Below are 72,089 nucleotides of genomic sequence, written 5' to 3'. Positions count from 1 at the left end.
ATCAGTTACTAACACCAGGTAAAATCCTAAGTAACACCCAGTCAGGAAATCTATACCTATTCATGTAGATGTTTTTTCTCCTGCAAAAGGAAGATAACATTAGCATTCTGACATATTAAAATATTGTGTTTGTACTGCTTTAGGTATGGGACTACATAATAAAGACATTTCAATCTCTAAAGATTTACAAGATCTTTCAGATTCATTGAAGCCACATGATGTCAAACTACTTATCTAAATGTATTCAGCACAGACCTTTGGAGATTTGATCCTTTCACTTGCATTTGCTCCAGTTCCTTCTCCCCTTCCTATTATTAAAATGTAGTCCCTGGGTTTTGATCCCATGCAGTGATATACATTTTTTAATTTTTAATTTAAAAAATTTTTTTTCATGCTGTGATATTTTTGAAAACATTAAGCCATTGCATGATTTCAGCCATTCCTATATTCAGACAGAAAAGAGTCTTTCCCTAACCAAAAGAGATTTCCCTAACCAAGATATGTCTGTTTGACTTGGACCTGAAATTTACACCTTTGGATATGCTTGATAGATACATGATTTTAGGAAGGCCCTTGTTGATACAAAAATATATAACTTGACAAGAGGTACTGTAGTAAGCAGGCTTTTAAGCAGGCAGGCCGCTCTCCCCCTTCTTCTTCTGGTTCAGCTGTCTTCTCTGTGCAAAATCCCAAGGCCCTTCTCCTAGCCTTCAGGACTGGGTAAAACTGCAGGCAAGTGAGATAAGATACCTGGGATGGGGACCCTACCCTAACAGCTCATCTGCTTCTGTAACCTGATTTGCTCCTTAAACTGACCAATTGTTTGTTGCCATACTAAGCTTACCTTATCTCTAGCATGTAATACAGTCTATAAAAGCTAAGGTTGCCTTTTGTTCGGGGCTCAAACTTTTAGAGGCTACTCGGCTGAGCCCTATGGCCATAGAAAATAAAACCTATTTCCTGAAACTTTAGAGCCTCAGCCTGGTTTATTCTATTTCTATATAATATTCCAGGAAGCTTAAAGTCTTGTCCCTTTTCACGCAACAGTACCTTATTGAGTAAATCATGGTCTTGGTTTATCAGATTAGTCAATAACCAGTCAAGGCTCTCAAGTCAATAGATTTCTGAACATTCCTGTTAAATAATAATCTGGTCCAGAGCAAATATATATCTTCATGGACACTGGAATGATCAGACTTGACAAACTAGAATGCTGGAAATTCTATATCCCTTGTTAGCCTTTTTTTATGACCTGCAGTAGTAACAATAAGTATCCCTGCTAATAATTTATTTTCTCCAAGACAAATGGCTTCCAACCATCCAAATAATTTAAACTCAATATCAAGTTATTAATCCTGAAATTACTTACTTGGCAAACTTTCCACTGCAGAACGTGACTGATGTGTGTGTGTCTATATTCGTAAATGTGCGTGTATGTGTGTGTGTGTGTGTGTGTGTGAGAGAGAGAGAGAGAGAAAGCACATTTGCAGAGGAGGAATCTTTTGGGCCAACCAATAGGAATTTGAAATTTTTTTTTCATTTTATAACCTGCAGGCACTTGTTCCCATCATCCATTTCATGTTGACAGGGAGTAAAAACAAATCTATAGCAAGTGTGTTCATTATCACCTATCTCCAGAAACACTAGAGAGCTATAAAAAATATTCTTATTGACATACAGCTTCTTACTAACTATTGACTGTTCTTTTTAACTCACAGAGGTTGCGGGATAAAGGTTGTGGGTGTGAGAACACAGTGTTACAGCCTGGCTGGGTGCAATGAATTGTCCTTTTAGAACTGGAAGTGGAAGAGAGGACAGAATTAAAGTGATCAATTATGTTTGTATAAATCACCTACAGATTACTTAAAATGCTAACAATTTTTAGTGCCTTAGAAATATATTTCCATACTATTTTTACAGATCAACTGATACATAATTATTATTGAAGAAGAAAACTTAGAGGAACTACTTGAATTTGCTATGCTCTGGCAGAATAATTTCGTTAGCTCCAAATTCCATAATTTTACATGTTCAGTGCAGATAGGGCAATTTTTTCTTCAAAAACCAAAATTGTACCTTTATTTGTTCTCTAGAAGTATCCAAGTCATCCCAATATTCCAAATTAATCGCACCTACACGAAGAGTTATGCCCTCTGGCCTGTGAAGATCTATCTCCACAGCTCTCTTTTCACATCCCAGAAGTAAATACAGAGACTGAGTTGCAATGATGAAGATAATAATCATAGCTGTCTAAGTCAGTAAAACTTCTATAATCTTTACATATCAGGTTATTTTATGTAATCCCTGCTATAACTCTGTAAAATAGATATATTATTGTCCCTGTATTACAAGTGAGGAAATTGAGGATAATAAAGGTTAAATAACTTAATTGAGGTCATGCAGATGCTGCTCAGTGATAGAACTCATACCTTGGTTAGTCTGAACTACAATGATAATTTTAATTCGCCATAGATAAAACTAAAATAAAGCAAAATCTAGTCAATGAAGAGGTGGATAGGGCTAACTATATACTAGGGGTCGTGTCAAAACAGTAACAGAACAAAATTTACAACAATAAGGAAGAGGACGAGGAGTTGCAGAAATAGCCATTTATTGCTGATTCTCAGACACTTTTGTAATTGCTTTATATACTTTAGGAGATTTAATCATCATGGAAATCTTAAAGATTAAGTATTTGTGTCCATTTTTAGGAGTGAGGAAATTGGAGCTACAGAGGTTAAGTTCCTTGTACAAGTCACACAGCGATTTGCTGGCCCCGGATTTGAACCCAGCCAAAGGAATGAGAAACTATGAAAGACTCAGACACTCTTGCTAATGAGATACTTGAAGTGACAAGCCTATAAATTAAAGGACTTCTATGTAATACTAATTTCTCAGATATTATGTATGAGAAATTATTTTTCCATATAAAACTGAGAAGGCATTAAATTTCTTTAGCTTCTTCAACCTCGCATTGCACCCCATCTTCCTTAGCAGTTAATTTCTAATCTTGTGTTGTATCAATCATGCTTCCAGTTACAAGGCTTCACACTCATCAATTCTCTGCCTAATAGAAAATTTCTGTAGATGTGTTAGTCACATCAAATACTGTATGTCCAAACAGCCACCTGTAGCTTACCTCTATCATGGATTTTTTTTTTCAAGGATCAAAATGAAACCATATATTTGAAAGGACATTGTAAACCTTACATTTATAGACATATTTAAGGGAATGCCATTGTGATGTAATCAGAGGAGAAGTTGCTTGTGCTTGTGGTATGATTTTGAAGGGCAGCAAGGAAGACTCTTTTCACGATTTTTTTTTTTTTTTTGACCAGAAACTTCACAATTAGAGAGCATTTCCTTGGATTAAATATTGTCCTTTCCAAGGTCCTCTTAAAATATTAATAATTCAGAGATAGTATTTTAGAACTGGAAAGAACACATAATGATCTAACCACATCTTTTTCCAGATAGGGAACATGTGGCCAAGAGACAGTATGATGTGCCAGATTCACCCAAATAGAGGAAGCATTCTCACCAATGTCATACTCTTCTGGTTCCCAGTCCTGTGATCTTTTGGGCTTGGTGGAGGGGTGGGGCATAGAAAATGGGACACTTTAAATGGTAGAGCAGCATTGGGTCAGATGGACCTGACTTTGAATTTTAGTCCCACCACTGCCTAGCTCCGTGGCCCTGGGCCAGTTACTTCTTGGGGACCCGGCCCTCCCTTCGTAAAATCAGGTTTGTCAACCCTGTTCTGCACAGCTGTTATGAGGACTGGGAGAGCTGTTCTGTCTAAAGTGCTTGGTGAAGGTACTCCAAAATGGGTAGGAAATTATTATTATCAGGTTTTAAGAGGTCCTGGAGATAAGCTTCCATTACCTCCAGATCCGCTGCCATTCTTCCCACTCTGAGGTGTGTGTTTAGGGGTGAGGGGAAACGCTACTTTTGCATACTATCGTTCCAATCTCCAGGATTGGAGGAGGAGGAGACTGCAAAATTGTCTTGTAGAGGAAAACCCTGCCTGGTGGGGAACAATCTTTAATAACCCCAAGGATGAGCTAAGACTTAACAGTGACCTTTCCTTTCTTTTTAACCTCAGATGCCCCCTAAAGGGGATGCAGATGGCAGGAGGGGAGGGTGGGGTGTTCAGAGAACAGCAGGTGGTTGTGAAAATGAGACAAATGAAAGCACTTGTATCTGGTATTTGAGCTTCCCTGTGTCTTATGGGGCTCTCCCTCTTGTTTGAAGTTACTGATTTGGTTTCCCAAAAATGAATTTCACTTTATAAAACATTCAGTTTGCTCTGATTCTAGCAACCTGTCTAGAGTCCCTTGTGACCTGGATAGGAGTCTTGGTTTCTTGTGAACAAGTGAGTTAAGACTTGGGTGGAGGCTGGAACATCCAGGGACAGAAGGAAATCTGACACACTCTAGGTTGATGTGGCTGGGCCAATGTCTGCTCAAAGCAAAATATGAAACATGCAGGTAAGCGCATTCACCTTCCTGGTCCTGGCTCTCATCATCCTGTTGCCCTCCCCTCCGCCCCCCCTCCCCACACTTTCCTTGCTCTCCCTGTTCTAGGGGAAATGTGCTAGGATTTTTTTTATCCTTGTGTTTCCAGTCTTGATTGATGATGCCGAGATCCACCCTGCCTCCCAAACCAAAAACTAAAGAGAAACATGACCCTCTCCCTTTTCTTCTCATATCTTATATTCAGTTCTTGTAGACTTTTCCTCAAGTACTATTTTCCCAGCCATTAATTTAGTCTACGTTTCCTTTATCTCTTGTCTGAAAGAGGGAAGGACGCTATGATTTTTTCCATTTCTGGAACAGATGGCCTCTACTGATGGCTCCAAAGATGGATGAAATGTTTATCTACCACAGAAACTCAATCTCCAATAGAATCACATTTATCTAGTAAAGACTTATAACAGCCCTGGGCCTAATTGGATCTGAATCCAATCCAGTTTTCCATCTCCTCCTGTTAGGATGACTTCAGTGTCCTAAGAAATCATCTGTCCCTAAAATCCGGGTTAAATTCTGATCTCTAGCTTGAAATTCCAAGGAGTTTTTTGATTTTCTCTATCAGTGGTCTTAATCCGTACTATGGATATATATTCCATGCCATTCATCCAGCCTTGAAGGCTTATCATCCAAAAGTCACAATTGCAATTGGCAGAGTGGCTTGCACAATTTGAACTCACTGTGAGATGGATTAAAAGAAACATTATGGGTTAAGTTGAATTAACGTCTTCTTGTTCCTTACATCCAGTGATCTTGTGGTTATGTCGAAATGCATTTTTGATGCGATACAGCTAAACAATGTGATGTTAAACCGAAATGCTAGACGTCAATCCTCCAAAGTCAACAGAAATTAAAGTGGGTGACTTTGAGGCCAGTTACCAGCTTAGCACACAACAAAAAGCCATGCAAATCTAACTCAAAAATAAAAATGGAAAAATGTGTAGACTATTCAAAGCCACAAAAATAAATAGAAGAGAGTTATTGAAAAATACACTGAAAGATTACTTTTAATGTTTCTTTTTAAATGTTCCTCCTTACAGCCTCCTTCTTCATGTGAAATCATCCGTCTCGCATGGCACAAATCCAGCCCTTCTCCACTCTTCTACTGTTTCTCACCACATCATCATAAGCAGCTAACATCTATTCCCTCCATTTCTTTTCTCACAGAGAACAATTGTCCAGCTCTCATGCTCTGACTTTGAAACAAAGGCTCTGCCTCTCCACAATCTAATAAAACAAAGAAGGCTGGAGAGGCTGTTGCACAACTGAAGAATAAGTGGAAGAGGAAGCCTGCAAATAGTGACAATCTACCTGTTTTTGCTTTTGCTTAGCTCAATCAGAAACAGTTTATATATACTATGTTGTACTGATTTCATGCTTAAGTTTATCAAACTGTATCTATGGTTTTATTTGAATTGTAACACTTGTACTAAATATGTATCAACTTTATATATATATTCATTTAAAGTAAAAAGTGCATTCTCTCTCTCACACACAGACGCATACACACAAATATATGCACACACACAGCTTTTATTAGAAGCCCAGCATTTTATCAATATAATTGGAAATAAGACTCTCAATGGTAAGTAGGAAATTCACAAGATTATCATACACAGAGTATTTATGTTTTGGTGCATCACCCCAGAGCACAATGTTCAAATTTTAGATTGAAAGGGAATGGATGGCACTTAAAATTCAGACTTTTGATAATATCTGGTGAAGTGAATGATTTTTAAACAGTTAAATGCATGTCTGTGACTCCCTCCTCTTCCAGTCTCCACAGCTTCTTATTCAGGTAGAAACATAGTCGTGTATATTAGGCCAATTCATTGTGCTTATTTTTGGGAAAAGTTAGAGCACATATACAAATCTACGAAATAAACTTGGTAAGGGTCTGTATTATATTTTCCCCAGTAAAGTTAATGGCTTTAGCACAGTCTTTTATTTAGTAAATACTGATGAACATGATTGAAATTCCCTTTTTGTGAGGGTGAGCAAGGAAGAACATGTTTCAACCTGGTAGTGAATTATATAATCTTGTTTTGTAGCTCCACAATACCTGAAATTATGAGAGATGACATGGTGTAGAGGAAAAAAGGAAGGGAATCACACACACCTGCCTTTGTATTCCAGGTGTGATCCTGGGTTATTCATTCAAAATCTTTATACTTCTGTTTCCATTTCTACGTAGAGATAATGATATTTAATTTTCGGATTTCTTCCTGACGTCAGAGAAAGTGCTTGCAAAGTGTGCGGAACTCTCTTCCTAGCTATCTACCATCTATCTATGTAATTTGACAATAATCTATCTATATAATCTAGACAAAACTTCTTTAAATGGAGACCATCTGCTTTGTAGTCTAATAATATGGGAAATTTATCGAAATGTTGGAGAGAGGGGCCATATATATATATATATATATATATATTTTTTTTTTTTTTTAACTAGGGAATGAGAGAAGTTATCAAGCAATCATTAAATGTCTTGCAAAATACAATAAATTATTTAGGATACTTTCTAATATGTAAGCTTGAGGTGTCCCATTTACAAAATAGGCTACTATTACCCCATTTCAGTCCATTGCTTTGGCATTGAGGTGCTGTAACCCCTATATTATCTCAAAAGAACACACAAAAAAAGCCTAAAATATGTTACACTTCTACAAGAGCCAGCTTGTTTATTTATAAGGCAATCAAATGTCCAAACTCTCTTTATAACACCATCTGCTTTTTATTTATTGTCTTCTCACTGCAGCCATTGGAAACCAAGAAGGAAGTATAATTGCTCACAGAAACAATATGTCAATACAGGTATCTCTATCTATTTCTGCAGTGTTTCAGGAGCAGTGAGATATTGACCAAAGTAAATATAGATTTGCCATTACCTTCTCAAACGTGAAAAGTATACAAAAAACCTGATCAGTTAAAGTGTCAATGAACACTCAGTTTTACTTGGAGCGAGGTAATTCAGATGGTTTATTCTGGGGTGTCACTATCATTCTATCCATTCAATTCAGTGTGTAATATATTAGGAGATATAAAAAAAAAAACATTATGGTAGCCCTAATTTCTCAGTTTAGCGTGGAAGATGGAATGTAAATACACATTTGTCAGTGTGAAAGGCCTAAGGATTCAAAGGAAATAGAATTCAAAGGAAAGTGGTGGCACAAAGATAGGAGAAGCAACTAATCTAGGGATGGTTTGGGGGTTCATAACATAAGTGCAGCACTCACCCACAATGATAGTCTGATCCATTAGTAAGTAAAACCTGTTGGGAGGAGCTAAAACTTAACCTTCTGTATGTTGAATTTTCCTTACTATAAATCTTACTGCATTGGGATCCAATCTATTCTGAAACAAAAACAATAACAATTCTAGGGTTTTACCCCTTGAAGTAATTATTAAATTGACAAATTCAAGATAGGAGAAAGAAATTTTGTGTTCATTTTACTTGTAAACAAAATAAAATTCATTTTTATCATGTAAGCAAAATGCATACCATAGCAGGTAGAACCAGTCCAGATTTTACTGGTCACATTCGTACTATTAAATTCTCAGAATGTTGATAAAATTCTAAATACATCAAGATTTAATTTTGGTTAAGTCCCAATGCTCTCATATATTAATTGCTTTTTGCTAACACGCTGAAGTTGTTTCACGTATTTTAATCCATTCTCCAGAAGTGTTGCAGAGTTCTGCAATTGTCTATGTAAATACTATGACATTCTATAAAGATATTTTATTATTTTTATTTAATGCCATATCTTCTTTCATTTGAAGCGACACCCTTACTGTTAACAATATCTTAGAGAAATTAGAGGTGATTAATCATTTTCTATTTTGAGTTTAAGAGGATGCCATAATCTCCTACACCAACAGAATACTCCTTGTTTCTGGGAGCATTTATCTTTTTTTTCTAGTGTTTTGGGAGCAGAATAAGAAACTTAATATAATAAATGCACAGATTCTTGAGAGTAATTCAACTTTGGATGTTCAAATGTAAAATTGCATTCATATGCAGGATTCTGAGATACAATGCCAGACCTAATTCTGTGTTTGCCAAAGTACGTTTTCCTAAAATCCCATTTGGACATAAATATTTCAATTTCACCCATTCTTATATCATTTTTCTAGTTGGAGGATGTTCTAGTTTGCCAGCTGCTAGAACGCAAAATACCATATATGCAATAGCCTTTAAAAAGGCGAAATTACTAAGTTGCAAGTTTACAGTTCTAAGGCCATGAAAACATCCCAATTAAAGGAAGTCTATAAATATGTCCAGATTTAGGCACCAGCATGAGTTTACCTTCACTCAAGAAAGGCCAATGAAGTTCATGGTTTTTCTCTCAACTGGAAAGGCACTTGGTAAAAATGGCAATGTCTCCTAGCTTCTCTCCAGGCTTCTTGTTTCATGAAGCTCCCCCAGGGATGTTTTCCTTCGTCCTCTCCCAAGGTCTCTGGCTGCATGGGGTCTGTAATTTTCATGGCTCTCTGGAGCATAAAGTAATCAAAACCCACCTGGAATGGGTAGAGTAACATATCCCTCTAATCAAAAGTTAGACGCATAATTGGGTGTGTCACATCTCTGTGGAGATAATCTAATAAAAATTCCAACCTATAGCGCTGGGTAGGGATTAAAAGAAATGGCTGTCTCTGTAGGATGTATCAGCATTAAAACATGTCTTTTCTATGGTACATGATCCTTTCAAACTGGCACAGAGGTATGAATGTGATTACGTTTCTATCTGACATCTGCTGAATTTGAGTGTTAATTTGATTTTCATAACACCTTGTTTTATTCTCTGAGCACCAAGCTACCAATTTAGTCTCAGACTCTTCTTCTTTCCCATGGCTTGGGTTCTGATTACTGATCTCAGTTTCAAATTTTGCATTGATGGAAGGTATGCCATTTGCACTTTAAACCAGTGTTGGTTTATATACTAAATTATTGGTTTTCTTGTAAAAAATATTATATTTGTGTGAAAGGAGCAATGGATGAGAAGAGAATAAATGAGTAGCTATGATGGAAAGAGAGAAATGAGTTCCTTTATTTCTTTGACTCACTTATTAGGAGAATAACGCCATACCTTAAGGCACTATGCTAGACATGGATAACAAAATCAGCATTGCAGTTACCATTCAATGTTAAAAATTAAACTAAAATGGTAGAATTCTAGAATTCCATGAAAATAAATTCAGGAGCACATCTACATATAAATAGTCCTAGACACCACAGCCTATTCCATGGAACAAGGCACTTCACATCAGCTTTAGTGAAGAACTTCAAAATTTCCACATTTGAGTAATCAGGAAGCTCTATAATTTGAGGTGTAGATGTGTACATCAATTCTATTTTGTTCTGTTGACTATCTTCTAGTACACAGTCTAAACTTATGTCAGAAGATACAAACACATATTTTTCTAATTAGTTTTAAAACTTGTGAAGGACTAATGTGTGCTCAGAGCCTTTATTACTTATAAAAGATGCAATTTTATGCTCTGAAGGAAAATGGGAGCTAAGGTTCATATACATGAAAAATTAATTCCTTTTTTGATACTGATTTAACGTAAAGTAAATGTTTTTATCCATGGTTATTGTATTCAGTGGAGACGATTTCTGCTCAACAAATATCCCATGTGCTCTCTCCCATTTCCTTGCAGTTAGTTGGGATTATGTGGCCAATTCTGTCCAATGACCTATGAATGAAAGTGGTTGAATTCATATACAGGGTGAAGCCGGTGTGCTTTTTCCCTTTTGCTTTCTTTGGCCTAATAATATTGGAGCTAAGTGTTACAGATGAAATAGTTAAATGATAGAGAATAACCACCTTCCTGTATCGGACAGTATGTAAGGATACCAAAATCCTTTATTGTATTAAATAACTGAGACTTAACACAATTCACCATTGCAGGAAGCAGAATTAATTACCTGTATATTATTTTAGCTGTGTAATTGGTGTAAACAATTACTCCATCTGTGACAGGGAAAGGATGTCTGGAGAGTCCTCATACATTATTTTAGAGAAGAGAAAGCTGATAAATGATGATTGAGAGGACTAGATTTGAATTTGATTCTCCTTTCTCCTATAGCTTCTTAATAGGGGACAAAGTGACATAACACCTTGAGACTTGGTATCTTTGTAAAATAGAATAAAATATCTGCTTTTCAAGATTACTGTGAGAATGAAATATTATAATATGGGTGAAGTATATAGTACAGAGACTGGCACAGATTTGGTATTGAATACATAGAGAGTTTAGCTTATGAGTTCATCTTCACTGCATTTTCAATTGGCCGTACATTAAACTTGTTCCAATTGAGAAAAATCCACCAACATTGGAAGGCTTTCAAGCATGTAAAAGAATTTTGCTTGTATCTGGGGTATCCATGTGGTCTCTACCTGATGGTTTGCAGTATGACTAGCCCTTTGATATAGATAAGGAGGAATACAAAGGCAAAGTTACTGTCTCAGTATTTGAATGCTGCCAGAAATGCAATATACCAGAAATGGGTGGCTTTTATAAAAGAAATTTACTAAGTTACAAGTTCACAGTTCTAAGGCCGTAACATGTCCAAACCAAGGCAACCAGGGAAAGACAACTTGACTGAAGAAAGACAATGGTCCTGGGACACCTCTGTCAGCTAGGAATGCATGTGGCTGGCATCTGCTGGTCCTTTGGCTTCTGGCTTCAAATAGCTTCCCTGGAGGCATTTTCTTTCTGCATCTAAAAATGTTTTGCCTCTGTCAGTTCTGAAGGAAATGTTTTCTCCAAAATGTCTCCCCTTTTAAAGGATCCCAATGAACCTATAATACCCACCTTGAACGTGTGGAATCACATTTCCATCTAAACACAAGGTCACACCCACCATTGAGTGGGTCACTCTCTATAGAAACAATCTAATCAAAGGTTTCCAGCCTACAAATTAAATCAGGATGAAAGGGCATGGTTTTTATTGGGTCCACAGCATTTACAAACCAGCACAGTTACATAGCATTTCCAGGATGCAAAATTATATTGTTGATAAAAGAGAAAGATTTGGGGCAGTGTGCCGGTGGCTCAGTGGCAGAATTCTCGCCTTCCATGCTGGAGACCCACCTTCGATTCCCGGTGCCTGCCCATGCAGAAAAAAAAAAAAAGAGAGAAAGATTTGAAAGGCAAACTATCAGGCTTACACATGTAATTATACTGTTTGTTGGAATGTGTGGCAGCATTTTATTATTGTTCCCGATTAATTATTGCACCCCCTCCAAGAAGATTGAGCATTCCTGTCCCATTGGCCTCAGATGTGGCCATGTGACCCGCTTTGGCCTATTAAATATGCGTAGAAATGAAGTATGTGATTTCCGCACAGCAGCTTAAGTGTCAGGTGTGGTTCCAACATCTCCCCTTTCCTTCTGCATAGAAAGAGCAATAATCAAGTTATACATGCTCCTTCAGCCTACAGCAGAGCCATAATGATCTACTGTTGGTATCTATAACTTTGGTTGCCCTAAGCCACTGAGGTTTGGGGGTTGTTTGTTATTGTAATACAGTTAGTGAAAGCTAAATAATTCAAACAATCATGATATAAGTAGGGTTTTTCTTTCTCTTTAATGGAAGAGAATTCATAATACAAGTAATTTATCTCTTTCCTGATTCCATTTGGACTGGGCAAGTAAGTGGATTCAGGACTAGTCTTAGCAACTCTGTATAGCTATTTGAATTGGTCTCAGTGATTTTAAATTTAATCAGTAAGTACAAGGGTTCACTTATGTACTCGTTGAGCTAAGGCAGTATGCCTCAGATCTGCAAAGGCTATAGGTAACCTGGGCAACTGCTAATGATAATATGTGCTCAATTCAACTTTGCTGTTATTCCTAGACTGTACAGATTTCATAAAACCCCATTGAAAGTGTTAGCAATTCTCTTTGGGTCAGGCCCTGGAATTGGATCTCCTGTCTGGTGTTGAGCAAAACAAGATTCAGTGAAGCAAAGCAGAACTTAATTCTTTGGACAAAGAATGGAGAAAAGTGCACATGTGTCCAAAACACAACTTTTGGTCAGACTTCCTCTTGGTGACAAAGGATGGATGATTTGCACAGCACAATCTGCAAACATCTGTGTGCCCTAGCCTTACTAACATTAAACATCATCAGCATCACAGTCTTTGCATCTTATATGTACTAAGTTTTGGACTTTGTCACTTTTACAGAAATTACTAAAACCTAAAACTTATCATTTTGGAAAATGATTCTAAGTATTTATTTTTCTATAATAATTTCCTTTTGAAATGTGTGTTTTAATAAAGTTAGTTTGAAAATGACAACCTATCCCAATATTAGGGAAAGACAAGTATCAGAGATTTTATTCTCATTAAGCTAGCATTTAAAAACGTAGCCGCATTCTGCTTAGTACTGTAGAAAAAAAATGGAAATGAAAATGAGTGGACCCTGGAAAAACTCATACAGATCTAGTTCAGCCATATTATCCTCCTGAATATTGCCCTGAATAAAATAAACTTGCATCTTAAAATTTGAAAGAAGGAGAGAGAGAGAGAGAGAGAGAGAGAGAGAGAGAGAGAGAGAGAGAGAGAGAGAGAGAGAGAGAGAGAGAGAGAGAATAAGGAAGGAAAGAAGAAAGAAAATATTAAGGAAGGAAAGAAGAAAAAGAAGAAGAAGAGAGACCTCCATATTGCTTTACAGGTGAACCATGACTCCATTCAAGCATTTAAAGGAGAATTTATAACAATCCTGCATAAATACTTCAAGAAAAATTTAAGAAAAAGGAATACTTCTCAACTCACTATATTAGTCCAGAATTACTCTTTTTCTTTCTTCATTTGCCCCAAAGCTTTTTTCCTTTTAAAAACAGCTTTATTAAGGCACAATAAATTGCACATGTGTACACATTTGTGAACCATCACCAAAATCATTATATCATTATAGTGAACATACCCATCTCCCTCCGAAGTTTCCTCTTGCTGTTTTACTTGCCTGTTCATTAGTAAAAATAAACAAATTGATGAGACAGGTTGAAGAAATCTAGCGTTAAGCTGACCTGCACCCTCATATTTACTTCTCCCAGGGAGCTTCAAGGTAGTTAACAATGCTTACGTTTTTATTACTAATAAGTGTTACCATTCACCTAAAGTTCTGCTGATTCAACTTTTGAACAGAAAGGACTCTGATGATATTAATTAGAAAGTATTTCTACCTAATGCCCCATGAATTATGAGCTATTCCTCTCTAGCTGCTGACAACAGAAACTGTACCCCAGTCTATGACAGCATCAGATCATCTCCATTCTAATCCTATCAGGTGGACTTTCTTTGCCTGGATTAGCTTTCTCATGTTCCTGCAGTGATCCAAATTCTGCTTAAGAATAGGAGACCTTCAGCTTATCAACAGGGTTCTTTCTACACGTGGGTCTCTCCCCTCTGTTACTCTACCCTGCCCGCTCTTGCCTTTTTGGATTCCCTGGACCCTCAGCTCTGATTCATCAACTGAGGGGGACCACCAGCTTTCACGTGGCTTCCTGTCACTGTGCTGGGGTCTAAGAACTTTCTCAGGATAGCGAGTTGGACAATAATAGGCCACACTTCATGTGTTTCTCATCTTGCAGGGATCACTGCCCTTCATTTCCCGAAGCCTAATATCTTGAAAGCTATTAACACTTGAAAAGCGTTTTCTCATGTATTTTGTATAATTTTTATTTGTTTCATGTGGTGGTGGGGGGAGTAATAACTCTTTTTTATGGTTCCATGTGGCCTAAGAAGAAATACCTGTACAATGTTCTTTATTTTACAACTGTTATTCCTCTATAAGACATACCACAATTATGTTCATTTTTCCTTTAAAAATGCATGTAAATCAGTGTGATATTTTTAGAGTAATTATTATTTTGGTAGTTTTGTTTAGTTTAATTTTTGAGCTCTAGTATAATTTCTCCATTACCATAGACATACTAAATATGGATTTTACATCCAATTTCGTCATAAACCCCTTCCTCCTTTCCTACCTGTCTCCTTTTAAAAGCTATACATGCCATGGATATTCTTTCTATAGGCAGTATTAGTTTCCTAGGGCTTCCATAACAAATTAAAATAAACACGGTGGCTTAAAACAATGCAAATGTATTCTCTCACAGCTCAGGAAACCAAAAGTCCACAATTGAAGTGCTGGCAGTGTTCACTCTTTCTAGAGGCTCTAAGGAAAATCCATTCCATTCTCTCTTGTAGCTTCAGGTGGTTGCCTTAAATCCTTGATGCTCCTTGTCTTGAAGTTACGTCACTCCAATCTCAGCAGCTGTCTTCAAAAGCCTCCCTCTCTCTGTGTGTGTTTCTCTGTGAATCCTCTCCTCTTCTTATAGGGATACCAGAAATTGGGTTTAGGGCCAACTCTGATGCAATACAATCCCAACTATCTACTTCTACAAATATCCTATTTCCAAAAAAGATCACATTCTGAGTGTCTGGGTGGACCTGAATTTCTGGGAGACACTAATTCAGCCTACCACAGACTACAAATAAATCTCCAGTTATTCTTTGCTATGACACCTTTATTTTTAGTGAAGCAATCTTTTTCATATTGGAGAAGATTCAATAAAGAAGACTCTTATATTAAATTGAAATATGTCACCCAATGAAATTCAGGCACTGCTTTAGCTTTGCCCTTTAGAGTTGCAAAAAATAACTCTTCTGGGTGACAGCTGCTCCATAACACGAAGGTCGTTACATGGGTCCCCCACTAGCCTGCTTTAGTGGTTCTCTATGAAAAACCTTCTCCAAATGCTTTATCATCTTGGTTATTATTCTTTGTTCTCTAGCTTTCCAGTTACCTTACAATATAGTTTCTGGAAATGAGCACAATACCAAAACATAATCTCAATGGGACAGAATACAGAAGAACTATTACTTTCTGTGATTCATAGTCGACAAATTTAGTAAGAGTGTGTTAGAGTTTAGACAATCAGCACTCTGTATAAAGAAATTCATAGTTAGCATCTGTGGAACTGAAATCACCAGAAAATTCTCATGTTATTATAAGGGATATGTGTTATATTTATTTTGTTACACATTCAGCAATGAGTGACTCCCAGAAATTTTATTTAAAAACTTCAAAACCTTGCTAAATTTCTGTCAATTAAGTAATATTGTAAGTAATCACATGGATGTACTGTAAAAAATAATTTGAATGAAACTCCCTGTGAATAGAAGATGATCTGTAACAATTATAATCCAATATATTGTTTATATGTTTGGACTCCTATATTTGTTTTTAATTTTCTTCTTCATACGAGAGCATGTTGATATTGCCCATAAGTTCATTGTTTTTACAGCTATAAAAAGTTGTCACGAGACTATAAACGCCTGTTGATATTGAACTTGTAGTAGGTTGTATCATGCGCCTCTGAAAAAAACAAAGAAACAAACAAAAACGTGTTCTTAATCTTAATCCCATTCCTCCTGTAAGTATGACTAGACCATTTGAAGATTGAAGATGTTGTTTTTAGTTAAATTGTAGCCAACTGAATCAGGATGGTTCTTCTTCACTATTCCTTCAGGCTTTGAAGAGAAAAGCCATAGAAGGAGGTCTCAGCGGGAATCCAGAAGATAAAGGAGAGGACATCACCATGTGATGGAAAAGCCAAGTAACCCAAGGACTGTCAGCCAGCCAGCCATCTACTGGCCCTGGGAAGAAGCAAGCCTTCTAGCCACTGAAACCGTGAGCCAATAAATTCTTGTGTCCAGCCAACCCATTGTGTGGTATTTGTCTTAGCAGCCTAGGAATTGATAGAACTAAATCTTATTCCTTTTATTTTCTCTCTGAACATCTAGTCCCATACTTGTAACAAACAGACATTAGACTGCAGGTGCTAAAATAGCAGGTAGGCTTTAGCTTTCTTTGAGACAATGTGGGAGCATTACAGGAGGTAGACTTTGATTCTGCATAACAAAGGAATTTATAAAATTAAAACTGCCGTGCCAGGGTATATTTTGAGAGGCTGTTACGCTCCACCTGGGCTATTCAAAGTAGAGAGCAGGTGACAATCTGCCAGTGTTTGTGCTGTACAGGAATGCACTGGAGTGAGTTCCTGGAATCTATATAAGTTTTAGTGTTTCTTCAAATGTCAAGACTGTATGGTACTAATTTTCTGAGATTCTTGCAGAGTGCAGATACTTTGCTTGTTTTATGTACTAATCATTTAAGACAGAAAATAAAAAAAGAATAAAAAGAAGATATGCATGTTTTGATATTTTCAGCCTAAAAGCAAACAGGGAAACACTATATATGCAATTCTCAATCTGAAGAAGAGCAGATTCAGACAAAATATTCTACATCTTTATGGAGAAAACTATAACATTTAACATTTGCTGTGTTTAAATCTATCTGGCAATGGTGTTCTTAGATTAGCTCTTTTTTCAGCATATTCATCCCTACAATCTGAGCTGAATACTGAAGCGTGAGTGAGTAACAAACAGTCAAAAGAAGATGATAAGAAAGGGGTCTATGCAATGAATGTAGCATGAGTCAATATATTAAATAGCAGGAGGAGTTTGGGGAACCACAATCATTTCTATATTAATCATATGATGAGGTGGGGCATGATTCTATAGTTAATATGATACTGGTACAACAGTATTCTTGGCTGCTTCTTTCTGAATGATGCTATTTTTACTGTTTCAAACAAATATGTGGACAAGTCAATTCTGAAGCTTTCTTAAGAGGCTGGAGAATGCAACACCTAAACAAAAGGAGGATTCTCTAGAAGTGGAAAAGAAAATGTTAAAAAAAAATTGGACAACCTTAAAAGATTTCAGAGTTTTATCATGTACATGAACATAATAAGAATATAAAATTTTCCTGTCCAATTTTCATTCACACTTATTTTCATTTTTTTTATCTAGTTCCAGTAAAACTAACTAAAAGAAGACTTAAAGAGAACGTGTTCCTCTAAAAAATATCAGTGTATTCCAGAGTACAAGTGAATACATCCTTATATAGATTAGTACCATAGAGTCTTGATATTTGAAGAAACACTAAAACTTATATAGATTCCAAGTGAATATGAATCAAAGTATTCTTTTTTTTTTAATTTTTTTATTAATCAAAAAAAAGAAAAGAAATTAACACAACATTTAGAAATCATTCCATTCTACAAATGCACTCAGTAATTCTTAGTATCATCACATAGATGTATGATCATCATTTCTTAGTACATTTGCATCGATTTAGGAAAAGAACTAGCAAAACAGCAGAAAAAGATATAGAATGTTAATATAGAGAAGAGAATTAAAATAATAATACTAATAATATATATATATATATAAAGGAAAAAGAAAAAAACAAAAACAAAAGATACAAACACACAAACAAACAAACAAAAAACCATATTTCAGGTGCAGCTTCATTCAGTGTTCCAACCTAGTTACATTACACTTAGGTATTATTGTGCTGTCCATTTGTGAGTTTTTGTATCTAGCCCTGTTGCACAGTCTGTATCCCTTCAGCTCCAATTACCCATTATCTTACCCTGTTTCTAACTCCTGCTGGTCTCTGTTACCAATGATATATTACAAGCTGATTCTCGAATGTCGGTTCACATCAGTGGGACCTTACAGTATTTGTCCCTTAGTTTTGGGCTAGACTCACTCAGCATAATGTCCTCTAGGTCCATCCATGTTATTACATGCTTCATAAGTTTAGTCTGTTTTAAAGCTGCATAATATTCCATCGTAGGTATATGCCACAGTTTGTTTAGCCACTCATCTGTTGATGGACATTTTGGCTGTTTCCATCTCTTTGCAATTGTAGATAATGCTGCTATAAACACTGGTGTGCAAATGTCCATCTGTGTCTTTGCCCTTAAGTCCCTTGAGTAGATACCTAGCAGTGGTATTGCTGGGTCGTAATCCATTCTGCCATTCTATGTCTTTTGATTGGGAAATTCAGTCCATTAACTTTTAGTATTATTACTGTTTGGATAATATTTTCCTCTACCATTTTGGCTTTTGTATTATATATATCATATCTGATTTTCCTTCTTTCTACACTTTACTCCATACCTCTCTCTTCTGTCTTTTCGTATCTGACTCTAGTGCTCCATTTAGTATTTCTTGCAGAGCTGGTCTCTTGGTTACAAATTCTCTCAGTGACTTTTTGTCTATAAATGTTTTAATTTCTCCTTCATTTTTGAAGGACAATTTTGCTGGATATAGGAGTCTTGGTTGGCAGTTTTTCTCCTTTAGTAATTTAAATATATCATCCCACTGTCTTCTAGCTTCCATGGTTTCTGCTGAGAAATCTACACATAGTCTTATTGGGTTTCCCTTGTATGTGACAGATTGTTTTTCTCTTGCTGCTTTCAAGATCCTCTCTTTCTCTTTGACCTCTGACATTCTAACTAGTAAGTGTCTTGGAGAACGCCTATTTGGGTCTATTCTCCTTGGGGTGCGCTGCACTTCTTGGATCTGCAAATTTAGGTCTTTCATAAGAGTTGGGAAATTTTCAGTGATAATTTCTTCCATTAGTTTTTCTCCTCCTTTTCCCTTCTCTTCTCCTTCTGGGACACCCACAACACGTATATTTGTGCGCTTCATATTGTCATTCAGTTCCCCGATCCCCTGCTCAAGTTTTTCCATTCTTTTCCCTATAGTTTCTGTTTCTTTTTGGAATTCAGATGTTCCATCCTCCAGTTCACTAATTGTAGCTTCTGTCTCTTTAGATCTACCATTGTAGGTATCCATTGTTTTTTCCATTTTTTCTTCTTTGTCCTTCACTCCCATAAGTTCTGTGATTTGTTTTTTCAGATTTTCTATTTCTTCTTTTTGTTCAGCCCATGTCTTCTTCATGTCCTCCCTCAATTTATTGATTTGGTTTTTGAAGAGTTTTTCCATTTCTGTTCGTATATTCAGCATTAGTTGTCTCAGCTCCAGTATCTCATTTGAACTATTGGTTTGTTCCTTTGACTGGGCCATATCTTCAGTTTTCCGAGCGTCATCCATTATTTTCTGCTGGTGTCTGGGCATTTGATCAGATTTCCCTGGGTGTGGGACCCAGCTGGTTGAAAGCTTTTTCTGTGAAATCTCTGGGCTCTGTTTTTCTTTTCCTGCCCAGTAGGTGGCGCTCGTGGCGCTCGTCTGTCTGCACGGCAGTCGGCCTGGGAATCCGCACGTGGAGGCGGGGGTCACTGGCCGCCGCGGCTTGGGAGAGTGCCGGTCCTAATTGCCCAGCTGGCCCGAAACGCCAAGCGTGACGGGAGGACCCCGCTATCCAACGTTCCCAGTCAGACCGGGGAGCCACGTGCATGGAGGGGACCCCAGTCGCCAGCCGCCCTGGCCGGGAAAACGCGCGCCCCTCGGGTATCTCACCGCAGCAGATTCTTCCTGCCCGTTCAGCTGTTCCAGAATGGGGTACGCTGTCTTTTTGGTCTCTGTCATGACTCCGGGAGCTGTTTCGTATTGTTTCTGTTTCTTTAGTTGCTTTTCTGGAGGAGGAACTAAGACCCGCGCGTCTTACTAAGCCACCATCTTCTCCGGAATGTGAATCAAAGTATTCTTAATTGTAAAAGCTTCATTTTGCTTTCATTTTGAGGTTTCAGCAATACAGTAATTTTTGAGTATTTGGATGTTACAATGGGACTCATTCTGTCTCAGTTTAGCTAAGACTCCAAGGTAAGAGACGACTAGAATAGGTGCCCAGAGCCTCTACATCCTAAAGCAAGCTACTAGACAACATATGTAGTACAGACTGAGTCTGTAAACGCTGCCTGTACTAGAATCTGGGACCTCATCTGTAAAACCGTGGGATATTAAGAGTCAATAGACTCACTTTGGATGGTGTTACTGGAATTTTGTGCCTGCTTCAATTTCCTTAACACCCCATCCTCCCCGTAGACAAAAATCTTTCTCAATTAAGAAAGCTGCTAGGAATCTTGACCACTTCCCTAGTGCCCTAACCATCAATGTTTAACTCTCACCAAGGACTATCTAAAGATGAAAATATGCCTGGAGATGTCCCATTATAGAGAAAGGAGTCTGTGCCAAGAACAAACTGCATTTTGCAAAAGGTGAGTTAAACATACAGTGTTCAAGGATCAGCATTTCTGATGGGAGTGAGTCAACCCAGGCTTTCTGAAGAAATCCTGATAAAATGTTGTTCAAGATGGGAGAATAGAAACACATTGAGAGAGACTGTGGGGGAACTAGCCACAGGAAGCCTAGGGTCCGGTTGAGCGAGGGGTCTTAAATGCCCGGCCAGAAAAGAAAAGAATAAGCCTCAGGATGATCTCTGAAAACAAACAAAAACAAAACAGCATAAAAGTACAGGAGAGCAAGAAGCCACAATTGTGTGCTTTGGACCAGTGAAGGGAAACCATTGTCGGATTATCCTCGTGGCAATGCACTCTCTCCTCTCAGGAATAGGGAGTGGGAAGGCAAAGAGCTACCTGATCCGACTCAAACAAACAAAAAAAACAAAAAAACAATCACACTCAGTACCCGAGCATTCCAAGTCTAAGTAGGTCCAAGCTAAGCTAGGGGAGATGAACCACTTTAAAGGTGGATTGAAGCACAGAGATATGATTACACAATGGACAGATATGAATCTCTGATGTAAGAATGTACTGGGGATATTAAAGATTAGAGAAGCTATGGCACATGCCTGAAATCCTATTTAGAGCCAGGAAAAGACCAAGTCTGGAGAAGGATGCTTTGAAAAAACATGGCCAAAATAACATTACTTTACAGAGGTAAAATGTCTAAGACTAAACCTAGCAAGAAATGTTCCATGTCTATATAAAAAAAAACTTTAAAACTTAAAGGACATGAACAGAAACTTGAACAAATGTTCTTGGGGAGGAAGGTTGAATAACATAAAGATGTCACCTGTCTATAAGTTATTATAAATTTAGCATGATCTAAATAAAAATACCAATAATTTTCTCACACTGTTTAAGGAAGGGATAGGACTAGATAAAGAACTCTGTTAGTTTACTAGGAAAGACAAGCAGATAAAAACATCTAGAGAATTTCAACAAAAGAAAAGCATTATCAAGGGACTAGACTTACCAGATTTTAAATCTTAAAGTTTTATAACTATAACTGTGTATTATTGAGATAAATGTGTATAGTGGCTTGGAGCTATGAATCCCAGGAAAAACATGCCCTTGAACTTAATCCATTCCTTTGGGTATGAACCCATTATAAAAAGGGTCTTTTATGCGATTACTTCAGATATATGTCACCCAACTGAATGGAACTGTATCTTCACCCTGTTACTGGAGTACTTCATATGTAGAATGAAGTTCAGACACATACAAAGAAAGCTTCCAGACAAAGCCAGAAGTCAGTGGAATTGAGAGAAACCAGGAAAGCCCACCATGTGTACTGCCACGTGACAGAAAACTCAAGGACCAAGATTGCCAGTAGCCATTCCCAGAATGTCCCAATCTTCCTGGAAAAATGTATTACTTTGATAATGCCATGATTTTGGACTTCTCCTCTCCTCAAAATCAATTAATTCCCATTGTTAAGCCAACTTATTGCACAGTATGTGTTTTAGCAGCCAGGAAACTAAAACAAATGGCTAAACAGATTAATAAGTACAATATGGAACTAAAAATAAGTCCGTTTGTATATGGCAATTTATTATATTTTAAATATATCTTCTCAAGCCAGTGGATAATTTGATGCATCATTCAATCAATGGTATCTGAAAGTGGCTCCATTTCATCTTTTGGAATGAATGTTAATGAATATGAATTATAACAAATTAAAAGCACATTGCATATTTCATTGCTAAAAAAAGTAAAATGATAAAAAGACAAGATAAAAACATGGAAGGATTATTTTTTATATACCCTTTACGGATCCAGACCTCTCCAAATATGATTGAAAATGTGGAAAATAAATGTTTAAAAAGACAGATTTTAACAAAATGAAAAATATATTATGAATGACAAAATACTCTAAACTAAGTGTAAAAACAAATGACAAGCTAAGAAAAGTATTTGCAATTAATATCACAAAAGAATAAGAGTTCCCAGAAATAGGTAAGGGAAAGATTAATAAATAACAGAAAAATTACCAAAGAGTATGAAGAAGAAATTCAAAGAAATAAGAATGAAAATGCCTTGCAAATATAGCATGTTCAACCTCACTCTATTAAGGAAATAAAAGACTACAGTAATTTTTTCCCCCATCCATTCACATGACCAAAATACAAAATTTGATAACACTGTATTGTTTAGGCTACAGAAAAATATCACCATTGGGAACATAAATTTCAAAACCCCCATAAATGGTAATTTGTCTAAATCTATTAGATTTATGAATCCTGTCCTCTGACCCATCAATTCAAATTCCTGAACTTTATCCTACACAAATAGTTTCACATATGTGAAATGATTTATGTAAGTCTGTCCAACAGGGACGAGTATAAAGAAAAAGTCATGTTCAATATTTATGCTTTCTAACATATGAAAGAGAAGCAACTTTGGCTTTTTATTTTGCTACAAAGAATACATCCTTAGTACCAACATTCCAAGAAAGATGTAATTCTAATAGACCCAAGCAGTTTGAATTTGTAAACAATTCTGGCCTACAGGAAAATCAGCAATTTATGTACAAACAACTTTCCTTTTCAGAAGAGCTAACTAGTGAATGCTTGTTGATGAATGATAAGTTGGAGGAAAAGGTGTATTAATAACATAGCTATATTTATCCTTTATCACTGTTGCCACATGCAGAGTGAAAATTAGGCATTGATGGGAATTGTTTACTCTTATGGGAATATAAACTCCATGAGGGCAAGGATATATATGGATTTAGCATTGATGAATTTCAACTACCAAAAACATTGCCTTACACATACGAAGCAATAAATATTAGTTAAATAAGCGAATATCACTTCGTGGTGTCTTTGGCACAGTCAGCTTTTCTTTACTTGATGTGCAGTCCTTAGTTCCTATGTTATGGTCTGGACATTAGATAGCCACTCATATTTGAGTTGTCACATCTCTGCTAGTTTTAAAACGGTTCTTTTATTTAGAATATTAAATTATTTTTAGAAATTCCCCTTTGACAGTACAACAGAATCAGTTCACAAATAAGATAATTAATAAACTGTCCATAAAATACTGTAAATATTAATTGTTTTATCATTTAATTAATTCATGGGCATTAATTAAGCCTGAAATACTTGTGGAGCGCAATTTTGATGACTACACAGGATTCATAATGACTTCGTTTCTCAATGGCAGTGAAGGAAATGAAGAATTAAAAAATTCAGATTTTGGAGATTAGGATAATAATTCAGGACATGAAATATTTTCATAGTCTAGGAAAACAACATAGTAAAAAATATGTTCTCAACAACAGTGATAACCCTCTTTATACTTGCCCTTGTATTCTCCATCTATCTCTTTCTCCTGGTGCTTTTGATTTACTTGATCACTTAGTAAATTATTTAAAGACCTCAGCAAGTAGAACATGGGTTCTGTTATGAATAAAGATTTAGAGGCAGAGAGGATCAATACAAGGTCAGGCCTTTTCTCCTGGAATTAAGCTGGTCTTCTGTCTAGATAGAGATATTGTCTTGAAGCCATTTCAGTAATGATTTGTTGGTTTTGTGGAGACATTGTTTGTTAGGAGAGCTCTATTTTAATGGCTACATTAAATTCGATCATCCCATTATTTAAGTATCTGTCGCATTTTATCTCTCAAAAATGACAGCTCTCAATGATTGAAGAGTAGTCCAACTCCATTTCCTCAAGTCTTTTTTATTGAATGATGGATGCTAAATAAATAATATTTAATATTTAACAGAATAAACTGAATGACGAAAGTGCTTTTGAGCTGTTCTTCATTCACTGTCCAAATACAACCTGTCACATCCCAGTTACAAAATCTCTCCGCCTTCCTCTGATTCACCTCCTACTTTAAAGGTTAGGAGCCCTCTTCCTTACTTCCATACATGGACTGTGAGAATAATTCTACCACAGAAATTAGATTGTACTGTATTTTAAAAAATCACTTATTTGTAAAAATCTACTCTTGAAATTGCTTTCATTTCGCTATTTGAGCTTAGCTCAGATTGTAGCAAACAGCAGAAACTCAAAAAATAATAATTGCTGAATCAAGGGATAAATGAATAAATGAGACTCAACTCTGTATGAGTAAATAAATGAATGACTCATTAATTCTGTAAGTGTGAAAGAAAATGTACAGGCATAATTGAATTAAAAAAAGAAGAACAATGGTGAAAGTTGTATATGTGTGCTAATAGTTAATCTAGCACTACACATAGTTTTATTTTAGTACACATTCAAATATGTATCACTTTATTCACCAAATAATTGTAATTTACATTTTGAAGAAATTGTCATTCCTAGGTTTAAGCTGCAAAATTTCCTTGCCAGCCTGGAGTACCACATGCACCGTGGTGTGTGTGTGCTGCTAATGACTGGATGATAATCTGTCCACACTACATCCCTGCTCCAGGGACAGTAACTGCAGCATTACCAATGAAAGGAAACTAGCTTCTACTGAGAAACTGCCATGCTTCCAACAGGAGCGAAACTACCATTTATTAACATGCATGTGTTCCTTTATAATTTTTAAATTAATATTTCCTAATTTATTCATCTAGAATGCCAATGAAAACCTCAGCATCATTTGCCTACCCACATTTTCAGTTATTTGTCTGTGAACAGAAAACTTAGAAAGATCCACACATTTGTTTCTCAGGTTTTACCAGTTTGAAAGACTACTTCAACCTTCAATTTTTTGTTTAGTTTTTTACTTCAAGTCATATTTAGGAATGGAAGTAATACATGCACACACACACACACACATACACACTCCTTGGTATATATTCAACGGAAATATATGCATAGGTGTCCCAAATAATATGGACAGGCATGCATATAACGTCACAATTTATGAGTCCCAAACTGTAAACCACTCAAATGCCCACAGAATGGAAAAATAAATTGTGGCGTGTTCAAATAATTGGATTTTCTACAGCAATGATAATATGAAAACTACTGCCATACAAACTGTCCAATGACATGGAGGAATCTCACAAAGGAGAAAATGTCAAAAAAATACATAATATGTAATTCCATACCAATAAACTGAAAAATAGGAAAAGATATGAAATGTTGCATAAGTATGCTTTCATGCCCATCACTCTCAAAGAGAGGAAAAAATAATAACAGTGATCAGGGTAGTAGTTCCTAATTTCAGAGGGTGATAAAAAAAAAGTAATTTTTAAAAATTCTTTGTCTACACAAAACTGAGCCATCCTCAAAAAAATACAGATCTTTACTAAATAATCTTTCTCTTAGTCAACAGTTTTGAGGTTATGACCTCTCTTTGAACATTTAGTTCACATGCTCTATCAGTCTCTCACTTTAGAGATATCAGTTCTTCAATAACTCTAGCCATTGGAGGGGTTGAATTTTAGGGGGAATTTGAGTTCTATGAATGATGCTTCACAACATTTAAAAAACTGAATGTTTTTACAAGAAAAAGATAATTTTTAATATCTGAAAACTTTACTTCTGATCTTGCTTAAAGAGACACAAAAGTAGAAAAAAAGTAAATTGGGGGATAAACACAGAAAAGTATGGACATGTGAAGAACTCTTGTGGAAGTCTAACCGTTTCCTTTCTCTGCTATCAGCGTTGTAGAAAGAGACTCTAAAATACCTCTTTTGATTTTAATCTGTGGGTTGGAGTTTGGAAGATCTACCTGTGGGTAACTCCCAAGGCATATGACCCTAGATGAGCTGAACTGGTAAGAGGATTGATTATAAGGACAAGAAACTAAAATCAAGCTAGACTTGTGAGGAAGGTATGCCAAGGCTTTCAGAAATGAGGTCAGTTTCATTCAAAGATTGATGACAGAACCTAAAGTGGGAAAAAACAACATGGTAGAGTAGGAATGTTGGATCAAACAGAAAGCAGCCTAAATTGAAACAAAGCAATAATGAGAGGTGACTTTCTCTTTAATCATGCCATCTCAAAGTTATGTGCATAGGAGTAAAGGCTCAATGGATCTGGCAAAGTTATGAATTTCTAATGAGATAAATATTTGGGGATATAAATCTAACATTGGTAGCTTTAGATGGGCTTTAAGAGTGTGAGTTAACTGATGACTTAGCCCTTCAGTATGCTTCTGCTGATTTTTTAATTGGGCCACATTCACACTCTTGCATATAATGTTACTTGATTCTCTATGCTACCGTAGTCATCTAGCTCCCAAGCCCAGATAAGTTTAGAAAAATAAAATTGGAATGAGGCAGGTAAACATTATTAAGAACAGCAACAAATGCCAATTGATAGCCAGATTACTGAGGAAACCAAAATTAAGACACAGGGTTCCACAGAGTATTGCATATATACACAAACACACACATATAATCACTTCAAGGTATTATATAGATAGAGATGAGAATGAATGAACCTGAGTTACTAAGGTAAGTGGAACTTAGCTACATATACTGAATCTTAAAATGGTAACCCTCAAACATACGGAAAATTCCCTTTGTATGGATCCCCTCCTTCTTCAGCAGGGAAGATAACTGGGGTATAGCTAAAGTATGTCACACTTATTTATATTGCTTTCTTAATATATACTGTTAGGACAGTTCTTAACATTTTGAGACTCAATTTCAGTAGCTGTTAAATGATTTTAATATATACATCATTGGTTTAGTGAAAAGGTTAATGAAATACATACAATACATCCGATGTTTAACACAGGATTGGTGTTTAATTAATGAAAGCTAAAATCGTAGTTTTAGCTGTAAGATAAAGAAAAGCATAAAGTTGAATTTTTAGCTTGGTCTGGTTTCCCTTGTCAATGCCCAGACAGACCTTTTCATCTTCTCCATTATTAGTTGAATGATGGGTCTTCAGATTTGATTGCTATCTGGTGCCACCATTCAAAATGGAATTTTAGAAAGATAATGAGAATAAAAGCACCCACATTTCCAAGCTTACATACCCACACATACCACACACAGCCAAATGTAAGCAATTCCTAATGTTAGATGTGGGTAGAATTATTAGTGTCAGTATTTCCTTTTTCCCTGAAGAAAACCAAGCCCAGAGGGGGAAAAAAAAGAGAGAGAGAGAGAGAAAGAGGAAAAAAATGCATTTATCACATCACAGCCAGCTAGCTGACAACACTTAAGTCTTAAATGCTTGTTTAATATAGTTTCCTTTAGTCAATACCTCATTACTGTGATTTCAATTTCATTCCCTGAAGTCATAGGGCATTCTCTTGAGTCTCTCTTTTCTCCTGCCATGTTATATAAGAATGAGAATAACATGATCAGAGATATCTATCTTATGTCGGTAATCTCATTTTAATAAGACATTTCTTGTTTCCTCACCTTAATTTGCCAGATGTGACTGGAATTGAAATTAAAGTTATTTTTCTTTTGTAAAGTACAAAATATATGTAGGGAACATAATCTAAATAATTTTATAAAAAGTTAAAGCAAGGTTGCAAGTTGATCAAATACTTAGATTTACAACCACTGTTATTTAAACAGATTAAAATTCAATGCAGAATGCACTTTTATTCCACCATTTATTGGGCCCTCATGTTGTGCCAACAGGGAGGAAATCAGTCTTCACAACAAACAGAAGAGTGTCATGCTTAAAAGTTAACTTCTCAGCTACCAAAGAAGTAATTAACAGTTTACCATCTAGAACAAACACTGCCATCCCTTTATATATCTTTAGTGGTTTACTCTCTTAGGCAACTAAATACTAAGGGCACTTTATAGACTCTGTATCTATCATAATACTGTGATTTCTTTTAAATATATGGTATCGGCATCTCTTTTAAATAGACTTTATATCCTTATTTTTGTCTACAAAGCCAACTTTCCCTCTGTTGTTAAGCATTTTATGGTCTCCTTCTCTCAGAGTGTCCAGGTGTCCCTCTTTCCCTGCTCACCAAGAGACAATTCTTTGAGAGTCTTAGATTTTGTGCCTGTATAAAAGATGCCTGTAAATTTGCTGTGCTATGGGTGTCAGGTTGAGCCAGCTGCTGCCTGGTATGCATTCCCACCTTTTTTCCTGCAATATAGTTCTTAGAAATAATTATTTTTGAAAATTCTGTGGTCTTGTTTTACTCAACACAAAACACATCCGTGGTGATAAATAGAACACTGTTGATTTTAAAGATTAGATGCTGAGAATTAGAGAGGATGAATAGTTTACCAAAAGTCATGCAATTATTAAGTGATAAAACCAGAATTTAAGTGAAACTTAGATTCTTAGAAGACTTGTTGGGATATCGCTTTTCTCCCTCTTTGATCAAAATTCCCATTAAATATTTGTAATGCATGGGGAAAATGTTAACTTCTTAGCAAAGGTCTGTGGGTTGCTTTGTTAGGCAAATGCCTTTGATAACTTTATTGCAGGTCCTAATTCTGCAAGCATTTTAAGGGAGAAGGAGTAAGAGAGGAAGGAGAAAGCCAAAAAACTGAGCAATGTGTTGGGGTTCTCATGGGGGAAAAAGAAGAGTGGTTGAAGAAGGACAGGACAGGGGCTTTGAAAAGGGAAGCATGAAAACCTCCTGGAGTTTATACATGGTGTGGACATACTTTCTGATTATCACTTTCAATAACTCTTCAGTAAATCTTGCATAGCATACATGATTTTCAAAGACTTTTCTTAATTTAAGAAAGGGGAGAAATGCCAAATCCTGCTGCAAGAATGGACTCCCACAACAGACACTGCCTGGAAGGGCAGGAAATTTAAGGATACTGTATCAATCACTGAAATATGCCAAAAAGATATAAAAAGGGGGGGGGAACTCCTGCTGCTGAGGAATTTAAAACCTAGATGAAAGCTGGAATAAAGTTTAAAATAAATCTTTAATACTTTAACTAGCTGGTTTGTTGTTATGTGAGTAAAGGGGTTGATATTGTCAGGTCTCTGGTTAGTGAATTAAAATCATTTTAATGATATTTAATAATATTTTATGATATTTTCAAAACTTTGTATAATAAGAACAGAGTTGTATAATTCTGTATTTAGAAAACAGTTTCCATATTGCCCTTATATGACTAGATGTTGAAATATAGTTACAACCCATCTTGATTTGGGGGACATAGATTTATTTTTCTAAAAAATATCACCAGTTAGGTTAGACAAATAAGGCCCCAATACTTAAACTTTATCATATGTATATGACAAAAGTCTCAAATTAAGCCCAACTCCAGTGATCCTTTTCTTGACTACATTTATTTTGTTATCAGTTTCAAAATTAGTAAAAGTTTGAATTCCCACTATTTGTAAGATACTCCGTTAAGTACTAAGGGACTGAATGAAGTACATGGCAGAAGTGAGGCTGCTTCTTGAGTCATCTATCTTCAGAGTTAGCTCCAAACTGACTCCTCCTGATTCCATTCATAGAATAGATGTGACATTTGACAAAACCTGTCAGCCAGTCTATTCCAAAGAATCGCAAGACATACAAACCAGCAATCTTCAGAAAACAATAAAGACAGTGTAATTGTGACAGTAATCTGACTTTTTTTAATTTTTAACCAATTCGCTTTCACATGCACCACAGTAATAGGGTTATTTAGCATTATTGTGTGCACTATTCTATTCTATCATGAGAATGACTTTTCAGGGAAGAATATCTAAAAATATTATCATTATATTCTTCTCTATCACTCTAATGACAGAGATTATGCCAAGAACAGGACATTTTTCCAAAAATAATAATAGATAATCATTTTCTTTGATGAGAACTATAATGAAGGCATAAAATAGAGAGGGAAAAAGTATACATTCATTCTTGTGACAAACATTTTCAATGGGCTGAAAATTGCAACCATTAATCTATTTGTATGACAGGGTTTGGCTGGACTATCATGGGAGCTGGAGAATTTCATATCCCATATCACTTTCTCTCTCGGTAAGCAAAATTATTCATCTGGTAGAAGAGAGAAGAATACAAACTGAAATTGCAAATTTATCCCGCCAAAGTACACATAGATTCTCCAAGCAACTCTGCAAAACCCATTTCCAGGCATCATGTGATCCAATTACTGTTATTAATTAGCTTTAGGGGGCTGTACGCAGCCCACCCACCTGCTTTGAGAAAGAAATCAAAGGAACTTTCTGATAAGTTAAGGAATCATTGTCAATGCAACAAAAAGTATACATTACAATGTTCTTCTAGTGTCAAGTTTTCTATAAGAAAGACAACGAACAACCAGTTATAAGAGTCACTAAAATTTTCTATGGAACGAAAAGAGTAGTTAAAATGAAACACATAATATTTATCTCTCAATGGGATAACCACAGATTAAGGTTTGCAAATGTAGCTGGCATCAGGACTTGCTCAAATTCTTATTTTTACATATTTCCTTGTCATCAGATTAAAAACAGAGATCTTTCCTGAGTCAGGTACAGTGATTCTCAGCCATTTATTACAGATGAGGGCTAGAGCCTGATTTCCCGTGATGAGGGCTGACTATGCAACAAAATGTTTAGAAGAGAATTCTAGAGCAATGCAAACTGATTATAACTTATTTTCAGTACTCCATGTTTCTCTAAACAACTTTGTTCTCATTGCTTAAACTTTTTTTTAAATAAACCTTGTTAATTGTGTATGTTTCTAAGTAAGGCAGTCTTGGTGGAAACTGGCATGTGTAAGTACTGAGTTTAGCCATAGCTAAACTGGAGCTTTTGCTAAGAAGAATGGAAAGTGTTACACACCTCTTAGGCCCAGGAAAGATATGTGCTAAATAGGCCACCAGGATCTAGAAAAACATTGATTAGTTTGGAAAGAATTTGAGTTATGCTCTGTCACATGCCACCTCTTGATCTTACCTCAGGTGGTAAGTTGAGTGGTGTCACCACAAAATGTTTCCATGTCCAAATCACTGGAACCTGTGAATGCTATCTCACTTGGCAAAAAGGATCTTAGTAAATGTAATTAAGTGAACAATCCTGAGGCGAGATCATCTTAGATAATCTGGTTCGGCTCTAAAACTGATGACAAGTGTCCTTAAAAGAACGGGAGGGAAGACACAGGCAGAGGAGGAGAAGTAGGCAATGTGAAGGCAGCAGCTAAGATAGGAGGGAAGTGTATACAAGCCAAAACAAGCTAAGGACTGCCAGAGTCAGCAGAGACTACTAGTGAGGCTTTGGAAGGATTCTTCCCCTGAGCCTCCAGCAGAAACTTGCTGACAACTTGATTTCAGACTTCTAGCCTCCAGAACTGTGAGAGAATAAATTTCTGTTGTTTTAAGCCACCCAGTGTTTGGTGATTTTTACAGCAGCCCTGGGAAACTAATGCATCATGTAATTCCCAAAATGAAATGATAAAGAAGGAATATACCAAAAAAAAAAGGGAAGCCACTATTGGTGAGAAAGAAAAGATAGGTATTCCCATTTTTTTAGTTGTCAGATTATTGGGCAGAGATAGGTGCACAATAGGCTGAAATCACAGAAGCCTGACCAACAGAGGGGACAAGAAAAACTGACTGTAGCAGGATGAGGGAGAAGTTCTCAATTGAAATGGAATCTTCTATATACCTCCCCAATATGGCATTTGATGAGAAACACTAACTGTTCTGATTCATAAAAATATCAAAGTTAAAGGAAACCAATTTGGAGAGAAGGCAAGCAGTGAGAAGCAGGGGCAAACTTCAATGAAATGAGGAGTCTCTCAGTAGAAAGCACTGCCAGATCCTGAGGAACTCTGAAAGGGAAAAGAAGCAGATGTTGACAAATCTTATACCCTGATCGAAGCCATGATGGCTGACACAAGCAGTATTAGCAGCCTAGTGTTTCCCACTAATATGACATGACTGAGAGGTTTGATAGAACCTGACAGGACGTATGAACTGTGCCATTTACGGCTTTTAGTATAACCTCTTTCAGAACCCTTGATGAATTCTTCAGAACTCTGTTCTTATTTAGAAAATGTAAAAGTCCTTGAGATGGCACAATTTTAATCTTCCTAAATATGTGTGCATTTATTTCAACTGCTTGACTGAGAATGGTAAACACTAAGACCCAGCATTTTTAATTCTTTCTACTATGTTTGGCATGGTTTAACAGTTGACAGCCACTCTGATATATCAGGAAGATTATGCTGCATGTATAAAATATTCTTTCATTTGATAACAACAACTTCCCTGCCATTTTATGGTTTAGGTGTCATGGGTGAAGTCATGACAATACATTGACATCATTTAGATCCACCTGATATGACTATTTCCCAGTAATTCTGAAACCTCTACCCCAATTCATATCAGGTTTTAACCATCAGCCTCTGACAACTCCTCTGGCTACAATTTTCTGTCTAGAAGCCAGCAGAAAGCATAAAGGAATAGAGAGCATGTGGTAACACATAGTGAATAAAATAAAATATGTTGGTATACTGATGGGTTTAAAGTCAGCTCTACCCTTTACTTGCTGTGCAATGTAGGAAGAGTTTCCTACATGCACAGAGTCTAAATTTTTGTGCTAATTAGGAATTGAAATCTGGTACCAGAACTGGAAACCAAATTTTAGTGGTTTAACACATAAGGGTGTATTTCCTTTCCTTAGTAAAAGCATGAGGAGATAGTCCAGAAGTGGTGTGGAAATTCTAAAAATCATCATAAACCAAGGCCCTTATAGCCACTAATCTGTTATCTTTGGCCGCTGGTATTCAACCTTAAGGCCATCGCAGGGTTCCTGGTGACTCCAGCCTTCATGCCCATATGCCAGGTGGGATGCTAAGAAAGTGTGTATTGGCATAGGGGTGAAAAAGAAAGGGAAATGTCGAAGGTCCTTACTTTTCATTTAGAATTTTCCAACAGTCCCATCCAACAATATTTTGCTTCCATTTCATTGATCTCCCCTAGTAGCAATAAAAGCTAGAATGGGCTATTCTTTATCTAGACACACTGCCTCTTAGAATAAGAAAAAGAGTTACTATTACTAAAAACAGAGGTGAAAAAATTGATTTAGTCATCCAATAAAATATTTATTGAGTGATTTCACTTACCAGTCATTCTAACTAAAGGCCTTCCTTGGCATATGTCAAATATACTCTAGGTATGGAGTTTTGAGTCTTTATTCATTGACACGCTATCTCTGATTGATGAGCACTGAATGTTTCTTTTAGATTCAAGATTCTGGTCTTATACCATGACCTCTATCCCTTTGCCTCCCAATTGCCTAATTCATTTATTCACTCTTTCAACATTTATTCTCATTCTACTATGTGCCAGTTCATATGCTTAATAAGATGCTGCCCCATTACTCCAATGATGGCAAAATCTACTAGGGGAGACACACATAAGTAGAACACACATACACATATCCAAACACACACATGCACCTACACATATACAAACACATAAGGATAGACACTCAAATAATTGCAAACAATGTAGGCATTGCTATAATTGAAGTGTGCACAAGCTGCAATGGAACTGCTAAGATGGGGATGGCCAAGGAGGGTAAAAATTCAGAAGTCACCCTCATGCCATGTTCTTGACACAGTCTCCCTAATATCTCAAGATGAGCATGTGCTAAATTCTTACACCATAGATGCATTTTCCCATTTTAAACTTTATGCAACTGTCATCATCCTATATGTGCTCATTTTTATCAGAACATAGTTATATTTCTTCAACATGATGTTTCTGAGATTCAATAAGCATTCTTGTACATGTTTATGTTCAATGTATGTACACATTTCTGTTGGGGATATACTTAGGAGTAGAACTACTGGGGTGTTATGTGCATATTTGTTTTTTAAAGATACAGCTCGATAGTTTTCTAAAGCAGTTATGCCAATTTTACTCAGTGTTTATGAATTCTTATTTCTCCACATCCTCACCAATACATGGTATTGAACATAATTGTATCTTAACTCTGAATTTTTCTCTGAAATTTGTTTCTTCCACAGTCTTTAACATCACAGTAAATGACATAGCTACATTTCACACCTGTGTGTCTGCATTGATTTCGCTCTCCATCTCACTTCCTAAATGCAGTAAAGCACAAAGCTGATAATTATATTTCTAAACATCTTTCAAGTGCATAGCTTCTCTCTCTATTTCCAGTTTCCTAAAGTAAACAAACACCATCTCTCACTTGGTCTATAGCAGCAACTTCCTAAGTAAACTCCCCACTTCTCTTGCTCCCTCCAATTGATTCTTCGTACTGAAGCCAACAATATGTTTTCAAAAGTAAATTGGATTCTTTCACATCCATGTTTAAAAACACTTTGTATAAAATGTTCTAAGACTAGATTATAATGTTTCAAAACCTCATCCATCTTGTGACATAAATCAGTACTTCTTTCCTTTTTATGGCTGATTAATATTCCATGTCATGTATATACCAAATTTCATGTATCCATTCCACTGTTGATGGATATTTGGGTTGTTTGTACCTTTTAACTATTGTGAATATAGCTTTTACGGATATTTGTGTTCACTGACTTAAGTGAAAGATATCAGACATGAAAGACCACATATTCCATGATTCTATTTCTATGAAATATCTAAAATAAGCAAAGACAGAAAGCAGATTAGTAGTTGCCAGGAGCTAGAGAAAGAAGGAATGGAAAATGGAAAGTAAGTGCTTAATGGATATTGGGTTTCCCTTTGGAGTGATGAAAGTTCTGGAAGTAAACAGTAGTGGTGATTGCAAACTATTGTGAATGGACTTAATGTTGTACACCTTAAGATAGTTAAGATGGTAAAGCTTGGGCAGGCCATGGTGGCTCAGCCGGCAAGAACGCTTTCCTGCCATGCCAGAGGACCCGGGTTCAATTCCCGGTGCCTGCCCATGTTTTAAAAAAAAAAAAAAGATGGTAAAGCTTTTGTGGTCTGTGTATTTCACCGAAATAAAAAAAAAAAAAATTAGATCATAATGATGGTTGCATAACTTCGTAAATACCCTTAAAAAATAAAAGTGAAATATATAATCAATAGGTGAGTTTCGTGGTGTATTACTTATATCTCACAGTGTTTTTTTTCCTTTTTTTTTTTGATTAAGACTTTCATATGATTCTCATTTTCTATCAATTAAATTGCAAACTTCTTATCTTTGATATTCTGAGGATCACCTTTTGGTTCACGTAACATTAAATTTCTCTTATTTGAGTCTCCATTTGCTGTTTCTTCCTAGTCTCCCCCTATGGCCAAATCCTTCTCATCCTGTGTGTCTTCACTTTAAATGTTATCTCTGTAGGCAGACCTTCCCGGGCCTTCCAAATAGCCCCGGGCCTTCCTGCTGCACTCACATGTGCTCATTCAATTTACTCTCCCGTGACTCCAAATTCGTTAATAATGGCTGATTCCCAATTAGTAACGGCACCCACACCTTATTTGTTTAATAATTTAACACTTGTCTCTCCCCAACTAGAGGAGAGTGGGGAGCACGGCTGTCTCATTCGCCACTAAGTTCCTGAAACAGTTAGTGCTTTAGAAATACTGACTAAGTAAAATAATTAAATTATTAATGCATGCCTCTCGCTGATCTACTGAAAGTTAACCTTTCAGCAGATTCTCTGAATAAAGGTACTCCAGATGGTTATGTGCAGGACACTTCCTCTCCTTGGCCCATTTAGAGCTCCAACAATTTTTTTTTAAGAAATTTATGAGTGAATAAATGAGCATTGAAAATATCATCTGAATCTCTCAAGTTCTTAAATTCAAAGAATTTCTTGCCTAAAGAGTAATGTATATTTCAATTTATTTTAGTTTTTTTAACATTGGAAAAATTTATTCTTCAACTCCAATATCACCAGCAATATATAATTAGTGTTTTCAGTCTATTCTAAGAGCAGCATGGCCAAAGCTTGTATTTACTTAAACAATAGAACAAAAATAAATCATTTTTATTTTTTCACATTTTCAAAATGAAACTAGTCATGAAAGTGATTGAATGGAAATATTCTAGATTATAATCTCTCTCTGCTGCTTTGTAATTAAATAACAAATCCCTTAGTCTCTCTGTGACTCACTGTCTTCCTCTATTAATGCAGAGATTAAACTAAGTGGATGGTAAAATTACTATGAGTTCCGCTGCTCTAAAGATCTTTCCATGCAGGAATCCTTCTACAAATCTGCCGATTGACTGTCATTCACTTTATCCAATTCTGCCAACTTCCATGCGTCCTTAGAGCAGATTTTAAATCTAAAGGGAGTTTCACTTCTTTTGTTTGTATACTTCCTCATTTATTCCTAGTTTAATTATTTTTAAAAAGTCACATTCTAAATCAGATTCATATCTCAATATAGCTGGTTGTTTAGCACCCTTTGCCATTCTGTTTTGCAAGTAGATACAGTTCCAACTGAACCTGGGAATTTATACCCACTGATAATTAGTTGAGCTTTGTATATCACAGACATTAAATCTTTGGGCTGCATCTAAGATATTTTATATTAAGACATGAAGCTATATAATATGTGAAGATTTTGGAAAATATATGCCAAGATCTGAAGGTGCAGTTGAAAACATAGCTGCTGGGACAAGGCAGAGAAATTATAGGGTACAGAGCACATTTAATGCATTTGGAATGACTGCAAAGGTAGCCATGTAATCCACCAACTCTCCTCAAGGTGGAAAAGAGAGGTACCTTTAAGGTAAAGTCATAGAGAATATTTGGCAGAATTATCTCCCTTCCTTTGAGAACTAACTGATGATAGAATAAAGAAAGGAAATGAAAGGTTGTTGGAAGTGAAGCAAAAGGTCTTCAATAAGTTACTCTGAACAGATGAGAAAAGATTGATCAAAAGCCTTTGAAAAGTTTACATAAGTGCTACCCCTTAGCTACACAATGTCTTTTGCTTTCCTCTCCAGCCATTAATATTCTAGCCAGTCTGCATCTTAAGAGACTTATCTCACAGCCCATCATACACCTCACACTTTCTCCAGGCAGCAACAGTACTCATGTAAAGTGGTGAAAGACGCTGTTGTCTAATTATTTCATGCTTCTTAGACACTCTTCTCTTCTTTTTAAAGATGACTTTAAAAACTCTCTAATAAAAAACTGATGTCTTTTTAAAGGAAGAATTAAAGTATTCTATGGATAAATCCAGCATTCCCTGCAGCTCAGGGAAACATTTTTTATTTTGTTCATTGTCATGCTACCCTCTACCCCAATCAGCAAGTTAGTCTATCAAGTCAGTGTCCTTTCCAAAAAGTTTTTTTCTCTCCCCCTTTTACATAAGGTGAATTTTAGGCTCAAAGAGGTGAAGCATCTTGGTTCAATTTCACAGAACTAAAAAGAAGCCGAACTCCTCATGAAGGATGGTCTGTGACTTACTCTCTCAGTTCTCCTTCTTTGCTTTGTTCAATCATATGGATTGAAGAGGCAAACATTAATATTTCTGCTCCTACTTGTTAAAAATAACCTTTGGAAAACTAAATATGGTTTCACATTTCGAGCTAGCCTAGCTATTGAAAATTGAATGGTTGCTGCAGAAAAGTAATTGATCCCAATGTATTTTCTTCCTGCAGAAGAGTAGTGAAGAAAATCTATAAAATTTAATATTACTTTTAAACTAAAGGCTAGTCATGGTAGCCCAATTAAGTTATTCTTTGGGAAGTTGTTCTATAAAACAAGTTACTGATTTTAGTTAGAGTACATGTATACACAATTTCACATTTAATGCTGAAATGGGAAATTAAAGAATTCAATCTAATTGGCCTTAAATCAATTCGAAATGAAAAGTAACTTTACTTTTGACTTAAGCAATAAATAAGATCTAAAGTTTTGAATTTGAATTTCAGACTAGTCATTTTCAAAGTATCACTGGGAAAAATTCATTTTTTTAAATTTTAACATTTGTTCCCCTTATTATTTATTTTTATTCCATATGTTCTACTCATCTGTTGACAAGGTAGATAAAAGGAGCATCAGACACAAGGTTTTCACAATCACACGGTCACATTGTGAAAGCTATATCATTATACAATCATCTTCAAGAAACATAGCTACTGGAATACAGCTCTACATTTTCAGGCAGTTCCCTCCAGCCTCTCCATTACATCTTGAATAACAAAGTGATATCTACTTAATGCATAAAAATAACCTGCAGGATAACCTCTCAACTCTTTTTGGAATCTCTCAGCCATTGACACTTTGTCTCATTTCACTCTTTCCCCTTTTGGTCGAGAAAGTTTTCTCAATCCCTTGATGCTGAGTCTCAGCTCATTCTAGGGTTTTTCTCAATCCCTCGATTTCAAACACAAGGTATACACCTGCTGTATTTATTCTCTTTCCCCTGCTTGGGAAATAATGATATTATGAAATAAAGTTTCATAACAAAGTTTTATAATGATGTTATGAAACAAAGAAATTCAAACCTAAAGACAATAGGAGAACAGCAAGATTCTCTAAAGATTTTCTTTGTAAAGATGTTTTTAGAGTAATTTTAATTTCTCTGCAGTTCATTCTCCTTATTTGGAAGGCATAATGCATTTACCACAATTATTTTTACTCTATGATAGCCACTGTAAAAATTTCACTTAGCTTTCTTCGCAAGGGGTTGGGCTATGTGCTGGTTTAAAACTATTATGTACCCCAGAAAAGCCATATTTTCACCCTGATACAATCTTGTGGGGCCAGACTTATTATTTGGGGTGGAAAACTTTGACTGGTTTGCTTCCATTGAGATGTGATACAGACAGTTATGGGTGTGACCTTTTGGTTAGATTACATCTCATTCACTTGGGTGAGATGTGACACACCCAATTGATCAGATGGAGATGCAACTCCATGCATTCAAAGTGGGTCTTGATTAGTTTACTAAAGTCTTTTAAAAGGGACTTTTCAGAGAAACCTCAGATGCAGACGTTTGGAGAACAGTTGCTTCAGAGCTGAACAGACCCAGATGTTTAGAAATGTAGACCCCAGCAGATGCTGCCATGTACCTTCCAATGAGATGTTAAGCAAACCAGAACCTGGAAAGAGATAAGGGGAGCCAAGAGATAAAACCCAGTCCCAGAGAAGTCAACTGAGGAACCCCTACAGGAAATTCATACTGAAAGCAACGGAACCCAGGAGCAAGGGACCAGTAGATGCCAGCCATGTGCCTTCCCAGCTGACACTCCTCTCATAGGGGTATGAGCTCTTTAAGAGCAGAGATGGTCTTATGCTTCAGTTACAGAGTTTTGGGAAGATGACAGAATAGGATAGACTGAGTTCAAGAACCCTGCTCCAAGGACCAGCTACAGAAGGGATGGTAGGGTGACTGAAATGGTGATTCCAGGGTATAAAGTGACCTGGGAGAGTCTTCTGCACCACATAGGGTAGCTCTGGTTGCAAAAGCTGAGGAACTGAGAAGCAGAGAACTAGAAACTGTCTAGTTGGTGCAAACAGCCTAACACAGAAGCCCAGAGCCCTCAGGAGTGTCTGGATAGACAGATAGGGACTAGGAAGTAAGCCAAGCTATGTTCCTTGAATGCGCTACCCTCACCAGAGTGGCCCTGTGACCCGCGCCCCATACCCCAAACACCCCGTCACCAGTTCCCCTCTTCATGCTCCAAGTGCCCTCACCCCACCAATCCCTACCATGTGTACCTGCCCCACAGCCCCACCCCAAGTGTGTGCACACCTGCCCCAGCCCAACCCACCTCTCCTGCAAAAATACAGTCTTGCCTGGCCCCTTCCAAGTCCACCTCCAGTTCCTGAATCCTGCAGATTGTCAACAGTACATAAAGGCTGTGGGTGCTTACCTCCATACCTAAGATACAACTTCCCCCAGCCCATAATGCCCTGCACATGTGAGCTCTGCACACATGTGCATCAGTTTATTGCCCTCCCGTATCTGTGCATGCATGGCCATGGTCACACCCCACAGCTCTGGGCAAGCACTGGCTTGCACAGCCAGGCAACATCTGCTCCCAGCCATGCAGGTGCAGTGACCTGCTGCCCTGAGCTCTGCACATGCATACAAATAGCCACTGCATCCTATACCAGCACACACCAGGGCCTCGCACTCCAGACCCATGCACCCACACAGCCACATCATCCCTGCTGCTGGGTGCCCACATTCACAGACATGAGTATAGCATCCCCAACCTGAGCCTACACCTGCTCTGCAATGCATCACCACACTGTTGTGCTCTACCCCATGCCCTGTGTCCTGCTCCACATCCATCCTTCAAATAGAAGGCTTTAAAGATTATTGAAGGAAATCAACTTCCATAATAAACCAATCGAGATATTTATATGTCTTGAGGACAGCAGATCACTAAGCACATGCAGGCAGATATAGCCCAGCCTAATGACCAAATTAAAACACCAGGGGAGACACAGCCATTGGAACAACTAATCAAAAATGTTCATATAATTCTACTAAATAGTATAAATGAGATGGCCAATGACATAAAGAAGATCAAGATGACACTAGGAGAGCATAAAGAGGAATTTGAAAGGATAAATTGAAAAATAGCAGATTAAGTGAATATTTAGGTGTTGTTTTCTTTTTTTTTAAGAAACTGTAAGACTATGTTCCAGAATGATTGTGGCATTTTATATTCCAATAACTAGGAGTTATCCATTTTCCCTGGATCCTTGATAGCATCTGATATTGTAATGACAATGTTTGTTTGTTTTGTTTAGTTTAGCTACTATGATATCTATAGTGAGTTCTCATCATGGTCTCAATCTGGGCTTCCCTAACAGCTAATGATATTGAGCATCTTTTATACACTTATTAGCAAGTATTACGTCTTTCTCAGTGCATTGCTGCCTCATGTCTTTTGCCCATTGGATTGGATTGTTTGTATTTTTACTGTTTACTTCATTATGAATACAAGATATGGTTCTTTTATCAGAAATGTGTTTGCAAATAAGGTCTCTCAATCTGTAGGTTGTCTTTTCATCTACTTGGAAGTATTGTAGATTCTAAAGCAATAAAGCTCTGAATTTGACAAACCTGTTTGTAATTTTCCCACAGGGCGAAGACCATTGATTGCTAAGTGATAATAAAATTCTCCAGGAGTATTGAAAAATATGTTCTATTTTATGTTCTGTCAATGACTTACTGTGAATATTTTGAGAAAATCATCAGTGATTCTACACCTAATTCCCACACTTGCACTGGTAAGATAGAGAAAATGATTTTGGCTTACCACCAAACAAATTTCTAAGCATTAAATTGAAGATCTGTGTAAGTCTTTATGGACATATAAGCCTCTCTTTATCCAGGATACACAGTCAAAGTGTTATTATGATCAGTAATTATAAATTGATATAAATGAATAATTAAAAACTGATAAATTACCCACTCAAGCTGAGGAAGTAGTATGTCCATTGTGGTTTCCTCAACCTCATTCAATATATTGCATCTGAAGGAAGATAAATTATTCAGTGTCATAATAAAATTTCTGCTCTTACACTTTGCACAATCACTCTATAGAAATTTAGAACTGTTATTATTTAGTTAAAAATTTGATTAAGTTTTTTTGTATATAAATACATCCTCATTGTAAAATTTAAAATCCAGATGAAGTAAAAGCTCTTTACTCTTTTCTCCCCCAATTTCCACCATCTACTATGTGCTTGAGTGACTACAGTTAGAAATTTAAGGCATACACAAGAAGGCTTTCTTGGTACATTTAAATAAATATGTATTCATATTTAGAAACACATGGCAGTTTTGCTGTGTTTTTAATAAAAATATTAGTCTTTCATATTGGATTGAAAACAGTTTTAACCATTTCACCAATTTGAGATATAGTTTAACTGATAGATATAAGCTTACCTGAATTTTTTTATACTGTTTAATATTCCACTGTATGCTGTCTCCTTTTGTCTCTCCAGATCTATACCCCTTCTGCTCTATCCTGCTCCTGGCTATTTGGAGACCAAACCAAAATGATAACATGATGGAGCTCTCCATCTCCAATCCCTTCCTTGCTTTCTGTTTTTCTGATTGGGTTTATTGGCAGGAGATCCAGAAATAAGGAGAAAAGTGAGGTTGCACTATCAATTTCCTGGCTTACTTCCTACCTGCTTCCTATTAGCTTCCCATCTCTTTCTACCAAACAACATACCTATTGTCTAGTATCATTCTACATATAGCTGTCACAAGGTTCTGTTATAACTCCAAAACTTTTCCCTTCCATGCCCAGGGATATTAGCAGCTTCCCTGGGCTACTAACCCCAGATTACTATTCAATGGGCATCTTTAAACATCTTTGCTATACACTGTGTGAATATTATTTTATGATCTATAACTGGAAGTATAATTTGGGGGTAAAAGTTATCTACAACCTAAATATTCACACGCACTGCTGAAACTCCTTGCAGAAAGGGACCACCAATTCATTCTCTCTCCAAAAGTGAATGAGAGTACATATTTTCTCAGACCCTTATCATCACTGAATTCTATAACCCTTTCATAAAATATTATCTAAAATGTGATCTTGTTATCGTTCTAATTTTTATTTTACTGATTATAAACATTGAACCTCTTATAATACATTTATTGGGCATTCCATATTGCATGGGCAGGCACTGGAAATGGAACCTGGGTTTCCTGCATGGCAGGTGAGAACTCTGCCTCCTGAGCCACTATGGCCCACCCCATAGTTCCTTTTGTTTCCCAAAGTATATCACTACATCAATTTTTGCCTCTCTTTCATCTGTCATTTTTTAGGCATTGTACATATTACCCACCAGCATTCCAAATTGTTACTTTTTTTTCTTTTCTTATACTAGAGCAAAACAAAATAGACAAGCAAATCTTCTCCTGATCTTTCTTGTCCCCTTTATTTAACAGCATGTTTTTCTCCCTTTGTAACAAAACTTCTTAAAAGACTTATATAACCTTGTTTATTGTAATTCTTCTAATATTAGCCCTTGAACTCACTACAGTAAGGACTATTGCTCCTATCAATGTTCTAAAATTGCTCATACAAGATTAGCAATGTCCTCTTGATTACTAAATGCAACAGTCAATTCTGAGTCCTCATCTTGCTTGACTTACCTGCAGCATTTGCTTCTCCATCCTTATAATACATTTTTAACTTGTATTCTTCACCACTTATATGCTCCTAGTTTTCATTATAGACTCTGCCTATCTATTCTTAATTTCCTTTGATATTTTCTCTCATTTCTTGCTTTATAAACACTGGAATATCCAAGGACTCTATCTTTATATTCTTATGTTTATATATACATGCTTATAATTACCAAATATCAATGATTAGGTGTTGGGACCTGAACGTGCCTTTTATGGGAGACATTCAGTCTTCAACAATCCCCAACCTACAAATTCATATAACCACCTTCCTATTTGTCTTCTATACTTGCCTACTTGGCATCTCAAAAGAAATATGCAGGGTAGTCCAAGATGGCAGCACAGTGAGGTGTGGAATTTAGTTTGTCCTGCAGAGCAGCTAGTTAATAGCAAGGAACAGTATAGAACAACTGCTGGGGCCACATCAGTGACCAGACACACAGCATTACCCAGTCTGGACAAGTTGGACCACCTATGATCCCACCCAGAACCATGAGTTCCCCAAGCTTCAGAGGCTAGTGCCCCTCCCCACATGCTGGTTCCCAGAGGGGAAAGGAAAGAGACTTTACTAACAGCAAAAGGATGCGCTCAAGCAAGCTCCAATTGTGGCATTAATTAACAAATTCTGACTACTAAAAATAGGCCCCCAGATCAGTTAAACCTTGAAGAAAAGTTAAAGATGCTAGTTTTTGCCCTGACACAGAGGGGGCAGGGCTGATGGAAAAACAAACAAACAGATGTTTCTTTGGATTGGACACACAAAATACTTGAAAAGGTCTGGATCCTGAAAAAAAAAAGTGGAGTCACATAGGATCCAGAGATACACAGAACAGTGTATCAACTTAAGCTCTTGATTACAAGGAATGGGATTCTGCTCTGAAAAGAATTTTTTTTTTACAACTGCAATGCTTCTCAAGCTTGAACTTTCCCAGGCAAGGATGGAATTAAGCTTGTCTTAAAGACAAAGAGGCTGGTCAGGTGAAAGAAATTAATTCCCTGGAGGCTGTGCCTTCCCCAGGAGAGAGGTGGGTCCCAGCTCAGGGAGAATCCCTCCCTCAAGGAATTCAGACCCCAGGGACTGTAAAACTGAAGCAATTAAAGCCAGCATACAACCTCTCCTCTGTTTCAACAATGTCCCCAGCAGGGAGAGTCTGCTGAAGTTAAAGATACCACGTCAATTTATGCTGGTAGGACCTGCAGGCAGACAAGTGCCACATACTGGGCAGGACAGGAAAAACAGTGTAGAGACTTTTCATAAGAAAGACTATTAACCTGCTGGGTCTTGGCCTCAGGGAAAACTGATGCAGGTGACTCTTTCCTCCTGAGAGGAGGCCAGCCTGGTCTGGGAAAATCTGACTGGAATCTGTAATACCTAAGTAGACCCTCCTAAGGAAAAAAAAGGGCACCATATAGACAGGGCAAGAAACAAGAAAACAAGAAATGAAAAATTCTGATCCATTAAACAAAACCTATGCTAGAGGTCTAGAATGAGCTGAACTGAATGTCAAAGAACACATAGAGAACAAAGCCATCCAGCCAGAAAATCCTAGGTAAAAGAGTGAAAACAGTCTCCGGACTAAACTAATTAAGGAAACTAAATGCCTAGACACCAGCAAAAAATAACAAATCATATGAGGACAATTGAAAATATGGCCCAGTCAAATGAACAAACCAAACATTCAAATGAGATATAGTAGTCGTAACAATTAATTCAGGATGTTTTAGCAGACATGGAAAATCTCATCAAAAATCAAATCAGTGAATTGAGGGAGGATATAAAGAAGGCAAGGGATGAACCCAAAGAAGAAATTGAAAGTTTGAAAAACAAATCACAGAACTTATGGGAATGAAAGGCACAGTAGAAGAGATGAGAAAAGCAATGGGAACCTACAATGTTAGATTTCAAGAAGCATAAGATAGTGTTAGCGAACTGGAGGAGGGGACATCTGAAATCTGACAAGCAAAAGAAAATACAGGGAAAGGAATAGAAAAATATGAGCAAGGTCTCAGAGTATTGAGTGACAATATGAAGCACATGAATATACATGTTGTGGGTGTCCCAGAAGGAGAAGAGAAGGGAAAAGGAGGAGAAAGATTAATGGAGGAAATAATCACTGAAAATTTCCCAACTCTTATGAAAGACTTAAAATGACAGATCCAAGAAGTGCAGCTTACCCTAAACAGAATAGATCCAAATAGACACGCTCCAAGACACTTATGAATCAGAATGTCAGATGTCAAAGAGAAAGACTGAATTTTGAAAGCAGGAAAAGAAAAGCAATCCATCACATACAAGGGAAGTCCAATAAGACTATATGTAGATGTCTCAGCAGAAACAATGGAGGTGAGAAGACAGTGGTATAATATATTTAAGAGTCTAAAAGAGAAAAACTGCCCATCAAGAATTCTATATTCATCAAAATTGTCCTTCAAAAATGAGGGGGAGGGCAGGCCATGGTGGCTCAGCAGGCAGCATTCTCATCTGTCATGCAGGAGACCCAGGTTCAGTTCCTGGTGCCTGCCCATGCAAAAAAAAAAAAAAAAAAAAAAGAGGGGGAAATTAAAGTTTTCAGACAAAAAAATCACTGAGAGAATTTGTGACCAAGAGACCAGCTCTGCAAGAAATACTAAAGGGAACACTAGAGACAGATAGGAAAAGACAGCAGAGAGAGTTGAGGAGAAAGAATAAAATATTTAGGAATACATTTAACTAAAGAGACAAAAGACCCATTCAGAGAAAACTATATGAAATTGTTAACAAAAAAAAAAATCACAGAAGACCTAAATAAATGGAAGGGCATACCATGTTCATGGATTGGAAGACTAAATATAGTTAAGATGTTTTAGTTTGCTAGCTGCCAGAAAGCAACACACCAGAGATGGATTGGCTTTTAATAAAAGGGGATTTATTTTGTCAGTTCTTCAGAGGAAAGGCAGCTAACTTTCAACTGAGGTTTTTTCTTATGTGGGAAGGCACAGGGTGATCTCTGCTGGCCTTCTCTCCAGGCCTCTGGGTTCCAACAACTTTCCCCAGGGTGATTTCTTTCTGTATCTCCAAAGGTGTGGGCTGAGCTGCAAGTGCTGAGATTAGGTATGCTGAGCTGCTTGGGCTGTGCTACATTGAGCTCTCTCATTTAAGCACCAGCAAATTAAATCAAACATCATTCATTGCAGCAGGCACGCCTCTTAGCCAACTGCAGATGTAATGAACAACAGATGAGGCTAACATACCATTGGCTCATGTCCACAGCAACAGAAGTAGGTGCCTTCACCTGGCCAAGTTGACAACTGAATCTAATTACCACATGTTCAACCCTTGTCAACTTGGCAACTACACACATCACCTTAAACAATATTAAGGTGCTAAAAATTCTCTGCTGGCTGAGGACCATGAATCTCAAAACAAGTTATCTAGAGCCAATATCCAAAGGAGGACATTCACAGGATATAGGTTTTCATTTCCATCAGGAGAAATTGGAAGGAACACAGGGGTCACAAGACCCAAACAGTTCTGAAAGCCTGCAGGGCAAAGACCATTGGATTTCAAAGTCTGAAAGTCATTTATCCTTCAGCTTCAGAAAGCACCAGTCACACCTTATCCAAGGGCCTATGCAGTGGCCTGCCTCATTCTGAATCAACCTTGGGGGACATTGAGGAGACCATCTTTGTCTCAGCTTCACTCTCTGCAGGCATCGGGGCCACACCTGGGTTCTCTGCCATTTCCGGGGCACACTCCCAACCCCTCCTTGTGGTAGCAGCCAGGCTCTCCCCAGTCTCCCAAGGAACATGCTGTACCTTCTCCAAGGCCTGCGGCTGCATGACTCTTCCACTGCAACAAGGTGAAAGACTCATCCTCTCCCTTCAGGGTAAACTCACCCTCTCCATATGTATGAGTAGGTCCACTCTCCTAGCTGAGGTTTCTTGGCTTCAGACCCAAGCTTCCATGTTTCTCACTCTGCAAACTACAATTTGTCCCTTTTGTGTCCCCCTTTGTCCAGATTGGCAATGGCTCCATTTACACCAACCATCTCTTCAAGCACTCCAGGACTTCTCCATCATTCTCTTCACATTTCCTCCAAAATCTTCACTTTAACCATCCAAAAAACCATTCCAATATATCTGGTATTTGCAAACTGCAGCAGCACCCCACTCTCTGGTACCAAATCTGTTCTAGTTTACTAGCTGCCAGAATGCAACACACCAGAGATGGATTGGCTTTTGTAAAAGAGGATTTATTTCATTAGTTCTTTGGAGAAAAGGCAGCTAACTTTCAATTGAAGTTCTTTCTTATGTGGGAAGGCACAGGGTGATCTCTGCTGGCCTTCTCTCCAGGCTTCTGGGTTCCAACAAGTTTCCCTATGGTGATTTCTTTCTGCATCTCCAAAGGTCTGGGCTGAGGTGCAAGTGCTGAGATGAGGTGTGCTGACCTGCTCGGGCTGTGCTATGCTGAGCTTTCTCATTTAAGCACCAGCCAATTAAATCAGACATCATTCATTACAGCAGGCATGTCTCTCAGCCAACTGCAGATGTAATGAGCAACAGATGAGGTTCACGTACTATTGGCTCATGTCCACAGCAACAGAACTAGGTGCCTCCACCTGGCCAAGTTGACAACTGAATCTATCTACCACAGATGCCAATTCTACTTAAATTGATTTACAGATTCAATGCAATACCAATTAAAATCTCAAAAACATACTTTTCAGAAATAGAAAAATCAATAACCAAATTTATCTGGAAGGGCCAGGTGCCCTGAATAGCTCAAAGTATCCTGAAAAAGAAAAATGAAGTCAGAGGTCTCACGTTACCTGACTTTAAGGCATATTACAAAGCTACAGTGGTCAAAACAGTATGGTACTGGCATAAAGATTGATATACTGACCAATGGAATCAAATAGAGTGCTCAAATATAAACCCTCTCATCTATGGACAATTGATCTTTGATAAGGTAGTCAAGCCAACTCACCTGGGACAGAACAGTCTCTTCAATAAATGGTACCTAGAGAACTGGATATCCACATGCAAAAGAATGAAAGAGAATCTATATCTCACACCCTATACAAAAATTAACTCAAAATGGATCAAAAACCTAAACATTAGATCTATGACCATAAATTGTTAGAAGAGAATGTAGGGAAATATCATATATATCTAATAATAGGAGGCGATTTCCTAAACCTTACCCAAAGCATGAGCATTGATGAAAGAAATAAATAAATGGGAACTCCTCAAAATTAAACACTTTTGTGTATCAAAGAACTTTGTCAAGAAAGTAAAATGACAGCACAAAGGGAGACAATATTTGGAAATGACATATCAGATAAAGGTCCAGTATCCAAGATATACAGAGATTGTTTGACTCAACAACAAAAAGACAGACAACCCGATTACAAAATGAACAAAAGACTTGAACAGACACTTCTCAGAAGAGGAAATACAAATGACCAAAAGGCACATGAAGAGATACTCAACTTCCCTGGCTATTAAGGAAATGCAAATCAAAACTGCAATGAGATAGCATCTCATACCCACCAGAATGGCCATTATCAATAAAGCAGAAAACTGCAAGTGCTGGAAAGGATGTGGAGAAAGAGGCACACTACTCCACTGTTGGTGGGAATGTCAAATGGTACAACTGCTGTGGAAGGCAATTTGGCAGTTCCTCAGGAAACTAAGTATACTTTAGCCATATAACCCAGCAATACCATTGCTGGGTATCTACTCAGAGGACATGAGAGTAAAGACACAAATGGACATTTGTACACTAAAGTTTATAGTAGCATTATTTACAGTTCCAAGAGATGGAGACAGCCCAATGTCCATTAACAGTGAGTGACTAAACAAGCTGTGGTATATACATATGATGGAATATTATGCAGCTGTAAAACAGAATAAATTTATGAAGTATGTAAAAACATGGATAGACCTTTAGGACATTATGCTGTGTGAAATTAGCTAGAAACAAAAGGACAAATACTGTGTGGTCTCACTAATATGAATTAACATTAATGAATGAACTTGGTAAATTTCAGTTAAGTACAGAGGTCATTAGGAGATAGAAATAGAGTAAATAATGGGTAATTGGAACTGAAGGGATGTAGATTGTACAATGAGATTGATTGTAAAAATTCAGAAATGGGTAGTACAATACTACCTAACTGTAATACAATAATGTTAGAACATCAAATGATGCTGAATGTGAGAATGACAGTGGGAGGAGGCCTGGGGGCACAAATGAAATCAGAAGGAAAGATATACAATAAAGCCTGAGATGATATAATCTAGGAATGCCTAGAATGTATAACGATAGTGACTAAATGTACAAATTTAAAAATGTTTTGCATGAGGAAGAAGAAAGGAATGTCAATAATGCAGGGTATTGAAAATGAATGGTAATTCATATTTTAAAACTTTAACATATGTGTGAGACTAAAGCAAAAAATATTCATTTGGTACAAAATTTATATTTTGACTAGTACATTTACTAATATAACTTATGTGGATAGCTTAATTGAACACCATAAGTACATGGAACCTTGGGTAGGGCATGAGATTTTGTAGGTTTGTCCAGAGTGATGCCTCAATAAATCCCAGAAGGATTTGAATAGTGAATAAAAAAGTATTTGCAAATTCCCCTTGGGGGAATGGTGAGAAAGAGGGAAAATGCAACTTCCCCAAGTGGAGAATTCTTGATATTTTCACAAGCAGTGGGAACAACCAAAGCAATAGACTGAGCCCCCAATTTTGGGGTTTGTTCATATGAAATTTAACTCTGCAGAGGATAGGCTAATCCCACTTAAAACTAGGCCTAAGAGTCATCCCCAAGAGAACCTCTTTTGTTGCTCATATGTGGCCTATGTCTCTCTCAGCCAACATTAAAAGCAAATTCACTGTCCTCCCCCTCTCTACATGGAACATGACTCCCAGGTATGTGGACCTTCCTGGCAACATGGGGCAGAAATCCTAGAATGAGCTGGGACTCAGCACCAAGCGATTGAGAAAACCTTCTCAACCAAAAGGGGGAAGAGAGAAATGAGGCAAAATAAAGTGTCAATGGCTGAGAGATTCTAAATAGAGTTAAGAAGTTATCCTGGAGGTTATTCTTATGCATTAAATAGATAACACCATTTTAGTTAAGGCATAATAGAAAGGCTGAAGGGAACTGCCTGAAAATGTTGAGCTGTGTTCCAGCAGCCATGTTTCTTAAAGATGATTGTATAATGATACAGCTTTTGCAATATGACCATGTGATTGTAAAAACCTTGTCTCTGATATTTCTTTTATGTACTTTATGGACATATGAGTAAGATGTATGGATTAAAAATAAATAAATAATAGAGGGAACACATTTTAAAATAAATTTAGTAGATTGAAATGCTAGTGATCAATGAAAGGGAGGGGTATGGCATGTATGAATTTTTTTTCTGTTTTATTTTTATTTCTTTTCTGAATTGATGCAAATGTTCTAAGAAATGGTCATGATGATGAATATACAACTATGTGATAAAAAAGAATGTTCATATTGCATGTTGATTGGTTTTATGAATAAAAATTTTTAAAAATTCATGGTGATTATCTAATAAAAAAGGGGAAAAGTTTTATTCTGATAGCATTATCCAGATTTTTGTAATTAAAAAAAGCTATAAGGAACTTACTTTAGTTATGCCATGCATTCAAGCTTATGTGTAATTTCAAAAAATAATATTTTATTTTGAATTACATATGGAAGTGAGTGTGGTATGCCAAGCTCTTTTTACTGCTTTCAGGACTTTTTAGTACTTTAGGTTTTAATCTGCACCTAAAATATAAATACAGTTGGGAGACTACAAGCTTGCATTCATTTTCTATTGCTGTGTGACAAATGATCACAGCTTAAGTGACTTAACACTACAGCATTTATTAGTGTTGTGATTTGGGGCAAGTCACTTCCATTTCTAGGCCTCAACTTTCTCATCTGTAATATGCAGTGGTTGAATTGGAAATGTTTTCTAATGGATTCATCAGTTTAGACACTCTGAAACTGGGTTCCAGAATCACAGCAGATTCTCTGTAGCTTTACAGATGCTTGGTATGAATTACAAGGAAGAGTGATGAAAGACATGAGAGTGGCTTGATGAAAAGGAACGTATTGACTGCACACCACTGAAGACCCTGGAGTTGCCTTGGCACATGAAGTGTAGTTTTTAAAATGTACCTTAAGTCAGCAGATAGGTAGCATAAGGGTGGCCAGGCTGTTTCACAATTTAATTCATCCAGGCTCCTTATCCACTGTGCTGTTTTAAAAGGATTATGAACCCTAGAAAAGGCATGTTTTAATCTTGATCCGAACTTTTGGGAGCAACTGTTTCTTTTAATTCCTATTCAGTAATATACTTGGAAACTTTAATTAAATGATCTCCATGGAGATGTGACATACCCAATTGTGGGTATTAACCTTTGATTAGAGGGAGATATGACTCCACCCATTTCTGATGGGTCTTGATTAGTTTACTGGAATCTTTAAAAGAGGAAGCATTTTGGAGAGAACCATGAGAACTACAGAGCCCATGCAGCCAGAAACCTTTGGAGATGAAGAAGGAAAATGTCTCTGGAAGAGCTTCAGGAAACAAGAAGCCTGGAGAGAAAGCCAACAGATATTGCCCCATATTCACCATGTGTCTTTCCAGTTAAGAGGGAAACCCTGAACTTCATTGGCCTTTCTTGAGTGAAGGTAACCTCTTATTGGTGTCTTAATTTGGACATTTCTATATCCCTGCTTTAATTGGGACATTTTCACTGCCTTAGAACTGTAAACTAGCAACTTACTAAATTCCCCTTTATCCTCCCTATTGTTTATTTATTTTTATTCTATACTTTTTACTCATCTGTCCACACCATAGATAAAAGTAGCATCAGACACAAGGTTTTCACAATCACACAGTCACATTGAGAAAGTTATATCATTATACAACCATTTTTAAGAAACATAGCTACTGAAAGACAGCTCTATAGTTTCAGGCACTTCCCTCTAGACTCTCTAATGCACCTTAAACTAAAAAAGGGATATCTATATAAAGCGTAAGAATAACCTCCAAGATAACCTCTCAACTCTGAAATCTCTCAGCCACTGACATTTTATTTTGTCTCATTTATTTCTTTCCCTTTTCTTTTGAGAAGATTTTCTCAATCCCTAGATGCTGAGTCCCAGCTCATTCTAGGATTCTTGTTCCACATTGCCAGGGAGGTTTACACCCCTGGGAGTCATGTCCCACATAGAGAGGGGGAGGGCAGTGAATTTGCTTTCTGTGTTAGCTGAGAGAGACATAGGCCACATCTGAGCAATAAAAAAGGTTCTCTGGGGATGACTCAAAGGCCTAATTTTAAGTAGATTTAGCCTATCCTTTGCAGGGATAAGTTTCATATGAGCAAACCCCAAGATTAAGGGCTTGGTCTATCAATTTGATTGTTCCCACTGCTTGCAAGAATATCAGAAATTCTCCAAATGGGTAAGTTGAATTTTACTAATGGCCTCATCAGTTTAGACACTCTGACACTGGGTTCCAAAATCACAGCAGATTCTCTTAGATGCTTGGTATGAATTTACAGATGCTTTCTTGCCATTCCCCCAAGGAGATTCTGCAAATACTCTATTCACTGTTCAAATCACTCTGGGATTTATCAGGGCATCAATCTGGGCAAACCTATAAAATCTCATGCCCTATTCAAGGTTACAAGTATTTATGGTGTTCAATTAACCAGTCCATATAAGTTACATTAGGAAATACACTAGTCAAAATATAAATTTTGTACCAAGTAAACTTTTTTTGCTTTCATTCTACATAGTAGTTGATGTCTAAAAATATGAATGACCATCTATTTTCAACACCCCACAATATTGACATTCCTCTGTTCTTCCTCATGCAAAAACGTTTTTTAATTTGTACATTTAATCACTATCATTGTACACTCTAGGCATTCCTAGATTATACCATCTCAGTCTTTATCATCTATCTTTCCTTCTGGTTTCATTTATGCCCCCAGCCCTCCTCCCTCTATCCTTCTCACATTAAGCTTCATTTAGTGTACTTACATAATTGTGCTACAATCAGGTAGTATTGTGCTATTCATTTCCGAAATTTTACAATCAGTCCTGTTGCACAATCTGTATCCCTTCAGCTCCAATTACCCAATATCTACCTTATTTCTATCACCTGATGACCTCTGTTCTTAAATGAAATTCTTCAAGTTCACTCATTAGTGTTAGTTCATATCAGTATGACCATACAGTATCTGTCCTTTCATTTCTAGCTAATCTCACTCAGCATAACATCCCCAAAGCCCACCCACATTGTTACATGCTTCACGACTTTATTCTGTCTTACAGCTGTGTTATATTCCATCATATGTATATACCACAGTTTATTAAGCCATTTGTCTGTTGATGGACATTTGAGCTGTTTCCATCTCTTGACAACTGTAAATAAAGCTGCTATAAACATTAGTGTGCAAATGTCCATTTGTGTCCTTGCTCTCATGTCTGGATCATATAGCAGTTCTATGCTTAGCTTCCTAAGGAACTGCCAAACTGCCTTCCACAGCAGTTGTACCATTTGACATTCCCACCAACAGTGGAGTAGTGTGCCTCTCTCTCCACATCCTCTCTAACACTTGTCGTTTTCTGTTTTATTGATAATGGCCATTCTGGTGGGTGGGAAATGATATATCATTGTGTTTTTGATTTGCATTTCTCTAATAGCCAGGGAAGTTGAACATCTTTTCATGTGCCTTTTGGCCATTTGTTGAAAAGACTATTCTGTCCCAGGTGAGTTGGCCTGACTGCCTTATCAAAGATCAATTGTCCATTGATGAAAGGATCTACATCTGAACACTCTACTTGGTTCCATTGGTCAGTATATCAGTCTTTATGCCAGTACCTTGCTGTTTTGATCACTTTAGCTCCATAATATGCTTTAAAATCAAGTACTATGAGACCTCCAATTTCATGTTTCTTTCTCAGGATATTTTTAACTATTCAGCACACCCTACCTTTATGCATAAATTTGGTTACTGGTTTTCTATTTCTGCAAAGTATGTTTCTGGAATTTTAATTGGTATTGCATTAAATCTGTAAATCAATGTAGGTAGAATGGACACAACTATATTTAGTCTTCCAATCCATGAACATAATATGCCCTTCATTTATTTAAATCTTCTGTGATTTCTTTTAACAATTTCTTGCAGTTTTCTTCATATTTGTGTTTTGCATCTTTAGTTAAATTTATTCCTAGATATTTTATTCTTTTGGTTGTAATTGTAAATGGAATGTTTTTTCTTGATTTTCCCCTCTTTTTGCTCATTACTAGTGTATAGAAACACACAGATTTTTGAGTGCTGATCTTATAACCTACCACTTTGCTTTATTCATTTATTAACTCTAGTGTTTTACTGTGGATTTTTCTGGGTTGTTGACATATAGTGTCATATCATCTGCAGACAGTGAAAGTTTTTCTTCTTCCTTTCCAATTTTGATGCCTTGTATTTCTTTTTCTTGTCTAATTGCTCTGGCTAGAACTTCCAACACAATGTTGAATAACAGTGGTGATAGTGGACATCCTTGTCTTGTTCCTGATCTTAGGGGGAAAGTGTTCAGTTTTTCCCCATTGAGGATCATGTGGGTTTTTCATATATTCCCTTTATCATTTTGAGGAAGTTCCCTTCTATTCATATCCTTTGAAGTGTTTTCAACAGGAAAGGATGTTGAATTTTGTCAAATGCCTTTTCTGCATCAATCAAGATGATCATGTGTTTTTTCTGCTTTGATTTGTTGATATGGTGTATTACATTAATTGATTTTCTTATGTTGAACCATCCTTGCATACCTGGAATGAATCCTACTTGGTTCATGGTGTATAATTCTGCTGGATTCAATTTGCAAGAATTTTGTTGAGGATTTTTGCATCTGTATTCATTAGAGAGATTGGTCTGTAATTTTCTTTTCTTGTAGTATCTTTGTCTGGCTTTGGTATGAGAATGATGTTAGCTTCATAGAATGACTTAGGTAGTCTTCCCCCCTCTTCAATTTTCTTGAAGAGATTGGGAAGGATTGGTACTAATTCTTTCTTGAATGCTTGGGAGAATTCACATGTGAAGTCATCTGGTCCTGGAATTTTCTTTTTTGGGAGCTTCTTAATGACTAATTAATTACTTTACTTGCGATTGATTTGTTGAGGTCATCTATTTCTTCTTGAGTCAATGTTGGCTGTTCATGCCTTCCTAGGAAGTTGTCCATTTCATCTACATTGTCTAGTTGATTAGCAAAAAGTTGTTCATAGCATTCTCTCATTACCTCCTTTATTTCTGCAGGGTCAGTGGTTATGTTTCCTCTTCCACTTCTGATTTTGTGTATTTTCATTTTCTCTCTTCTTCTTTTTGTCAACCTCACTAAGGGCCCATCAATTTTATGGATTTTCTCATAGAACCAAGTTCTGGTTTTGTTGATTTTCTCAATAGTTTTTGTATTCTCAATTTAGTTTATTTCTGCTCTAATCTTCATTATTTCTTTCCTTTTGCTTGCTTTAGGGTTAGTTTGCTGTCCTTTCTCTAGTTCTTCCAAGTGAACAGTTAATTCCTTGATTTTTGCTCTTTCTTCTTTTTTGATATAGCCATTTAGGGCAATAAATTTCCCTCTTAGCACTGCCTTTGCTGCATCCTATAAATTTTGATATGTTGTGCTTTCATTTTCATTTGCCTTGAGATATTTACTGATTTCTCTTGTAATTTCTTCCTTGAACCCTTGGTTGTTTAAAAGTGTGTTGTTGAGCTTCTGCATATTTGTGAATTTTTGGCTCTCTGCCTGTTATTGATTTCCAACTCCATTCCCTTATGATCTGAGAAAGTGTTTTGTATGATTCCAATCTTTTAAAATTTATTGAGACCTGCTTTGTCACCCAGCATATGGCCTATCCTTGAGAAGAATCCATGAGTATTTGAGAAAAAGGTGTATCCTGCTGTTGTGGAGTGTAATGTTCTATAAATGTCTGTTAAGTCTAGTTCATTTATTGTATTATTCAAATCTCTGTTTCTTTATTGATCCTCTGTGTAGATGTTCTGTTCATTGATAAGAGTGGGGAATTGAAGTCTCCAACTATTATGGTAGATGTGTCTATTTTTCTTTTCAGTGTTTTCAATATTTTTGTCTCATGTATTTTGAAGCACTCTGGTTTGGTGCATAAATATTTATGATTGTTATGACTTCTTGTTGAATTGTTACTTTTATTAATACATAGTGTCATTCTTTATCTCTTTTAATTGTTTTACATTTGAAGTCTAATTGTTGGATATTTGTGGCATAATTTTATTCTTGGCCTGGTGGCTTAGTCTCTTTCTCTCCCTCCCTCGCCATTTTGGCACGTCCGGTTCTTCTAAGCCTCTGAATTACAAGCCTCACCAGCGACTAGTGATGATGCAGCCTTGTCTCTCTAACCCTATTGGCCTTCTCCTTAGTCCTCCACCTACCCAACATCCTCTGCTATGGGTACACTCAGGAACGGCATCTCTATGGTCACAGTCACTCATCCATCCTCCCTGTGTGATTGGCTACCCTCCCCTGGAGGCCACACCCTAACTCCGCCTCTCCTCAAACTGTATATAATCCAGGGCTCCTCAAGCCTCGTGGTCTTTAGCTACTGGCGGCCCTGGCATAAGCGTCTACCAACAATAAAGCTACCTCGCTTCATGCCTTAATTGACTCGGCCTCCAGTCCTTTAGACCCGCAGCGAGGTCTCCTGCGCGCGCCCCTTGGACCCAGACCCCCGGCTCGAGCCCCTTTTCTGCGTGCGGCAGCGTCGTCTAGCAAGCAGTGAGAAGCTGAGGAGTAGAGGGTCCCCGATAGTTTAGCGGTTGGGCCAAACTGCAAGTGGCGCCCGAACAGGGGCCCCTCTCTCCTCACCCGGCGAACTCCCACGGCACCCTAGGACCTCGTCCAAGGTAAGCGCCCTCGGCACTAGCCACCCAAATAAACTCCCAAGGAAGTCCTAGGCCCTAACTGGAGTGGCTAGTTGTCTCCCTAAATTTTGGTGAACATGGGTAGCAGAATTACTCGGCAGCAGGCACCACAGGTCCATGCCCTAGTGGCGCTTTTAGACGCTCATAATTGTAAAGTCTCTGTTAAGCAGCTGCAGGTTTATTGGGATCTCCTGCTTCCTTTTAACCCGTGGCTAGTGACTTGCCACCTGTGGAGTATAGACACTTACGATCAGCTAATTGCGAGAGTAATGGACAAAATGGAGCACGAGGGCAAGCGTTTCCCTCCGGGGTTGCTCCCCACTCTCCTTGCCATTCGCTCCTGCCTTCAGGGCTTCTCGCCGCCGACAGACGGCCGCCCGGCCCGAGCGAGGGCCGCGGAGGCTGACGGCTCCGATTCTGAGTCAGACTCGGTCGCCGAGTCGCTGCTCGATCAGCTTAATAATCGGCTAGAGGTAGATCCCCCGAGGGATACAAATGGCGGCCTTCCGGCTTCTTCCTCGAGTAAAGAGCAAAGCCACAGGAAGAACCTCTACCCCACCCTCCCGAAAGGGAGTGGCCAGGAGCCATCTCGTAACTCACTCCCTCCCAACCCACTTCCGCCTCCTCCGGAGTTAAAAAAGCGGAACGACACTCCCTCGACCCCTCCTCTCATAGGGGAGGAGCCTGGTCCGCCATCTTATGCCCCTCCTCCGCCTTTTTGTGAGACCCGTCCATCATTTTGTGACTCCGGGGCCACGGCCGCTGGCCCAGTCTGGCCTGGTAGCCCACCTGTTCAGTCCGCTGCAGCGGCATGGCCTACTGAGCCCCAGCGGCCCCTCCTGCCGCCCATGGTTGGATGCTTCCCTATGAATCTCCAGCCGACGCAGCAGCGCCCACTTGCTTGGTATCCTCACAGTGCAGAGGCAATCAAGCAACTGTGCAAAGCGGTCAAGGAAGATGGGTTTGCGAGTCCATACGCGACCCACCTGCTAGAGGAAATGTCCACACAGCTTAATACACCTCACGATTGGACAACTCTAGCCAGAGCTATTCTCACCCCAGGCCAGTATGTTGATTGGAAGGCGCACTTCAACTCAGAGGCCGAGCGGGCTGCTCGACAAATAGATTACCAAGGAGGGCCCCCGGGCCTCGGCATCCCTCTCGAGTCTTTCCTCGGGAGCGGTCGGTACTTCAACCCAGCGGTCTATGCCGCTGCCCCGTACCAAGTTAATTCAGAAAACAGACGAGGATTTCGCCTCCGTTGTCTCTAGGGTACAAGAGGCTTGCAAAAACAAAATATATGATCATCAGGGGCAGGATGCGCTGGCTAAGGAACTTATATTTGAGGGAGCCCGTCCCATCTTCAGACAAGCGCTGGCAGGCGTTAGAGAGAAGTCCATCTCTGACTGGGTACTTGCTTGTTCCAACATTAACCCTTCCGCAAGAGATCTTGCTGACTCCCTAGCACTCGCACTTAGAGCTACTAATGAATGTTACCGGTGCGGTGAGTCTGGACATTTTGCTCGGGAGTGTCCTAAGCAACCTGACCTGAGAGACACGGGGGCCAAGCCACCGGAAGAAAAACGCTGGCAAGAGAGAAAGCCCAAAACCCCTTGCCCAAAGTGTAATAATGGCTATCACTGGGCACGCAATTGCCACGCACCTAACCCACCTTTAAACTTCCAAAGGGGTAGGTCTCAGCCCCGTCCCCAAGAGCTTCATGACCTCAGGGAAATTAACAAGCATATCCGACCTATGGGGTCCCCTCAGCCTGGCATGCCTCACCCTGCAGCTCTTGCTAAACATCTGCAGATAGCCACCATAGATATAAAAGACTTTATTGAGGACAAGCAGTTTACCTGGCTGCTACAATTTAATCCCGACATCCAGGCGCTAATGCTCGGCTTCCACGGGGAGGTCTCCAGCAAATACCCTCCTCACAAGCTCTGTCAGGCAGTCAGACACATCCCACTACGGCCAAGCTCGGGTCCTTTTCACCCTTTCCCAGTGTCGGCCCCTGTGCCGCGAGCCACTACTATTTTTACAGACGCCTCTAAAACCAAACTCGCGTTTGTAGCCTTCGTCCCTCACCGTAAAGAGCCTGTCTGCATTGTGCAATCAAACCATCACTCGGTAAGTATCGGGTAGGGGCACTTGCATTGGCACGCCACCAGCAGGCTTCCAGGGACTTTGTAGTAGAAATGCATCCAATGAGTTCAATTCCTCAGGAAACACCTACCTAATTCCTTCGCCAGGACTTAAATGGGCATGTAGCACGGGTCTAACACCCTGTGTCAGTACTAGTATTTTCAACAACTCACAGTTTTGTATCCTAGTACAGGTTTTGCCAAGAGTTATCTACCAGTCTGCCGATGATTTTGAGGAAGCCATGGAAATGAAGCACCTACACAAAAGAGAAGTAGTCTCTGTAACCTTAACAGTACTGTTAGCTGCCGGAGTGATGGCCGGGGTGGGCACAGGCACTGCAGCCATAGTTCAGGGGAATCAACAGATAGCTCTTTTAGAGTCTGCTGTTAATGAGGACCTAGCATCTATAAAGCAAGCCATGGAGGCTCTGGAGAAATCTTTAACATCCTTGTCAGAAGTTGTGCTTCAAAATAGAAGGGGCCTTGACTTGTTATTTTTAAAGGAAGGAGGGCTGTGTGCAGCCTTGAGGAATCCAGTAACAACTTGCCCAGCACGACACGTAGCCCATTGCCGCCGGCAACTGGTACTGTTGCCGCCGTGACCTTCACTCAAGCCTCTGTCACTGCGGAGACTCTCCTCAACGTGACCCAAACGACCTCTCAAGCTTTGGAGACGCAAGAAAATATCAACCATCTGATGCATAGCGCTGTGTTCAATTTACAACAGCAAAGAGACTTAATTGTTCTAAGCTGCTTGTAAACTTGCCTCCTCTGTTTGCAATGGATGGTACCCCTTCCCTAAAATCTGTGTTACTCCTATCCCGGCTAACCATTCTATGCCCCGTCTCACCTTGCGAGACTAAATCTTCACCGCATACCTAAAAACTTCTTGCTCTAGCAACTCTAAACCCTTTCTCTTATGCAGACAACCAGCAGCAAGCGCAGATATAGTTAGCTAGCATTGCTCGCCCTCGCAACTTATAGCACTACTCCTCAACATTTCTCGTTTCTAGGCTGCTCATTCTCTGTCGCCGGTCTCGAGCTGAGGCCCAGTTTTGGCTGCTGTTATGCTCAGCCTTCTCGCCCGGACTGTTCTATGGAGGAACGCAGACAAGCCCAGGTTTGACTCGCAGGCTTAGCCTCACCTGAGGACTGATCACCCTCGGGCTGGGGACAGATGAGGACCGGTCTCTCCTGCTTCCCCTAGGCTATAACAGTCATCGCCTGCCCACATTCCTCACACTCCCCCACGGGGGCTGCATGTTACCAGAGTACGTGCATCTGGGTCCACCAGATGGGCACCGCTGGGTGCGACACAAAGTAGTCGCAGAAGAGGGTCACTACAGACCTCCTCTGGCTCTTCTGGGGCACATGAGATTTGCATAAGGGTCGGCTCAGCACATACCCTTCCCCTGAAACCCTGAGCCTTGCACACAAGGGGAATCTTATCACTGCCCCTCCCAGCAAAGGTTCATGCCCGCCACTTGTCACACAAGTGTGTTCTTTAAAAAAGAAAAAGAGAGGAATTGTGGCATAATTTTATTCTTGGCCTGGTGGCTTAGTCTCTTTCTCTCCCTCCCTCGCCATTTTGGCACGTCCGGTTCTTCTAAGCCTCTGAATTACAAGCCTCACCAGCGACTAGTGATGATGCAGCCTTGTCTCTCTAACCCTATTGGCCTTCTCCTTAGTCCTCCACCTACCCAACATCCTCTGCTATGGGTACACTCAGGAACAGCATCTCTATGGTCACAGTCACTCATCCGTCCTCCCTGTGTGATTGGCTACCCTCCCCTGGAGGCCACACCCTAACTCCGCCTCTCCTCAAACTGTATATAATCCAGGGCTCCTCAAGCCTCGTGGTCTTTAGCTACTGGCGGCCCTGGCATAAGCGTCTACCAACAATAAAGCTACCTCGCTTCATGCCTTAATTGACTCGGCCTCCAGTCCTTTAGACCCGCAGCGAGGTCTCCTGCGCGTGCCCCTTGGACCCAGACCCCCGGCTCGAGCCCCTTTTCTGCGTGCGGCAGCGTCATCTAGCAAGCAGTGAGAAGCTGAGGAGTAGAGGTTCCCTGATAGTTTAGCGGTTGGGCCAAACCGCAGATATTAGTATAGCTACACCTGCTTTTTCCTAATTGTTATTTACATGAAATATCTGTTCCCAACCTTTCACTTTCAACCTGTGTTTGTTCTTGGATTGAAAATGCATCTCCTGTAGACAGCATATAGATGGGTCCTGTTTTTAAATACATTCTGCTAGTCTATGTCCTTTGATTGAGAAGTTTAATCAATCAACATTTAGTGTTATTACTGTAAGGGAAGTACTTTCTTGTATGATTTTGTCTTTTGGATTTTATATGTCCTAATTTTTCCTCTTTTTACCATTGCTGCCAGTCTTCATTTCCACACTCTTCTCTACATCTCTCTCTCCTGTCTTTTTCTATCTGTCTTTAGTGTTCCATTAATATTTCCTGCAGAGCCAGTCTCTTGGTTACAAATTCTCTAAGTGATTTTTTTTGTCTTAAAATGTTTTAATTTTCCTCTCATTTTTGAAGGACAATTTTGCTGGATATAGAATTCTTGGTTGTCAGTTTTTCTCTTTTATAATCTTAAATATATCATACCATTGTCTTCTCACCTTAGTGTTTTCTGCTGAGAAATCTCTGCATAGCCTTATTGGGCTTCCTTTGTATGTGATGGGTTGCTTTTCTCTTTCTGCTTTCAAAGTTCTCTCTTTCTCTTTGTTATCTGGCATGCTGATTAGTAAGTGTCTTGGAGTGTGTCTATTTGGATCTATCCTGCTTGGGGTATACTGTATTTCTTGGACCTGTCATTTTAAGTCTTTCTTAAAAGTTGGGAAATTTTCAGTGATAATTTCCTCCTTTTCCCTTCTCTTCTCCTTCTGGGACACCCACAACATGTAGATTTGCATGCTTCATGTTGTCATTCAATCCCATGAGTCCCTGCTTATATTTTTTCATTCTTTTCCCTGTATTTTCTTTTGCTTGTTGGATTTCAGATGTCCTGTCCTCCAGTTCAATAATCCTATCACCTACCTCTTGAAAGCTAACATTGTAGGTTTCCATTGTCTTTTTCATTTCTTCTATTGTGCCTTTCATTCCCCTAAGTTCTGTGATTTGTTTTTCCACACTTTCAATTTCTTCTTTTTGTTTACCCATTGCCTTCTTTATATCCTCCCTCAATTTGTTGATTCAATTTTTGATGAGATTTTCCCTGTGTTTTCAAACATCCTGAATTAATTGTTTCAACTCCTGTATCTCATTTGAATTATTGATTTGTTCCTTTGATTGAGCCATATCTTCAATTTTCCTAGTATGATTCATTATTTTTTGCTGGTGTCTAGGCATTTAATTTCCTTAATTAGTTTTTTCTGGAGATTATTTTCACTCTTTTACCTAGGATTTTCTTGCTGGATTGCTTTAGTCTCTATCTGGTTCTATGACATTCAGTTCAGCTCATTCTAGACCTCTAGCATAGGTTTTGTTTAATGGATCAGAATTTTTCAGTTCTTGTTTTCTTGTATCTTGCCCTGCCTTTATGCTGCCTTTTTTTTCCCTTAGGAGGGCCTACTTAGGTATTGTAGACACCAGTTAGATTTTCCCAGACCAGACTGTCCTCCTCAGTAGGAAAGAGTCACCTGCACTGGCTTTCCCTGAGGGTGAGATCCAGCAGGTTGGCAGACTTTTTCCTATGAAGCCTCTTGACTCTGTTTTTTATATCCTGCCCAGTATGTGGCACTTGTCTGCCTGCAGATCTCACCAGCATAAAGTGATGTGGTGCCCTTAACTTCAGCAGACTCTCCCTGCTGGGGTGTGTTTGAGCCAAGAGGAGAGGTTGTAGTCTGGCTTTAATGACTCCAGATTTCCAGTCCCTGGAGTCCAAATTCTTTGAGGGAGGGATTCCACCTGAGCTGGATCCCACCCCTCTCCTGTGGAAAGCACAGCTTCCAGGGAATTATCTCCTTTCACCTGACCAGCCTCTTTGTCTCTCAGACAAGCTAAATTCTGGAGCAGTTCCAGTCTAAGAAGCCTTGCAATTGTATCTAAAAAACAGTTAGGCAGTAGAAACACAGAAAAAAAAATCCTTTTCAGAACAGGACCCCCCACCCCCATCCCCACCCCATTCCTTGGGTTTGTTAGTCAAGAGCTTAAGTTTGTACATTGCCCTATGTATCTTCAGGTCCTAGGTGACCCCTCTTTTTTTTAGGGTTCAGATCTTTGCAAGTATTTTCTGCTATCTGATTCAAAAAACCTCTTTTTTTTTTTTTTACCATCAGTCCTGCCCTCTCTATGCTGGGCCAAAATCTACTAACTTCATCTTTTATTCATGTTTTAACTGAACTAGGGGCCTATTTTTAGTACTCAGAATTTGTTAATTAATTCCACAATTAGATCTTGTTTAAACTCATCCAACTGCTGTTAATAAAGTCCCTTTCCTTTTCCCTCTAGGAAGCATCCTTTGGGGGAGGGGCACCAGCTCTCACAGCTTGGAGGACTCAGTTCTGGGTGGGCTCGCAGCTAGTCCAACTTTTCCAGACTGGTGTACTCTGTGTGTCTGGTCACTGATGTGGTCCCAGTAGTTGTTGTGAACTGCTCCTGGCTATTTACTAGCTGCTCTGGAGGATGAACTAAATTCCACACCTCACTAAGTTGCCATCTTGAACTCCTAAATTCCCCTTTTAAAAAGCCATTCTGTTTTTAGTATATTATATTCCAACAATTAACAAACTAGAACAGATTTTGGTACCAGAGAAATGAGATGCTGCTGCTGTTTGCAAACACCAAACATGTTAAACTAGCTTTTCAAATGAATAAGGAGAGGATTCTTGAAAATTCATGAGGAGCCAAAAGGCCTAAAATTCTTTGATGAGACCATTGGTAGAAATGTGGACTCTAAAGATACCTCTGAAGAAGCTCTAGACAGAGATGAAGCATGTGTTATTGTAAAGTGGAAGGAAGGCAATCTTTGTTTTAAAATGGCAGATAATCTGGAAAAAATGACTAGTGGCTTTAGCTAGCAGGCAGATTTTAAAAGCCATGAACTTGGATATTTACCAGAAAACATTTCCAAATTAAATGTGAAAAGTGCAGCCTGGTATCTCTTCTCAGTTTATAGTGAAGTGTGACAGGAAAGAGATAAGCTGAGAACTGAATTTTTTTGGGTACATAAAAACCAGAAATTGATGTTCTGGAAAATTCTGTGCTTCCAGGAAGGGAGACCCCAGAGAATGGTGCCCCATGTTAGGATTTGGGCTAATGTGGAACAAATCAGCCATTTCAGAAAAAGCCAGGATTGGAGATGGAAGTTATCCAGCAATCCAGATACTGTGTTAAATCCTTTTCTCTGATGCACATGATCTGAGCTTACTGCATAGAAAGTCAACCAGAGTGCTGTGGGACTTGTATAAATGGAACCACTGCCAGAAAAGGGACAATGTGAAGGAAAAATAACTTCAGAGGCAGAACCATGGAAGCCAAAGTCTAAAGTCAAGAATCCTTGGGCCAGGAGAGTGGACCCACCCAAATACTTGGAGAGGGGGAGTTTGGCCCAAAGGCAGAGGATGGGCCTTTGACCTCATTGCTGTGGAACAGTCGTGTGGCCTCAAGCCTTGGAGAGGGTGGAACACATTCCTTGGGGATTGGGGAGAGCCTGGCTGTCATCACATGGAGAGGTTGAGTGTGTGCCCCAGAGATAGCAGAGAGCCCAGGTATGGCCCTGATGCTTGGAGAGGGTAGAGCAGAGAAAAAGGTGGTATCCCCAGTGTTCCCCAAGGTTGCATTCAGAGGTGGGCCACTGCATAGACCCTTGGAAAGTGTCGGACTGCTGCTCTCTAAAGCCTCAAAGATGAATGACTCTCAGACTTCGAAATCTAATGGAGTTTGACCTGCAGGTTTTCGAAACTGCTTGGATCCAATGACCCCTGTGTTCGTTCCAATTTTTTCCTATGGAAATGGGGGTACTAATCCTATGACTGTCTCTCCTTTGTATGTTGACAGTAAATATCTTTTTCTGAGTTTCACAGGTCCAGAACCAGAGAATTGTGCCTTAGGACAGACCATGGCTGTAGCTGACTTTGATGAGACTTTGTACTACATTTAAACTTGCATTGCATTTATATCATTACTGAAATGTCTTAAGGGCTTCTGATATTATGATGGAATTAATGTATTTTATATATGGGAACAACATGCCTTTTTTAGGGCCCAGAGGGTTGAATGTATTGTTTTGAAAGGTTTATGTACACCAGAAAAGCCATGTTTTAATCCTGATCCAATCTTGTGGGAGCAACTCTTTCTTTTAATCTCTGTTCAGTAATGTACTTGGAAACTTTAATTAGATGATCTCCATGAAGATGTGACATACCCGATTGTAAGTATTAACCTTTGATTGGAGGAAGATGTAACTGCACCCATTCCAGGTGGGTCTTGATTAGTTTACTGGAATCCTTTAAAAGAGGAAACATTTTGGAGAGGGTCGAGAGAGAGTTGAGAGCTACAGAGCCCATGCAGGCAGAAACCTTTGGAGATGAAGAAGGAAGATGCCCCTGGGGGAACTTCATGAAACAAGAAACCTGAAGAGAAAGCTAGCAGAAGTTGTCATGTTCACCATGTGTCTTTTCAGTTGAGAGAGAAAACCTGAACTTTGTCGGCCTTTCTTGAATGAAGGTAACCTCTTGTTGGTGACTAAATTTGGGCATTTCTATATCCTTGCTTTAATTGGGACATTTTCATGGCCTTAGAACTGTAAACTAGCAACTTATTAAATTCCCCTTTTAAAAAGTCATTCTGTTTCTGGTATATTGCATTCTGGAAGTTAGCAAACTAGAACACCCACCAAATACTTTCTGGATGGAACTCTCCATCATTCACTGAGGTCTGAAAAACCAAAAACAAAAATCAAACAGTAATGAGGCTTTTCACATTTAGGATCAACCCAAGATTGGAAATTAGTAGTGCTGCACACCAATATTTCCTATTTTCTTCCATTTGGGTACTCAGTGGGATTTGGCTGTGGCTCCAGTCTTTGAAATTGGATTTTCCACATTTTTTTTCTTTTTCTTGTTTTTTTTTTGTCAATGAAATGTGAGTGGAAGAGAAGTAGGTCAGGTCTGGATGAAGTATTTAGAGTGTGTGGCTTCTCCATGTACTCTCTTCCCCTCTAACCAGGATTGTTTTTCCTTCTCTTAACCAAGATGATAGGTCAGTGCCTTGTGTTGTGGGGTGCACCAAAAGAGAGACCACACAATTTAAAACTGCAAGCCAATTTAGAGTCTTTATTATCCAGCTGGTGACTGCCTCAGAAACTTCCAAGAAGGGGGATTCAGAGAGCAGCCCCGAGAGGTTTTCAAGGTGAGCTTATGAAGGATAAAATCATGGTGTGGTTTGCAGTTGCTAGCAAGCAAGCATAATCATAGAAGCAGAAAAATGCCATTAGCTGTTGCCAAAACACACCCCATTCCCTCAGTTCCTAACATTGGTTATTGTTTACCTCTTGGGGACTTTACCTGCTTGGGCCTGATTTATTGTTCCTGGCCCTCCACATTCCCCACTGGTTTTATGAAAGAATCAAATTATTTTTTCTTCATTTTGATTATAAATCTGTTGATATTGGGTTGAATGACTAATAATTTAATAGTTTGTATTCTTTTTTGCACATATGAGGTTAGACAGTTGATTACACAGGGTCCAAACATTAAGCTTAATAATATGAGAATTAGGGGCCCTGCTATGGTGGACAAGAGCATGGTCAGCCGTGGGGATCAGGAAAATAAGTTTTCATATCACTGGTAGGGATCCCATCCACTGGGCCTTCAAGGTGGCTGGCTGAAACTTTTTTATCCAGACTAGGTCTTCCGGCTACACCTGAAATAGATCTTTTTTAGGGGCAGGATTTGTTGGTCCCAGATGGGCTACCTTCACCAGTTCCTGAGTTTGCTAGGTGGCAGATTGCAGGGCCTGTAATGATTTTTGAAGAGAATGGTTATTTAATTCAGCTGCTTATTTTTATCCCAATTTAGGGATTAGTGGGGGTGGTTTCCCAAACATGATTTCATATGAGGTAATTCCCTTAACATAGGGAGTACTTTTAGTTTTTAGGAGGGCAAATGGAAGGAGACTCACCCAGTTTTCACCAGTCTCTAACTTTAGTTTGTTTGAAGTTTCCTTTATTTTTTTTATTCATTCTTTTAACTTGCCCTGAACTCTGTGACCTATAAATGCAATGTCATTTTCATTTGATATTTAATATTTTTGCTAACAATTGTGTAATTCGGGCGATGAATGCCGGTCCATCGTCAGACCCCATTGCATTTGGGAGGCCAAATAGGGGGACAATTTTAGAAACTAGTTTTTTAATTATTATTTGTGCTGTCTCAGTTCTGGTAGGAAATGCCTCAGTCCATCTGGAGAGGGTGTCAATGAAAACTAACAGGTATTTGTATCCATATGGACCAGGTAATATTTCCCTGAAGTTTATTTCCCACTGTTCCCCTGGGGCTTATCCCCTCAGCCTGATTCCTTCAGGCATTTCTTTCCCTCAGCCAGAATTTACCTGGGTACAGATGTGGCATCCAGACGATAACTGCCAGTTTTGTTGTTGCAATCGGGAAATGTAGTAATCTCTCTGTAAGAGTTCAGTCAGTTTCATACTGCCCAGGTGTGTACTTTAATGAACCTGGGTAACCAATTTTTTCCCCAGATGCTTTGGCACTAGGATTCTCCTGTCCAGGAAAGTTTTTTAACTGTCCGGATCTGTTTTAGTGCCTAGAGTTCCACCCAGTTTAATTTCTTCCATGGAACATTTTGGAGGGCTCAGCAGCACTTGCCCTGGTTAAACAGTAAGTATTTGCAGCATCTCCACTGGTTTTGGGCAACTTTTTTGCCATTTTATCAGCCAGGGCATTTCCTCTGGTGATTTGAGTTTTGGCAGTCTGATGTCCTTTGCAATGTATAATGGCTGCCCTCTTCAGCAACCAGATAGCCTTGAGCAAGGCGAGTATTTCTGGTAGATTTTTTATTTCCTTTCCTCCCAATGTCAAAAGTCCCTGCTCCTGATATAGTGCCCCATGGATGTGTGCAGTTGCAAAGGCATATCTGCTGTCCATGTAGATGTTGACAACTTCCCCTTTCCCTACCTTAGAGCCTGGGTCAGAGTTATCAGTTCAGCCTTCTGGGCCAAAGTCCCATGTCTTAGGATCTGAGCCCAGATGACCCGGGCCACAGTTACCACTCCTGCCCCTGCATACCTGATTCCTTCCGAGATGTAACTGTTCCCATCTGTATATAATTCTTTATCAGGATTTGGCCAGGGGTTGTTAGTGAGATCTGCCCTCAGGTTTGTGAGAGATTCCAAGATCTCACCACAGTCATGGATGGGCTCAGATGAGTCATTATCTGGAAGCAAGATGGCAGGGTTAAGAGCCACTGTTTTTAAGAAGCAGATTTTTGGGGGGATCCCATAACAATGTCTGATATTGGGTTATCCTGGCATTTGAGAGCCATCTCTTGGATGCACTTCTTAGTAATATTTTTACTGAAGATGGGGCCACTATGTGTAAGTCCTGTTCCAGAGTCAATTTGTATGCTTCTTTGACTAAAATGTCAGTGGTAGCAATGGCTTGGAGGCAGCTTGACCACCCAGCCACTACAGAGTCTAGACTTTTAGACAGGTAGGCAACTGGCCCAAAGTTTGTTCTCTTTGCAGTAGGCACATTGGTTTGTACCTAGGCCTAACCTTTTTTTCTTTTTTTTAATGGTTTTCCATCTACCTTTTTGTTTTTCCTGTTCAGCCATTGCAGATGTTAAAATTTTGGCTATTTTTTGGATTGCGTGGTCCTGGGGTCATCTCTGTTATTAAAAGTTTTTTGGGCAATTTCTATCAGTTCGGACAGCACTTTATCCTCAAATCCTTTTAATTTCTGTAACTTTTTTTTATATTTGGGGCCAACTGGGTGACAAATGCTATATTTACGGCTTGCCTATTTTTGGTTGCCTTTGGATTTATAGGGGTGTACAAGCAGTATACCTCAAGGAAGCGCTGAAGGGAAGTGGCCAGAGATTCGTCCAGCTTTTGTATGGTTTCACTTACCCGAGATAAGTTGGTCAGCTTCTTGGCCATTGCTTGTATTCCCTGGATCAGAGTCTTGTGATACCAATCTAGAGCTTACTTACCTCTATCAGTGTTGGGGTCCCATCTGGGATGGGTGGAGGGGAACACGGCCTCTAATAGAGTTGAGTCAGTAGTAGGTTGTCCATCAGGTCCAAGAATTAACTTCCTTGCCTCTTTGCTGACTCGGTCTCATTCCTCAGAGGTAAAGAGGGCCCAGAGGAGCTGTTGGCAGTCATTCCAGGTGGGCTGGTGGGTAAAAAAGACAGTCTCCAAGAGGGACATGAGCCCTTGGGGCTTTTCAGAGAAAGAAGGATTATGGTTTTTCCCATTATACAGATTGCTGGAGGAAAAGGGGGCATAGACCATGGAAGTAGGGTGGGTATCCCCCAGGGCAGGGCTAACCTGCCTCAAGGGTAAAATTGGGACCCCAGAAGAACTTGACCATTTCTCCCCTCTGGTTTTAGAGGGGGCAGAGAGGCTGTTGGGTATGGGGGAGGGTCCATTGAGAGAAGATTCTCTGATGGTCCTGTTAATACTGAGATTCCATTAGTCCTTTCTTTTTGAGAGGTTTTTAGTAAGAGGGCCATTTTGGCTTTGGGGGCGGGGGTTTCCTTTTTGGGACTCCATGCAAGACCATAACCACTTGGGTTTTTCTGTCAAGATTTTAATCCAAATTAGTATATAAGGGATTTGGTCAGAGTGGCCTGGATTACCAAAAATTGTCCTTTGGACTCTCTAAGCCACAGATAGATCTGTGATTCCCTCAGGGGGCCACACAGAACTAAAAATTGGCCACTCCCATGAATAGAAGTTTCCCAAGTTGAAGACATTGACAGGAACTCTGTAGTCTCCAGTTTTCCACTGAAATTCCTGAAATTTTAAAAAAACATTGAAGGGGAGTGCAGACAGATGAACTTGACTGACCCATAGCAATTATGACAAGAATGACACAGAATGCAACGAGACCAACAATTGAGAGGAGGGACAAAATGAGCCAAGACAAGCAAAGCACGATCCCTAACTGATTCCTAACCAGAATCCTGGGCAACATCTCACTCCAGGACTGGACCTTGGAGGTAATGCTGCCTCCAGCCTTCCAGAGGTTCTCACTAGATCCAATAGCAGACCTATACTCACTGGTGAGGTTTCGAGAAACAGATGACTCCACCAGATTTTGTGTAATTTTGGAGGCTCCTGTAGAACCAGCCCAGTCTCTGGTCCTTGCCTGGGGCAGAGGAACTTCTCTCCGAGGCCTTCCCCTAGGCCGGACCTCAATTCTGGGGGTGATCCCCAGGATCTGTGGTCACCAGATGTTCTGTTAGGGATGATCTCGCTGGGGCCTCCAAATGTTGTGGGGCACACCAAAAGAGAGGCCACACAATTTAAAACTGCAAGCCAATTTAGAGTCTTTATTAGCCAGCCATTGACTGCCTCAGACACCTCCAAGAAGGAGGATTCAGAGAGCAGCCCCCAGAGGTTTTCAAGGTGAGCTTATAAAGGCTAAAATCATGGTGCGGTTTGCAGTTGCTAGCAAGCAAGTGCAATCATAGAAGCAGAAAAATTTCATTAGCTGTTGCGAAAACATATCCTGTTCCCTCAGTTCCTTAACATTGGTTATTGTTTAACTCTTGGGGACTTTCCCTTCTCAGGCCTGATTTATTGGTCCTGGCCCTCCACACTTGCATGGCCCTACCCTTGTTTTCTTCCACACTGACTACCTTGAAACCAACCTTGCAGTTATGGGACTGCAGTGCAAAACAACTTAGATTGCAGGAAAAAAGGGGAAAAAGAAAACTTCAGAACCAAACTGTTCTAAATGTCAATCTTGCTCCCTCCCCTGTGCCTAAAGAAGCTCCTAAGATTAGCTAGTCCTAATCTTCCTCCTCCTCTCTCCAACACTTACAGCCTCCAGGCAGCCTAATTACTCCAAAGGAAAACTTGGGAACCAAGTAATTGCAACCCCAGTAAATCTTTCACCCATCCCAGTGATCAATCCCTCTTACTATCTCCTGTGCTTTTCCTTCAAAAAGATCTGGACATTCCCAGCCTGTAAAGAGCTGGCTGTCTTTTGTTTTTGCAGAGTTGAGCTCTATTCTCTCTCCCTGCCATGGCGGCCCCTGAATAAAGTCATCCTTGCCTGTTTCACATTGCCCTGTGCAGGTTTTCTTTGCTACCTCCTACACTGAGTGTGCAAGTAGGTAGTGACAGGCAGGCAACACTGAAGACAGCTGCCCGAGAAGTGTCAGGACTCACAGCATACTTTGCATGCCAAAAATAAACCGTGTATACTT

This window comes from Tamandua tetradactyla, chromosome 3, assembly GCF_023851605.1.
Source record: "Tamandua tetradactyla isolate mTamTet1 chromosome 3, mTamTet1.pri, whole genome shotgun sequence".
NCBI classification, from domain to species: domain Eukaryota; kingdom Metazoa; phylum Chordata; class Mammalia; order Pilosa; family Myrmecophagidae; genus Tamandua; species Tamandua tetradactyla.
This window is presented reverse-complemented; position numbering follows the sequence as displayed.